At 39.2% G+C, this 72,089-nt stretch overlaps 2 protein-coding genes across 2 annotated transcripts in view; one reads left to right on the forward strand and one right to left on the reverse strand.

Annotated features, from left to right (window-relative positions):
- Positions 1–7,008: 7,008 nt before the first annotated feature.
- Positions 7,009–43,118, forward strand: GDF11 (growth differentiation factor 11). Its single transcript, XM_053455644.1, has 3 exons — positions 7,009–7,557; positions 40,440–40,813; positions 42,403–43,118. Exons 1-3 carry the CDS (start codon positions 7,158–7,160, stop codon positions 42,781–42,783), a joined length of 1,155 nt encoding a protein of 384 aa, XP_053311619.1. The 5' UTR covers positions 7,009–7,157; the 3' UTR covers positions 42,784–43,118.
- A 23,644-nt stretch (positions 43,119–66,762) lies between these two features.
- Positions 66,763–72,089, reverse strand: part of SARNP (SAP domain containing ribonucleoprotein) — a 19,940-nt gene continuing 14,613 nt past the window's right edge. Inside the window, exons 10-11 of the mRNA XM_053455647.1 lie at positions 68,491–68,574; positions 66,763–66,923 (exon numbers count right to left, since the gene is read on the reverse strand). Of these exons, the coding sequence (XP_053311622.1) occupies positions 66,882–66,923; positions 68,491–68,574 (126 nt within the window). The 3' untranslated portion in view covers positions 66,763–66,881. The remainder of the gene's footprint in view (positions 66,924–68,490; positions 68,575–72,089) is intronic.

Genomic DNA, 72,089 nt, shown 5'->3' on the forward strand with positions numbered 1-72,089 from the left:
CAGTTCCAATTCCAATATTACCGGGAGTGCGGCTCTATATTTTGTTTGTTTATCACGAAACATAGCAACATGCATCATGGTAACGAATAAACACATGAAAAACATCATCTTAAAAAAAATGCTGTGACAGGAAGTGAGATCACATGGTTGGAAATTATATCGCCACACTAGCCGTAATACCATACACCATGGTAACCAGAAAACACTTTATAAAATTGCCTTCCTATATTATTAAAGATATGCATACACATAAATTACCACTTATACAATAATATTCTTCTTTCTAGAATTGTAATATTCTCACATTTATATAAACTACGATTCATCATGATCTATATTTACACCTTGAAAGTATCTAAAGTTTTATCCATTCCTTTTCAACGGAAATTGTGCTCTTCTACCTCTCTTCTGAAAGGTGGAACTTAATCAATAATTTGGAAACAAAGCTGAGAAATGTTATTATAATATTAACATTTGTAGAGCTGCTCACTCTATATGGTGTTCTAGCATAGGCTGTACATCTAGTGGCTTATTAGTCAATATGTGTTATTAGAGGATAACCTTGAGTATGTATATGCTACAACATGTAATTGGAATATATTATTTATTGTTTCATATAGCACCATCAGTGTTGTACAATGGGGATATAAACAAAAAATCTTTTTTTTTTATACAAAACATAACTAGTTTGGTAGAAGTCAAATCACCCAACATTTAGTTCATTCCCAGAACATAATCAATTAACTCAATGAATGAATTCATGGGTACCCTCCTTTACCCCTAAAAGTGTTAATCAATCAGTATACATAGCTGGACAAGTGATTTGTAGAAAAAGGTACCAGATAATGTATGCAATCAAAATAGTCAAAGGAGAAAAAAGTCCGAACATCAGATCCATGTTATTATTATTATTATCTTGTATTTATATAGCGCCAACAGTTTACGCAGCGCTTAATACCATACATAAATTCAAGGGATATGACAAGACGAGAATTGACTAAGACAAACCGATACATTAGGTGGAGAGAGCCCTGCTCGCAAGCTAACAATCCATGATGTCTCAAACGGATGGCTACCAAAAGTCAGATCCTTACTAGTCCTGCATAAAAACATTCAAGTCACTACAGGTCTCCACACATAATGTGTTCATATAAAGAAATAGTATTATGTCCATATAAATAGATAGTATTTTGAACGTTTGAATGTTTCCCTCCCTCTCCACCTTTTGTTTCAGGTCAAGTTGTTCAGTGCTGGCGGCGGGGAGGGGGGGGGATTCTTGAGGGCTGGAACCTTAGCTGTCTGAGGTATGGCTAATTTGAGTACGGCTAATATGTTATGAACTAAAGTATGCAAAACAATCTTAAGTAAATTCATTCTCTGTACACTGGTGTTAAAATTAGTAAATTAAGAATTACAAAAGATACAGTACAAGGGAAGATGCCACATTTAGGTTATCCAAAGAATTCCCCATGCACTTTAATAGTCTCAAGATTCTTCCTTTGTTTAAACACAAACATAGAAGATGATTTCAACCTCAAGTTTGAGATATCTATCTATCTATACAACAAATACAATTATGAAATGTTACACTTAAATTGTAGACATTCAAAACAATTTAAAGATTTTGTCAATTAAAATACTGACATATATATATATATTGTGTTTTTGTTACTATTTACAAGGACATTAAAAATGTGCTATTGTAGAAACAATATATATTCATGACACTTGGTAACCTTATGATTGACAGATAACAGCTGTGCTATAATTGAGGTCAGCCATGTCAAGAATAAATAAATCATTGATATGATAGTATTGACTATTGACTGGTGCCATTATGTCATTATGCCATTTTCTGCTGTTTTTGTATTAGTTGCCTGGTAGGAGAGCCTTAAGTGTTGATGACACTTATCATTGCAGTGTGCTAGTATAATTCTATTAACAATTTTGTTATTTTTTTTATTTACTGAGCACAAAAACCTTTTGACCAGCATCCTGTGGGAAAGCATTGGTAACTGTAGTATTGAAGTTAGATGATGTGCATATTCTCTACCTCTACTCTCTTCATCCCCCTCTAACTAGTCTCCTCTTCTTCACCCTGACAGCTGCTCCTTCACAGGCACAGAGTCCCCACCTGGACAGAGACACAGTTTGCATGGTGTACACACAAGGTAGTTTATTTTAGTTAAGACTACATTTCCCATGACTCTCAGCCAGTCTGTTATGTTAACTATGATAGGAAAATATGAGGGGGGGTTGCCCTTTACTTTATGTGAAAAATAGTTTAAAGGTAACTTTTATACAAAGTAATAAAGGGAACCTAGAAACCATTTGGGTAACTTTAGAACTTTGTAACAAAGTGGTAGTTAACATTGGGCTGATATATATACCCCTGAACATGCAGATAAGCTTGACAACCTGCTACTTGAAGAAATGACTAAAATGTCGACAAAAGGTGAGGTTATCAGTATGGGAGACTTTAATCTCTGAGTGAATTGAATCTCTGAATCAGTGTGGTTTAATATAAGGAGAAAGGTTTTTTGATTGTAGAAACGTGGATTTTCCTAAAATGGAGAGACTGGCCATCTTTAGATGGGGTCCAGGAGAGAAGAAGAAGCTAAAATGAGGAAGATGGGAGCAAATATAAAACTAAGCTTAGGGAGGCAAAGTGCATTATTAGATGCACCAAAGCACACACTGAGGAGAAAATTGCCGGCTTAACAAAAAAGGGTGATAAAGCTTTCATTAAGTATATAAATGGGAGAAGAAAACATAAACTTTGAATAATTAAACTATAGACAAATGAAGGGAATTGTATAAATGAGGATAAAGATGTGCAGAATGCCTAAATAAATACTTCTGTTCTATTTTTACAGAGGAAGATGAAGGTGAGGGACCATTGTTAGCCAAGAGAAATAGGGTGACTTGTGAAACAGCTGTGTTTACAGAGGAAGAAGTTCTACTTGAACTATCCAAAGTAAAAACAGACAAATCTATGGGACCTGATGGGATACACCCCAAAGTATTTAAAGAGCTTTGATGTGTCCTGGCAAAACCTCTACAAGACCTATTTAACCAGTCACTAATGCCAGGAGTAGTTCCAGAAGACTGGAAGTTGGCAACCGTAGTACCACTGCACAAAAAAGGTGGTAGAGAAGAATCGGCCAACTATAGACCAGTAAGCCTTACTTAGTAGTTGGCAAATTAATGGAAAGCATGCTAAAGTAAAGGATTGCTAAATAAATGGCTTGCATGATCAGAAACAGCACAGGTTTACTGCAGGAAGATCCTGTCAAACTAACGATAACTAAGATAATAGACCAGGGAGGAGCTGTTGATATCACCGTTGAAGGAATTCATCACCGTCCATCATAGAGGGCTTATAAATAAATAGCAGTTTTTGCGTTTGGATGTAAAAATAGTTGAATGGATAAGGCAATGGTTGAGTGACAGGAGGCAGATGCTTGTAGTTAATAGTGTATATTCAGGGGAAGGACTTGTTACTAGTGGGGTACCTCAGGGATCAGTATTGGAACCAATATTAAAAAAAAAAAAATATTAGTAATATTGCAGAAGGTATTAATGGTAAGGTATGTCTTTTTGCAGATGATACAAAGGTCTGCAACATGGAAATTCAAATGATTTAAGTACGTTAGAAGAATGGTTGAGAGAGTGGCAGCTGCAGTTCAGTATTGATCAATTCAAAGCAGAATATAGCATTGGGGCACTGTCCTGGACTTAAGAGTAATTATTTCTGATGACTTCAAGGTAAGCAGACAATGCAACAAAGCAATGGAAAAAAAGCAAGCAGTGTGCTAGGTTGTATAGCCAGAGGCATTAGTAGCAGGAAGAGGGAGGTGGTTTTGCCACTTTCTGGTCTGGCCGTACAGTTCCACAGACCCCATCTCCAGAAGGATATTGACAGATTGGAGAGAGTTCAGAGGAGAGATACAAAAATGGTATGTGGTTTGTTGGACAGAAGTTATCAGGAAAGATGAAAGGATCTTAATATGTATAGCTTGGAGGAAAGAAGTAGGAGCAATGTTAGAACAAGGGTCAGAGGCTTGGATGTAACTTAATGTTCTACTTCACTCAGAGGGCAGTAGATAAATGAAGCTGTCTTCCATCAGAAGTGGTGGAGGCTAATACAGTGAGGGAAATGGGGCAGAGGAAGAAATGTAAGAGATATGGGGAGAGGGGTTGTAGATGCTAGTGAGAAAGGGGAGAGCTAAAGAAAAATGAGAGATAAAATGGGGAGGAGAGATAAAAAGAAAAGAGAGAGACAATGAGAAAGGGATGATATAACAAGGAACAAGAAAAATGTGGATAAATGGGGAGATAAGAGAGATAGATATAGAGAAAAAAGAGACTTAACAAGAGGGAGGGGTGATGAGAATGGGGAGAGAGAGTGTATTTGTATTTTGAAAGTAAGTGCATGTTAATGCAAGTCTGTGAGTGTGTCGCTGCAAGGGCAAACATGAGCCAGTATGTTTGTGTGTATATGGGCTGGGTATATGTGTGTGTATGGACAGGAGTTTGTAAGGGCAATGTATATGTGTGTATGGGCAGTGTATGTACATGTGCATGGGCAGGCGTGTGTATATGGGCAGTGTATATATATGTGTATGGGCAGGCATATGTATATGGACATTGTATATGTGTGTATGGGCAGGGGTGTGTAAGGGCAGTGTATATGTGTGTATTGTGACAGTCTATCCATTATTATTACTGTTTTGGCCCTAAAGGCTATAGAAAGATTGCTTGCTTTGTCCCCTTCAGCATACCAATGCATTTTGGACAATGCTATGCTTCCAACTTTGTGGGAACTGTTTGAAGAAGGCCCATTTCTATTTCTGCATGACTGCTCCCCAGTGCACAAAGCAATGTCCATAAAGAAATGGTTGGATGAGTTTGGAAGAACTTGACTACCCCGCCGAGCCCTGACCTCAACCTCATCGAACACCTTTGGGATGAACTGGAACGGGGATTGCGAGCCAGACCCTCTCGTCCAACATCAGTGCCTGACCTCACAAATGCTCTGCTGGATGAATGGGCAAAATCTTGTCACAGGAGAGTGAACTAACTACATATTAATGTCTATGTATTTAGAATGCAATGTCATAAAAGTCCCCATTTGTGTAATGGTCAGGTGTCCCAATATGTGTATATATATATATATATATATATATATATATATATATATATATATATATATAAGCAATTCTTGGCCTGCGCCTACCTTATGCATATTAGCCTGTTGAGCAAAGACAGGTGCCTATAGGGTTAATGGCAATGGTAAGTCCTGTAGGTGTGCAATGGCAGTTCTTGTGGGTGTCATGGCAAGTCACGTGTGTGTGCCAATTTCTGTGCAATGGCAGGTCCTATTGGTCCAGGGGCAAGTCCTGTGTGTGTGCAATAACTAAATTATGGTAATTGTGTGGATTGGGCACGGTGTGCGTAGCTTTGTGGGACTGAGTGAGGCAAATAAATTCTGCAAAGTCTGGATTTTGTTTTCCAAATGTTGGCAACTATATTACAGTTGATGAGGGTATTAATGTACACAGTAGGGTTTTATATAAAAGGTAATTCTGATGCAAAGTGCTTAAAGCAAAAAATAATCAGAAACAATGCATTGCTTGCTATGGTGTTTGCTCCTAATGTTCCCATAATGCATATGAAAAGGTGTGTTGCTGGTAAGCCCCAGATGACATGCAGTCTATCTCAAAACATCCATAGTGACAGAAAACTTCTGCTTCAATTTAGGAAGAATTATTGGATGAATGAACATTTTCCTTACTGCACATTTATGCTTTGAGCATGCAAGAGAATTCACACACATCACTGACCTTTAAGCAAGCTTAATTTATGGCTGGTAAAATTATATATATATATTTATACAGGCTTGCAAGTTTTTTTTTAGTATACTCCATAAATTAATTTTATATAATGATATGTGCCACATCAGGGGTGTGTGTGAATTAACTGAAAATAAGTAAATATTTAATAATGTGCGTAAGCATTAGGAAAATGCCAAATTCTCAAGCTGGCTCCACAACACTTAGTAAAATCTGATAATAGCGTGAGTCACATAAAATATAGACAGCTGCGGAGAATACTTACAGTGGAATGTGTAAACGTTTATGATGACAAACATTTTTTACTTATTTCCAGTTAATGCAGCCCGTATTAAAATAGTTGAGTAAATAATTTAAAGAAAACCATGCGGTCCATATAGGTATTAATTAGTGAAATATAGTTGTATCGTTTGTGGGACAAATATATCTCAAACACACACATATTTTATACATACACACAAACATATATATATATATATGAATGAGGGATATATATATATATATATATATATATATATTTGAGGGATATATATATATGTACCTATATGAGAGAGATATATATCTAATTGAGAGGGAGCTATATATATACATATAATGGAGATATACATATATATTTATCTACCCTATATATTTATATATATGAGTTGGATATATATATATATATATGTGTGTGTGTGAGAGAGAGGGATATTTCTCTCTCTATATATATGTATATATAAATTAACTGTATCTATATATATATATATATGGAAAATATATATACGTGTGTAGCACACGCGAAATCTATGCTGTCATGTGCATGACTTCTTGCCTCCGGCTACAGATTGTGCATCATTAAAACATCCCATGAAGGAAGGTTAAAGGGGAGGGAACCAAGTCATAGAGGTGAGCTGGGGCGGGAGAGGGAGGGGAGGGAAGGGTGGAGAGGTCGGCAGGAGCAGTAAAAAGGGGCTTTGTGCCTTTAAGATGTGTCACTGCCCCCTTCCCTGTACCAAGTACCGCGTTTCGCACTGACACCCGGGCACTCGGGCTGCTGGCCATAGTTACTTTCCTACCTCCTTTTTATTCTCTCTCTCTTCTCCTTCTCTCTCCCTCTTTTTTACTTTGTTGACAGCCCTGCTAGGGGCCTTTTGTTACCTCCCCAGCCAATGAAAGCATTTTACGACAGAGAACAGTTGGGATATAAAAAGGAGTTCCTTTGCCTAGTGCATGATCTGTGGTCGCCTACCCCTCCCCTTTAGAGACCTGCGAAGGCAGCTGTCCTCTTTGCACCAGCAGCAGCCTTCCTCTGGACACTGAGCAATGCTGTCTCAGCGATCCCCTCTCTTCCTTTGCTTGCTAGTCCTGTCCATGGAGTTCTCCAAAAGCAAGGGTGAATCTCTCTATGAAAAGGGACCCCTGCAGGTGGAGACTTCAATAGGAGAGAGTGAGGAGCAGGACTGTCCCGTGTGCATGTGGAGGAAGCACAGCAAAGAGATGAGGCTGGAGAGCATCAAGTCTCAGATCCTGAGCAAACTTAGGCTAAAGGAAGCCCCTAACATCACACGGGAGGTGGTCAACCAGCTGCTGCCCAAGGCACCTCCGCTGCAGCAGATACTGGACCAGCATGAGTTTCAGGGAGACTCCTTCCAGCATAATACGTTCTTGGAAGAGGATGAGTATCATGCCACCACCGAGACTGTCATCAGCATGGCACAGGAAAGTAAGTGCACCTCTTAAATTGTGCTCATTTGTTGGGAGTCTTTGCCACCATTTGTTACAGGGGATCTCTACAATAGAAGAGGAATGCTCCAAAGACCCCTCCACCTCTTGAAGCTTAACATGCTGCCATAAGAGGTGACCTATTGTCATAATCACCCACACGTGCTTTATACCCACGTGTGACAGCTACTGCTGCTCAACATAGCATTCCCTATGTGCTCATGGGGGGTAACCCAGGCGCCTTATGATAAAATAATCGGTCTCTATGACAGATCTAAAAAGTTAAAGGGCCATGGCTGATCGAGCTGGGATAAAATCATTCCAGACCTTCCATAGTTCATATCCCTTCTGTGTAATTTACTTCAAATGTTGCAACTCAAAAGCTCAGCTAAGTCAGTGCTAAGATAATAGGCAATAAAAGTGATGGGGGCTGGTGGTCTTAATATACACTTTCTGATACACAGTATTGTATTGTGAAGTATTTGAGTTACTGGTTGGTCAGGGCTGTCTTGTAAAGTAATATGTTGGGGTTATTTCAGGAAGAGATTGCTGGAAATGTATACAGTAGAGGTCTAATAACAAAAGATGTACACTTTTGTATTACCTTGAAAGACTATTTTATATGAAATGTGTGCTAGATCATTGTTCTGTGTAGCATTGATGTGTGTGATGTCTAGAACGTACTTCTAGAAAACCTGTTTTTTTTTTTCTAAAGACTTGATGACATTGAGTTGTGACGTGAGAAAAGCCCGAAAGTGTGTACGAAGCTTTAGTTTCACAGTTGTTAAAAGTGTTGTGTGTTTCAGAATCTTGAAATGATGAGCTGTCACTTCATTATAGGGATAAGGATGTGTTCGCAACACTTACCTTTCTGCTTGAGTGTAAAAGTAATCAGAACTGAGGGTGATAATTATTCCTTTTCAACACAGCAGGTTGGACATATCTCTAATTCACACCTTGCACAATCATTGTGCTCTGCAAGATTAGGGTCAGATCCTTGGCAGCTACATAAGGTATAAAATACTATATACTGTAAGAATATATGTCTTAGTAAAGTAGATGCGCAGGGTTATTTATCCTTACTGGACACAATATTTATAAAGCAGAAAAAAATTGTTTGGTGTCACTGTTGTTGTTATGTCACGGGTCACTTGTTCATTGCTCAGAGGTGAAACCACATCTAATTGGTCTTACTTGTTAGCAGAAGTTCCCGTGACAGTCAGTTTATTGTCAAGTCTTAACAGTAGTTCACCTTGAAGATTTCTTTTGGAGAAGTGTTAATTGGACACATTTTTAACTGTTGTCATGATTTTCCACAAACTGGTTTCCTAGTCAGTCTTCGCCCCAACGGATCGTTGCTGTATTCTTTCCCTTAGGCTGGCATGACGCCCTCTTTAGCCTTGAAGAAAATAGCAGTGAATATCATGCAGCAGTGGGCTGTCACACACAATTTAGCGTATAACCCTTCATTAACCATTTTAAGGCCAGCTGTGCCGTTCTCGTTCTCTCTTTCTCCCAATGTCCATATTTGCATTCTTTTGTTATCTCCAGGGCAGTTTTTTAAAATATTTTTTTTAGCCTTTGCAGTTACAACAAAGAGTGGCTTTGGGTAACCCTTTGGGATGCTTAGGTTGCCCTTTTTACTTTGTGAAGAGATGGGCAAAGGCATTTGGTAGAGCTGAAGAAATGAAACTTGAACCCAATATGATGCCCCTTGAGTCCTTCTAAAACAAAAAATACTGCAGTGAAAGAACACTCACCTGGCTTCACTTCCTATTACAAATCCGCTGCATTCCGGCACAAATCTTGCCTTTGCAGATGCCAAAGAAAAAGCAAGAAGTTTTAGCACCGCTTTCCATTATTCTTTTGACATCAACTGAAATGATTTATGTAGCGGTATTTCATTTGACAGTGCGTTATATTTATAGGGATGGGCTGCAGGCTTTTGGTAGCTTAAGTTCCTTTTATTTTGGAAATGAGATACCCTATGTCACCTGGTGCTGCAGGTGATCAGTAGTCATTTGTTTTGTTTACATGCTTTCACATATCGTGGTTAATTCCGTGGTTAATGATACGCTAAGAATGTAGAACTGAAATGGTTAACTGATTTCTGCTTTTATGAAATGTTATGCATTTAGATTTTCACACAGATTTTCAGCCATAGGGTATATATTCACTTTGATGATGTGTGCTTTATCATTTTATTAGTATTTTCAGCATTTCTTAACTGATAGATAGGATCAGTGCTGTTGGTTTTTCCATGTATTGCTTCTCTGCCACTCCCAACTGCCTTGTTTTACAGGATTCTGTTGTAAACCTTCGTTTAGTGAGCTGTAAACTAGTAGTAAAGAACAATTGCACTGTTGTAATGTCACAAAACAGACAAAGAGAACATTTTTGCCAACACTGCTTTCAAAATATCCTTCTCTTTCATCCCGGGGATTGCGTGGTGTTCACAATCTATATGAAAATATCTTGTTTGCTTTGGTACAGAGTTGTTGCAGAGGAAAGATAAAGAATGTAAGAATGCAACAGTTTTCTATTCATAAAAAAAATCTTCAGCAACTAGTTGACTGTCTACTTCGTTACTTTTCTTACTCATCTCCTCAATTGTCTACAAGTGAGTAACCCATCTTTCTCATTCTCCCACACATCTCCTGTTTATACCAGTTTTTCTTATCTAACTTTATCTCCTATACTATCAGGGAATTTATACAGTATAGGAATAAGGCTGTCATTAATAATGTAAGACAAGATTCTTGTCCTAATAAAGTTTTAGGAGGCAACAATGGGTAGACTAGATGTGCCAAATTGCCCTTATCTACGATCAAATTCTGTGTTTCTATTCTATACTATCTCACTTCTTACCCAACTTTTATAAACTCATTCATATGCATCATTTTCGTCACACTCCCTATTTCATATCATACTTAATCACTTTTGCCACATTCTTTTACCCTTTCTGCTTTGATAACCTTTTCATCCTACCTTAAGCTTGCTTCTTTAGCCTTACTTACCTTACCACTCACTCATCTTTACAACACTCTTTAACTGCACCCACCCTACTAACCTATCCTTTGCGCGTTACCTCACTTTTTATGTTATTTTTTTTCATACGCTCACTAACCTCACCAACTTCCCTAACTTTTCATCATGGCTCCTTTATCTATATTATATACCTATATTTGCCTGGCTACATAAAGTCATTTTGTTTTCCTACTATATATTTAACTTTCTCATAATTAAGTTTTAGTGAAATTGTCAGCTTTTTTCATAAATTCCTTTCTTCCTACTTTTCTTTTTATAGTTTTTCACTTAGCTCTTCTCTGTCTTTTTCTCTTTTTATTTCTTTTGCTACCCTTTCTCTTTTGTTTCCCCATCCTTTTTTCTAATGCCTTGCTGTTTATTCTCTCTCTGGTTCTGTGCTCTCTTTGGCTCCTTCCCTCTCCTCTTTTGTTATCCTCAGGTCACTTCTGTTGGTTTTTCTTTTTTAGCCCTTGCAGTTATAACAAAGAGTGGCTGTGGTTACCCCCATGGGGTCCTTGTGTTGTCCTTTTCATTGGTTTTGGGAGGAGATTGACAGATCCATTTGGCATTGTTAAAGGAATGTGACTGGGAGCATTTCTAATCCTCCATGCCTATTCCATCTCATGCTAAAAATCTAAACATTATGATGTCCATATTCTCATTTTTTCTTCACTGTGCAATTAAACTCTTTTGTTCCTAATTTGATCTGCATTACCCCCACGATTAACATTTTTTTCTGACCTAATTTTTTTACTTGTATTAAAAAAAAAGCACTAAATAAAAAAAAGAGAGGCGAAAGAATGAAAATGTGTTCAGTACATAATAAATATGTAAATATAATTGCCTGGTATGATATTGTGTTCTTGAGTCTGATTAAAATATCAGCTAGAACATTAGTTTATTATTATATTTTATTTATATAGCGCCAACAACGTACACAGCGTTTTTTAATTGTTGTGTCTGTAGCCTGGCAATTTACACAGCACTTCTTACATACATTCCATGGCTACGACAAAACTAGAAAGATAAACAGGTACATAAGGTAAACAAGGCACTGCTTGCAAGCGTATAACTTATAATATAGGTACTTCTATATTATGACCTTTGGCGATGCTTATTTCTCTTAAGTCTTGCCATTTGAGTGACCATACAGAAGAAACTAGTAGACAGAAATCAGGAAAAGTCTCTTAGGTCAGAAGCAAAGCTTAGTTAGTGGACAGTCGACAACAGGTAGAGGTGGCAGCAGATTTTGGAGACCAGGCCTAGTTTCGTAAACTCAAACAGGGAGCAGATACAGTCTGAATCAAACATCTGGGCAATAGACAGAATGATCAGAATAGTCCAGGACAGGTACAGACAGCTACATGTTTTTGGAGACCTGGCCTAGCTCAGTGAAGCCAAACAGGGAGTTTGGTGCGGATCAAACGTGGAGGCACAGAATAATTGACTGTAATCTGGAGCCCTCGGTAAATGATTACTCTTAGATATATATATAGCTGAAAGTATGTGTCAAACCTTCTACATAAAGGTTTCCAACAAAAGTTTGCTCACAGAGGTGCATACATGACGCGCATCTGTTTATAACTGCCAAAGAGATAGCAATATGTAGTTGTGTAAAAGAACCTTCTATCCAGGGCTGAACAAATCCTAGGAGCCAGGTAGTCATGGCTGCCTACTTTTTTTTGCTGCTAGTGGCAAACCTTTTTCACTATTTGATATTAATCCCTCTTGGTTCCCCCCAAAAAAGGGGTCCTGAATCCTATAGAGATTTTGATAGACCTGCTCCTACCATTTCGCCACAACTCTTAAATTGTTCATGATATAGTTAGGTAAAGTTAATCGGGTGAGAGCATATTGTAATAAGGCACTGAAATTTAAGGTATATTTTCCATTTTTCATGCAATTACAGTATCAGTCGCTCTTCCTGCACTGTTTGCTCTATTTTCTAACTGAGGGCATGTGGTACATGATGTTGAAACAAGGCCAATTACTGAATTCCCCTTCAGAAGGAATTGATGTCTCACTTTGGACACTTAAGCTGAGTCAGGCTCTTAAAATTCATGCGTCTCCACTAAACCTGAGGGCAAAATCTTCAGAGCATCTTTCCCTATTTCAATTTCATTTAATATTAGAACCACCTTGTTAAAAACATTCAGCTTCCGACGGTAAATGTTAAGACTTAGCAATTAGTGATGGTCCATACACCACGTGCGTATATCAGCTCAGCTATAAAATCTGCTGTTCCTTTATGGAAAAAAATCTCTATTTTACATAAACTGATATATATGTGTGGATAATTGGTACACGCAGTATAATAAACAGATTTACTGTCACAATGACGGAACCATTTGCTGTAGGCATAGAAACAGATTTCAAGGTTCAGTCCTGAAAACTGTATAATAGATGACAAATGTTTTAAGGAGGTGAACATTTTCATCTTAATTGGTGGCTTCCTCATATACTGAGCAAATCAAAATGATACCATCTCATTCAAATGGAATTAAATAATATATCATTTTCAGTTAGCTAGTAACAATGACCAAAACTGACCATTTTGCTATGTCTTTAATAAATAGTTAACCCTTTTTTAATTATTTAAAGTTTCCTGTTTACACTTTTGGCACACCAATTTTTCTGGCAATTTTTCCCATTATTTTCACCATTTTTTTGGTTTGCTTGTCATTGGGTTTCTTCCCCACACACATTCTGGTTCTATCCCACCATCAAAATGAGATAAGAAGTGAAGGAGATTAGAAACAAAGCCAAGGTTTGTGAATATTGGCTTTGTTGTGTAAATATTGTGATCACTGTGATTTACTAATCACAACAGCCTCATGACCACAGAATTTGCTGTTGTGGTAATAGTGGCAAATCAGTCCCTACCTTTGCTGTCAAGAGTAATGTCATGTGATCTGCAAATACCGTATTTGCTCGATTATAAGACGAGGTTTTTTCAGAGCGAATTCTCAAATAGGTCTGACTATGAGACGACTAAGATCCAGATCCCCCGCAGCTGCAGGGGACCTGGATGCTCCTGCCCCCCCCCGCCCCACTTACCGGTGCTTCTGAGTCCCCGGCGTGTAGATGTCTACCCGATTCGCGTAGACAACTTACGCTGCAGCCGGAAGGAAGTGTGGCTAGCAGCGGGGGTTGTCTGCGTCCATCGCGCAGACCTTCCCCGGCTGTCAGAGATCAGTTCCCCGCACTGACAGTCGGAGGGTGTATGCGTGATGGACGCCGACAACCCCCGCTGCTAGCCACACCTCCTTCCGGCTGCAGCGTAAGTTGTCTACGCGAATCGCGTAGACATCTACACGCTGCCCCAGCTGCATGACAGAGGAGTCAGAAGCACCGGTAAGTTGGGGGGTATAAGGCATTTCTGGAGGCAGAGTGGCACATAGGGGGTCAAAAGGCATATCATGGGGCACAGTGGCATATAGGGGGTATAAGGCATTTCTGGGACAGATGTGCATAACAGGGGGGGGCAGGTTGGAAAATAGAAGGAAATAAAACCAAAAAATATATTTTTCTCAATCATAGCTTTTATTAAAAATGGAGGATCATTATTGGATTTGAAAGTGTTAAGTACTATTTATGTAAGAGATCATATTTTCCATGATTTCCAGAATTACATTTTGACTTATTTAATTTTGTTTTGCTTGTAACTGGAATTGTTATCTATGTATGTTTTCTATATTGTTATTGTTGTTCTATATTGTTTTCTGTAATTCTAAAACATAGCCTTTCAGACCTTAGTTTAATCAGGTGAAGCTCAATTAGAAGAAATGCAAGTGCAAATAATTATACAGTTTCTAAATGGATAGTATTAACGGAACGGCCCACAGTGTGTAAATGTAATATTAATTATTAGAATCATTTCTTTTGCATATTTGCTTGTAAGGATTTTGGTCCACCTATTTCATTGCCAGGTATAAATACACTGTAGTATTTTGTAGAAAACAGATATAACCTTCCAATCCATAAATTGATTTTGTTTTTTTTGATTTCTTGACGGGGTGTTTTATAATTACTTCATACTCATGAACCCAAGTAATGCAGATTATATATGTTAAGGTCATTTATACCATTGGTTTTATATATTTTTTGCCGGTTTATCCCTTTAAGAAAGCAGGTGCACAGCGATGTGAGAGGATACACAGTCATATTCTTTCAGGCAGCTTGAGGGGGGTGTATGAAGGACGAGATTACAATGAGATTGCAAAAAAGCACAAGGCCAGTACAGAGTGCTCATAGAACATGCAACTTCACTCTCGTACAGTATATAAAGTAAAGCAGCTGCATACATTGGTCCATCCATCAAGCTGCCCCCAGCCAATCCATGTCTTGGGGGTATTTTTGGAAGAAAGAAATTCTATGTAAACAATTGTGTATTACAAAGCATTGGATAGAACACTGGTATATCTATTAATGGTATAGGTCTATATTACCAACTGAATGCTAAACCTTATATACCAAATACACATATTCTAGCACAATTTAATTATAGTTTTTGGGGATCTTTCCATACTCATAACTATAGAGCTGTGTAAGAGATCAGCCGTACAATGATCTTAAGAAAAAGTAAAAAATGCGTAATATGATACAAAATCGAACAGAAGCATAAGGCTTACTGAGAAATGCAAAGTACAGAAGGGCAGACAAAGCAGGACAAAAATGAGATGCACCCAACAATTCACCTGGTACGCCTTTATCGACGATAACATCTACCGGCACGTAACAGGTGTACCTGATTAAAACATTAACGCTTCAGAGCTGCTCTTGGTTTGTGACATCAGATGCTTGAAGCAGTTAAACAGTGGTAAAAGGTGCCCCCTCCCCATTAAAACAAACTAGAATGCCTTCCAGTCTTTTGTGCTGGGGTCTTTTAAGTTACCCTCTAGAACTTTCATGCTGGTGTTGAAGGAAATGCCCAGCAGGCACGTTTACATTTAGGCAGTGATTGGTCCATGGAGCAGGCACCCTAACATGGTAACAGTTGTTGTTTTTCCCCTAGGAAAGTTTATATAAGGTTACCTCCTATATCAAATACTTGGATATGCCAGCATCCATGATGTTTGTTGTCCCGAAGTATTTTAATGCTTTCCTTATAGATTGTATACTCGTGTAAAGTGTCACTTTATGATGATGTTCTTTAGTTGTGTGATTGCCTTTATTCTGTGGTGGGTCTGTATGATGTTAAAAGAATACTATGACATAGGCTTAAAATTCAATTTTAATCTCATTGCAACAGTTGAACTTGGTGCGCCAGAATACTAGAAAATTCAATAAAAATGGGACAATATATTAATGAGTAACACACAGAATGTTTTCTGCTCTGAATATAGTTATAGGATTACATAATTTTACATGAGTAAAAATGAGCAGACTAAAAGGGCTGAATGGTTCTTACCTGCCTTCAAATTTAATATTCCTATGTCTCTCTCTGATTAGTAAAGACCCGGAAAGTAACGTGTAGTAAGCTATGCAGCACCCCACACATCACACATACAAATACAAATAATCTAGTGGTCATCCTGAGATTTACAATTATCACCAAAATCAGAAACCCTGCTAATAACGCTAACAAAAGAGATGAGATTGAAAGCATGACATCCAACTTCAATTGGATTAAAACCTCTCCTGAAGACGCATACTTTGATCATTTTACCAATGACTTGAAAGGTTAATGACTTGGAAAGCCAGTGAGCAAAGATGACTTCACACACCATAAGAACCATAAAATTGACAGTGCATTGTAAGGATGTGAGGCCATATGGCTCATGTGGTTCAGTGGTACAACGTTGTAATAATTATGACACACTACACACAGGGGTTCATCACTAATAGTTTTACGGCTACCAGATGATATAAGTGTGTTCCTGTAGCAAAGCACCAACAGATATTTGTCTTTGCTGGCAGGCACTGATGCAAGGTCAAAAAAGGCAGCAAGGTCGCAAATTCCAACGCACAATTTTAAGGTCTAGGGCAGGAGAGGGAAACAAAAAGGTCAGAAACATGCTGAATTCTGGAACACATACCAAACAGCATGCCACTGATAATTGCATCAAGTACAAGAAGTGAACACAACTGCTGACTGCTGGAATCCGTGTTATCTGGCTTTTTGTCGGAGGATGTGAAGACACAGTGTGCCTCCTCTTCTTTCTAAAACCAAGTGAATGAATGGATTGGGTACCATGTGACAAGTTACAATTCCCAAAGGAGGCACAATACATGTACACTGGTGGAAAAATGCGTTTGTGCGATGTATAAACTGCTTTGAGAAATAAATTCCCACAATGTGTGCTAATAAAAAGTATATGAAAAGGCACACAAATAAACGTATAAAATGGTGCAACTTGAGTATTTGTAGTATTTAAAATGGTGAGTAAGAGTGTCAACTCTGTATAAGATATGTGGTCGACAAACTGGCCTCAGGATATAAGAACACTTCAGTACAAGAAAGACTCATGTTTACGCTTAAGTCCAAAGGATTCGATGGAGCAGAAACTGCAATTAATCTATCTGCATTATCAAAAAAAGTTTTGATCACTGCCAGCTATCATTGTGAAGAAACTGGCATCTTAGTGTAGCTTAGCGATTCTTAAAATATTTCATTTTCATTACTTTTATTTATTTTTTGGCATATATGGAAAATAATTGGGATTTTTGTGCATTTGTATCATCGTTGCATGTGATCTGATGTACATTTTGACTTAAACTAGATATTAATGAATAGCATAACCTGTCCTGAAAAAAACAGGTTTCCCTAGGTAAAGGCTTCATCTAGTGAAACTAGCTGCTTTTCTACACCAACCTCACAGCAATGGTCAATTGTGACAGAGGACAGCATAGAACATCCGCCATTCTAAGGCTTACTGCTCACTCTTTAACAGTTTGTTTAAAAAAACAACAAATAATGTTTGGTGTTAGAGAGTGTGTTGGCGCTCCAAAACATGAAAAGCACCTTGAGACTTTGAGATATTGCTGTACTTGGAGCATGTTGCGGAACATGAGCTGGGTAGTTGTTAAGCTGTGAGGACAAAATTGAGGTTGATCAAAGACATGACAAAAGTTTAAAAAAAACCCCTTGGTGTAAGAAAACATAAAGAAGCCTTAGTCTTTCTGAAATTCAAGCCTACACGCTTGCTCCAATTGCCTAATTGTGCTGCTTAAGCTCCAGGCACTTGCCTAAGGCCACTCCTGTTTGAGACACCATCATTGTATTGTGCAACAAACACCCTCTACCAGTTTATAATGTACAGTGTATACCATATTGTCATTACTCACTTTGTGATCTGCCTCACTGGAGCAGGAATGAACTCTTCTTGCAAGCACCACTAACTCGCATGGTACCAGGCATAAGGCAATAAAATAGTCAGATGGTCCAAGTGTGAGGGCAGGCAGCTCCAGTTTCATAAACAGCAAACAGGCACAGGTCGGGGTAGGCAGCTAAGGATCGTAGTCCGTAAACAGTCCAGAGGTTCAAAACCGTAGGCAAGCAAGGATAAACCGGAAAAGGTGGAGGCGGGTAAAGGGATACAGTGGATGATAAGGAACGTCCATTAGGTTTCCTTTTATAGTATCATCCATTAGCGCTGATGTGTTAACAGATGATGTTTTAGCTTGTAGAGGCGCATGTGCCATGTTTCGTGCACATGTCAGACTTGGTAGAGATGCGCGATGCGGCTTGGCGGATGGGCGGCGGGAGTTCCTGGCGGAAAAAATTACAGGATAAGGAATGCATATTAAAGGACTTGCAAATGACTTTAATATGCATTCATTGTTGGTGATGCTGCATAGTACAATAGCCTGTCCCTTTAAGTTATGAAACAAACAAACAAAAAAAACTATAGTTTGGATTTCTAAATAATACTATTTTAAATTGGTGAAGTTGTTTAAAATAGTATGTCCTTTGATGGCCAGCAGCTTCATAAAAGTGTTGAGAATTATATTTTTTGCTCAAAATTGCAGTATATTGGTGAATATTTTAATTGTTAGGGAAATGTTGAATTTATTGGAAGCTCTAAGTTTTTAGTCCTTGAAACACATTAATAAATGTAAACTATTTGAGTTCTATTTTTTTGTTTACCTGAAGTTACTAATCAACTTATACTAAGGAAAACCATTTTAAGCTAAGCCAGAGTTGAAGCGTAATTTAGATGATAATCTAAATCTAGATAATAATAATCTAGATAATCTAGATGATAATTTATATTATGTAATTTTATTATAAGACAGCTGAATTTTAGAACCCTTGGGTAGAACATCAGATAAATGAGGGAGCACCATATATGTTCCCGTGTTGTTACTAGCTCCAAAATTCAAATTCATGTAAAATTTAATTAGTAGGCTTTTCATTATGTTAGGGTTGGTGATGTCAACTTTGTTTTGTATATATCAATTATTGACCCCAAGGGACCCATTACAAGCTTTTAACATGGAATAGTACACTTAAGCTATATGCATCTAGAAATAGCTATAAAAACCATCAAATGTGCACAGCATGAATTCTAAAAAATAAAAAAAGATAAATCACTGCCTACAGTGCAGAAGTAAATTGAGGAAAACCGTTAATGTTAAAAAATACTATTTCTCAGATGTAACAGATGTAACAGATGATAAAATAGGTGTTGGCAATAGGTTTAGTGGAAACCAATGGATCATAATTATGCGCTCCTGCAAACAATAATTGGGGCCCATCTGCTTTTTGCGTTGCAATACAGATCACATCCCATAATCATGGACAAGGTCATGGCAATGAATCGCTGGTGTCATGTGTGGATGAGGTCGTGGAATTGAATTGGATATGCCATTATTACGCGTGTATGGCCATTGAAGGATTGTGGCTTTTATTGCTGCTCCTATGAGTTACACTGCGCTTTTGCACAAATATAGGATTTGCTCCTTTACTAGGCAGCCGTAATACCCAGTTCTGGCTTTATATGTAGAGTCCTCTGTGCAAGATTGTTTTGTGCATGTAAATTCTTAATTGCAAGCTGGTGGGAAGATGCTATGGTTTATTCCTTTACTGTTACTAACTAAAGGTTAGGGGTTAGGGTGACTAATAGTTTTTTTTGTTCTATAAGCTGAACATTGAACATCTGACATTTTTTTTTTGTTACTTTAAAATTGATACATTTGGAGCACTACTACCGGGAACATTTGCTCATTTTAGCTACTGTGAAAACTAAATTTGGTTCCTGGTCTTGTTTTATGTTCAAAATAGTCTTTTGACTTTCCATTGCATGCTTAAATTCCCACACTGTGGTACCTTCTACTGCATTTCTTGCAAAAGGAGCAAAACTACTTTGTAGGAGAAAAATACTTTCTTACTTCTGTTGTCTTACAACACTTTTACTTCTGAAGTCACTATTATAGGCTCCACAAAGCTAGAAATTGCTCTGTTGGGGTTCAAAGAAAGTGTAAAATGTAAGCCAGGGCTAGGAATCCAAAAAGGCTACGGGTCACCTAAAACCTAAAGTGGACAGAAGAGATTATATAGCATTGTCTCTCATCATCAAAAACAACATTTACGAGTCTATAGATTCTAGAAATTCTATTCATAACATACCTTACATATGTTCAAACAAAGCAGCTGTACAATTGCTAGTAGACGGGAAATTTAAAGATGCTTGAATGATAATTTATTTTTTTATTCTTTAAATGCTGCAGTGTGGTGACCAATATGGTATGAGAACTATGCCAAAGAGTGAATACAAAGACATTGTTAAAAGCCCTCCATAAAATTGCTGTTGTAGTAACCTGTAAGTGGCAGAGGTCTCATGAGGGAGTTTGACTTAATGCAAGGCTTGTGCAGAGTTAATTGCAAGGTCAGGGAGGTGGGTTTGTTTTTTCGTCTGAGTACTCTGTGTAATATGGACCAGCCACAATCTATGCGCTGCATTCCAAGGGAGATTGATCTCATTTTCCCCACATCATCATTTCTTACACCCTTGCTGCCAGGTCACATTACTGCATCTGTTCTGGTTCTGCAGGTGGGGCTTATTATAACAGAAACAAGCTGGTAATGTTTGACCTAAATCAGTTCAACGCTAAACAGATGTGAATGTTACTAACCCACACATCCAGCCCTGTTCGAATTGCATTGGTGTTTACTAATGGGATGTTACTGTCACCTGTGCCCCTGTTTTAGTAGCTGCTTGGTTCTAGGGGTTAATTAGTTAAACACAATGCGCTAACTTTTTTCAAGAATCAGTGAAGCAAATTAAAATTTCTTCACTGAATCCGCTGTCCTTGCAATCCAAGCAGTGATTCAGTAAGAACACTACTCAGGACCATGGATCCACCAGTGGAAAACAGGCTGGTAGCCAACACCAATTAAGTGAAGGAACATAATGGTGTCTCCCCAAAAAAACTTGAAAGAAACAAAAACAATTCTAGTATTCCCTTGTGTGTTTTTTTCAGCAATGAAACCAGTTAGGTGCTGTGTCACTGATCCTTTTGTAACTAAATGCGATATTACATAATTCCTAGTAAAGTTTGATGTTAAAAGCTTTGCCTTAGAATTTTCGCCAGTAACCTTAGTTGTCATGTGCCAGAATGGACTATTTATTAAAATCAGGCCTGTCACTTTAAGACCAGCACACATGTGCTTGCCGGATCGATACATGCAGCTGTGCACTCTTGCAACATGGCGCCATGAGTATCCAGCAGGTGGCCACACAATAAAGGACAGGATTGGTGCACAAGCGGCAATAAAGGTATGTAGAAGCTGTCATTGGTCACAGTGATTGACATACCTTAGAATTTGTGTTCTCTGGAGCTTATCCTTGTGGGACATGGCCAGGACTGCCCTCTGATATCATTTTAAGGGGAAATATGTGGGGAGTGGGACATATCAGGACCCCGCTCCTGCAACCCTGGAGGATTCGGGTGTCGACCCAGAGAAGCACCACTTCTCCTGGAGTCTCATGACAAAACCCGAAGAGTTCCCATGTATGCTAATTGATTGTTCAAGTAACACAAGATGATCGGTTTCTTAGCGCTAAATAGTTGATATAAGCAGGTAGCTAGGATAAGCCAAACCGGAGTCTCTTCTTTGTGGTCATGGATGGTAGTAAAATAGGAGGGAGGGTCCAGGTAATAGTGGATAGATAATATTACATCAATAAAACCAAAAATATTGTGCTCGCTGTATAAAATCAATATAAAAGAATAAAAGAGTTGTTGAGTCTACTGATGTAGATCAAAATAGGTTTTGATCAATCCATATGGTATAGTCAGTATCTTCCCCACCAAGGAAGTTTGAAGATAAAGTGTCAGGATAGAATCAGGAAGGTATAAGTATGATGAAAATGAGTTAAATTTATTATAACACAGTAAAAAGTAAAATACAGCAGCACACTAATGTGTTTGACCTTAACATTTTCAAAGTGTTTTTTATTTTACTGATTGTTGCCTGAAAAACTGACAAAACATTATAAAAGTTTGTGTTTTTTATGTGATTAAACATACTAGGTAGTTCATGTTTTGGAACACATTATACTTTTGTGTGGTAAACATATATGATGTCTCTAGGTTTACAAATTGCATCGCTAAATGTAAATAAATGTTTTATTGTTTCAATTTATCTTCATTTAGTGAATTTATCTAAATTAAGTGAATTATGAATGTCAAGGCTTATGGCCTTCTTCAAAGAAATCTGTGGCCTGGTGATGGGATGGGCACTATTTTTAAGGTTGCAGAGATGATATGATTATTCCCCCAATTTAATAGAAACTGTTTGGCTCTAGTAGCATTTATTACTTTGTATGTGAAAGGTGAAGTTAGGACAAGGAATACAACTGACAGTTATTGTTACCTTCTATCTGTTAACAGAAGTTGTGTTGAGGTAAAACAGGTAACCATGTGCTGTACAGGGTTCCTCATTAAACAGGAACTTCCTGTTTGTGAAGAGTGCAAGAGAGCATTGCTTTCGGCAACTAATATAAATCATTTGCCACAATAAGCCTACGGTATATACACTACCGTTCAAACGTTTTGGCTCACCCGGCTGTTTTCATGGAAAACAAGAAAAGTTCTAGCTGTTGCTACAAAGGGTTTTCTAATGAACAATTAGCCTTGGGTTAGAGAACACAACATGCCATTGGAACACAGGAGTGATAAAGGACCTCTGTACACCTATAAAGATATTCCAATAAAGATCAGCCGTTTCCAGCAACTATAGTCATTTACTACATTAACAATGTCTACTTCTGATCCATTTGATGTCATTTTAATGGACAAAATGAGCTTTTCTTTCAAAACCAAGAAATTTGTAAGTGACCCCAAACATTTGAATAGTAGTGTGTGTATGTATCTGTCTCCTAAATAATTATATATGTAGCAGGATAGTATTAGTGGCCAATATAAAAGTTAAAACAATTGCATACCACTTCCAATCATTGATATCAATATACAATAGACTAAAAAGCAGACAGCCTCAACTTATTCCCAAGCATCTTGGTGACTCGCTGGTACCTTTATCAGAAGTCAAATATATTGTATTCAACATACAACATTGCAACATTTTTTATCAATTTAATATCAATAATGAACGTGTGAAATGGATGTTATAGGCAGCCACAATGTCAGATGCATCACTGTGATCCCTTATGTATTTATAAACCAGTTTATATGACTGTTAATGGGTGTAAGTTTCATTCACCAGAACAGATAAAAATGGCTTTGGTAGCGGTTGGTCACAGAGTGTGTTGAGTGGAGGTTACGTACAGCCAGCTTACTAGAGAGATGCCAAGTCGCTTCACTATGGATTGTGAAAGGCCAGATATTGAACTCTCCAGATTATCCTTCAAGAAGAGGTTTGCTGCACCTGTATAATTCATACATACCATGAGGAAAGTCACCTCACCACCTGAATTCTGCAGAGTCAGCTCATTGTGCGTTGCAGTAGAAACATGCCAGGGATGTCTCTTCACAATGCATACAGTGAAGTATCTGGGATGAAACTTTTGCGATTACCTGCAAACTGTCTTTTTAGTGAATACGCTTGCTTTATGTTGTCCTTTGACTACGATTACTTTTTTTTTTATATGTTAGACTGAAAGTGCCATGTTTGAGTGTTAGAATGAAAAGGCCAAGTTTTAAAATATCTTGGCATTATGTGATTATATTTCTTCAAAAGTAAAATTTCACTTTCTTATTTATACATGTTATACATACATCAAAAACTTCAGCTGTGCTAGAGGGGAAGTCCCTTAAAAATAACTTATTATGCTGCGTAGAAGAATGTAATGTAGCATTGAAGAAACCTTTTTATCTCATTTTGTTCCAATTAACTTCATTTATCTGCAAACCTTGAAGCTTATGTAGGCAGACCTGTGATATCATGGGTGACCTTCCCTGCTCAGGCACCACAATGATTAGACTATTTATGGCGATGATATTGAAGTTATGCTTAGCAAATGACTTCCTTTTCTCCATAGACTTTCTTTGGTCAGAGATTCCATGTGGGTAATTTAAGGGGGATTTCCACCAAACTCATTACTATTAGTATCAGATAAAAAAAGTTTCAAACATAGTGTGCTGGTTTCATTTTAAAAACAGATCTAGCTTTTGCATAATATGATGTTTTAAGTAGCTGCATATTAGCCTCTCCGTTATCTGTTATCTAGTAGAAACACAACCCAAGTCCTAATCAAACTGCCTGTGGTAAAAAATAGAATGTAAAGTAATCACCTTTACTAATGAAAATCCATAGAGGAATGGGCTTCAGTTACCATAAAGAATCAGCTTCGGGAAAGCCACCCAAGTTACTGACAACAATGGCCGCCTCCAGGTCTGCCGATAAAGGAAGTATACAAACAAAATGAGATAAAACCATGTTTTTGTCAATGCTAACATACAATACTATATACAGCTCTGTATTTTATGCTGAACTTGTTTTTTTCAGGAGACTTTTAAGACTGAGACATTCTGTTGTTTACCTCAAGGCATTATTAATATGATATCAATAATAATGTCTTTGTGGAGATCCAGCACCGTCAGAGAGTCATAATGCCTACCGAGAGATTAGGTCTGCAGACGCATTTTATAAGCCTAGGGCATGCCCTGCAGTAATGAAAATATTATTCTTGAAAGTCGGAAGCCCCAGGAGAAAAACTTTCAGACATAACAGAGCTTAGACTTTGTGTCATCCGTTTATTTAAGAGACAGGCATTTTTTTGTTCAGAAATAGAAAACACATATCTCAGCATTTGCTGGACTTAATAGGACAAGTCAAAGCTATTTCGAAACAACATTTGTTTTATCTCGTATATATAGATTTTTTGTTGTGTTTTCCTTTCATTTTTTTAGTGGTTTTCGTTAAATGTGGAACCTAGTGCTTGCAGTTTGGTTCCTCTAATTATCCTGCTACTAGTCCAATCAACTATTCATCTCAAGGGAAGAGTAGACTGCTTGGAAATGCTGAAACATTAGCGTTACCCTTCACTGGAACTAGGGGGTCCAAACCTTGCAAAACAGTCCAAGACCGTTATCCCTCCTCCACCAAACTTTACAGTAGGCACCGGTCATTCCAGTAGGTAGCGTTCTCCTGGCATCAGCCAAACAGAGATTTTTCCATCAGACTTCCGGGTGTGAAGTGTGATCCATCACACCAGAGATCACGTTTCCATTGCTCCAGAGTCCGATAGGATTGTCCATAGTGATCTTCATTTGTGTGCAGCTGCTCGGCCATGGAAACCATTTCATGAGGCTCTCAAATCATAGTGCTTGTGCTGATTTTGCTTCCAGAGGACATAACATTTTTACTCTATGCTCTTCAGCTCTCAGCGGCCCTTCTCTGTGAGTATGTGGTCTACTGTTTTTTGGCTACTCTTAGATGCTTCCACTTCACAATAATAGCCCTTAAATTGGACCAGGGCAGATCTAGCAGATCAGAAATTTCAATTTGTAGCAAAGGTGGCATCCTATGACAATGCCACATTTAGAGTCACTGAGGTCTTCAGTACCGTCCATTCTACTGCTAATGTTTGTCTATGGAGATGGCTGCCTATGTGGTTGATTTTATACACCTATTAGCAATGAGTGTGGCTGAAACACCTAAAAACAATAATTAGGAAGGGTGTCCAGAAACTTTGGTCATATAGTATATTTGATCCGGATCTTATTTATTTATAGCATTTTGATCATTTTCAATTTTAGGTACTTTAAGGCTAGTGGCTGTATATGCACATCTACAGGCTACAAATGTATGCTCATGTAGTGTGAGCTGGAGTGGCAGATCAGGTGAAAATGGGGCACTGTCGGCCAGCAGACAAACAGGCATTTACCTGGTGGCCAGATGGCCAGGCCTGCCCACTCATCCTGATTTCAGATATGCCTGTTTTTGATTGCTGTTACATATTACTTTATAATGAAGTCACATTTTACTGTGTATTATTCCTAGTTGGTCTTATGTTTTTAACATAACAACCCCTGAGTGCATGTATGGTGTGAAAAAGGTAGCTGCACCAACTATACCTCTGTTGGTAATAGACTGTTAAGGTAGTTTAATGTGGTATGGGTTCGTTAAGGGATCTATACTGTGATGGTAGCTATTGTCCTGAAGGGGGCAGAAGAGTATGTTAGTGATATAGAGACTATATATATATATATATATATATATATATATATATATATATATATATATATATACTTTTATCATGGTACAGATCAGCAAAAAGTTGACCAGTGCATTTACCCTGCAATGTTAAAGTCACCAGGCTCCCAATTCTCATCACCATGAAAGGATATTGAGCTTTTAACGGTCATCTCGTAGTGCAGATGTTAGACGAACACACTGGCTATTAAAAACACGTGTGAGTTATTTCCATATTATTTAAGTTTAATATCTCAGATACAGCAAGAACCTCCTAATCGTATCATACAGGATTCATTTTACCTTTCAGCAGCTCCCCTGTTTTTTATTGTTGTTTCTTTTCGCATTATTTTCTACTTTAGAAGAGCCAATACATATGAAACAGTGGCATAATCTAATGACCTGTCCAAAACTTGTCTTGTCCTAAGATTAAATACTAAATTCATAATCACTAGTTAGCTATTCAACTCCATGGAGGCAGATCCAAAAAATCATCACTAGCTCCTTAGATCCACATAGACATTTAGCAGAAATATTGCTTACTTACACATCGCAACCAACTTTTGTATAATTAGATCAAAGCAAATCACCGCAAAAATTCAAATTTACATTACTGCAAGTAGTGGCCATAACAACCGGTGATTAAAGCCAATCTCAGGACGGTATATATATATATATGAATAACTTTATTTAATGGTTAGAATGGTTAGACCTGCACAATGGTTATTATTTTTATTATCTTTTATTTATATAGCACTTACAATTTTCGCAGTGCTTCTTACAATGCATATATCTAAGGGGTATGACAACACTAGAATTGACAGACTAAGACAAACCAATACATTAGGTGGAGAGAGCCCTGCTGGCAAGCTTACAATCTTGAAGGAATGGGGTGAGGAAAAACATAAGGAACAGAGAAAGGTAAGAGATAGTGCGGTGGCGTGACATAGCCTTACGGTACTCCACCATAGAATCGCTGGCAGAAGTGCCGGCAGTGGAGGTTGTCTACGCGCATTGCACAGAGGTCCACCGGCTGCAAGAGAGAGGGCCTCAGGTCTACCCAGTATGCTTTTCCAAAGTTAGTTTACGAGGAGGAGGTCCAGAATGATGGTGCTGATATGAATAAGGAGGACATGCATGATGGGAAAAAAATCCTGCAGCACAAGGACTTACTTTTCCAGGTTGAGACGGCAAAGTAATCGCTGGCGTGTAGCAAAAGGTCTGGCAACATATAGAGTTTGCAGTCCGTGTGGTAAGGTGAGAGTTGGTACCGTCTTAGCCATAGAGACGAGTAGAGTCAAGTTGATACCTTTACTGATATAATATGCTTTGAATGTGATATGTGATGTGTATCTATATTTAAGAGGGGTTCCTTTTACATTTATTTTGTATAATATGCCTGAGAGGTCTCGAAAGTTTGCACACTAAATCTACTCAGTCAATAAAAGTATCAACTTGACTCTACTTGTCTCCTGTATACCTAAAGGAGAACACAAGAGGCCTTAAAGAAGGTGGGTTGACTGCAAGACAATAGTAACGATAAAGCTATCTTGAGTGGCAAGGCACAAGAAGGGCACAGGTAGAGGACCCCCTACAAAGATCATCTTCAACAGCTGGGAAGAACTGTTCCACATGAGCCTGAATGCCACCACAGTTACTGGCACTTCCAGTGGATTGGCCTCAAGTGAAGCATTGACCCTTCTTGGTCCTAGTAACAGCCCTCTCCGCATTTTTGTACCATATTTAATGGACGCAAAACCACATGGATCCTGGTTGCTCCATGGTTCATTTGTGGCACTTTGACAGTGGTGGTAATGTTCTTTTCGAATAGATGTATGGAGAAAAAGACGTGTTTTTCGGTTTAGACAGGGAATTGATTTGAAACCCATGCTTTTTTAACCACCTCCCGTTAAGGTTTCGGTGGGTCACCGAATAGAATAGTCACTGAATAGAAACAGTTTGTGCATTCATAAATAAGCGCATCTTTGCTGAACATCAAAACAAATAAAGACAAGCCTTCTTTAAGTGTGATCCTGTCACTGAAGAATTTATTTCTATCTTGTATATAAGAAATAACTAGCGTTAAACAGAATTCAAGGAAAAAAATAAAACATTTGTTTACTAGTATAGATAGCAAAATAAATAATTAATTATGTCCCCTGTTGTTGTTTCTGGCCCCACAAAATACCTGAACGGATCACGATCTGAAAAAGGCTGACCATTCAGTATTATTCCATCAAGCTGAAAATGAATAAGCAGGAATTGATACAGAGCAGTACTAAGCAGACAATACCTGTTTCTCGTGAACGGCCTTGATTCATCTCTGTTGGCCTGTAGGGGACCGGGAGTATGAGTAGCTATGTGTAGAGATATGAAGATGCCAGTGGGCGAGAAGCCTTTATTATTTAAACATCGAGAATATTTGTGTCCAGATAGGATACTGGTAACTGGCACCTGGCACCTGGCTTTAACTAAATTACATATGTAATCCAAGGCCAGTTTGATAATCCAATGTTCTTATCAACAGTAATCCGAATACTTATTGAACCGAGTTTAACATGACAGTCTAGATACCCAGCCAACAAAATCTACAGAACTGCATTGATTGTGTCAAGTTATATTGGTACATCCTGTGAGAATTTCCTGTGAAAATTCTCCAGATGGGATTATAAAATATTATTTTGTGTAAACAATTTCTGTGCGATGCAAGCAGCCAGATATATGCAGTCAATGGAAGCAGGAATGCATCAAACTTACAAGGTACAAAATAACTTGCTGTTAAAGGCTGAGCTAAAAGGGAACAGCATCTTCAAAGAAGCAGTGTCCTTTTAACCCTGCAAGGTGCCAGATAGCACCTCTAAGTAAATGTTTTGCAAACCGAGACTTTTAATAAGCCTCTTGGCACCACAAGGCTGTATAATGATCATCACTTTTGTGGCAATGTTTTCCTTTATAGCCGGTGAAAGGCTCTCCATTACACATACCTTTCAGTCCTGTGTATTTATTGCCAAAACCATAAATAATTCTGCTGCTATTGTCGCAGCTTTCACAGGAGATTCTGTTTTTTTAAATCTTTGTAGGTTTTGGGTACAACAAGAAGATACGGCCAATTCTTATTGTACCTATTTTATATCATACTGGTAGAATAACTGATCCCTGTTAAAATTGTTACTAATTGTTTATTTAACCAACATGTATCTGGGAGTATCACTGCCTCAGGAAGACTGTGGGTATTCTGATTTTCCTTAAATATTTCTTTAACAGAGAGTTTTATCATGTAGTAACACATTGGGTATGGGAAAGAAGGCTACTATGTTTTATCACAGGAAACCATGCATCTTTGTGTACATAGTTACATTTTTATTCTTGGGAATAACAAAATTAGCATATTTCACAAATAAGAAATATTCATTATAAAGTATGATCCATCACATCCTAATGCTACCACGTTCAATTATTTCTGTTTCAACTGATGGCTCCATTGTAACAATCCACCGTTGTATAAGTTCACAGAAAGACTATTGCTGATTTTAGTAAATGTTTAAGCTAAAATACTTCAGGACACTTAGAGGGTTGGTGTGTATGAGAATAGTGTGCAAAGTCAAGCAAAAGGGTTGAATGCTGAATTTAGAATGCATATTATACATGAGTGTGTATTATTGAAAATGTTATCGTGTAGACATTTTCTGTAACGATTCCATGTTTGAAATTTTAAGCTTCTGATCTTTGAGAACCAGAATGCAACTGAGATAAGAACCATCAAGCAAATCCAGTCATACCTTAAATCCAGATCTCATACCTTATTTTTTCCTTACATTTGTCTTATGTTTTAAGCATTCTGTTACATTAAATAAAAGGTGAATAGCCTAAAATATAATGGTAAAAGGGGCAGGCTCATCAGGGGACACTTTCCCCCCAGGCCAGTCCAGGTTCTTCAAACAGGGTTGATCTGAATTGGGCCAACCTGCTTGCAGAGCCAGTGGCTAAGTAGGGTCATAAAACGCAGACCAAGTTAGTATTGCAGCAGGGGTGTTCACCATAGTTTTGTCCCTAACGGATACAGGGCATTGGTCAAGTAGAAATTCTTATTGAGCTTTGTAGCTAAGCACAATTAGATTGTTGTTGTTACGGGTATTGTTGTGTTGAACTTGCAGGTACTTGAATCTGTTCTTAAACTGTTGCTAAAAAAGGACATCATTGGAGACAGACTGACAAATTTAACACATCATATAACTTTATGGCTTAGATATATAGATGATATATATGCTGAGTCTTTGGGATTGCTCCTGTGACCTCAAGTGAGTTAGTATATGAATGAAAAACAACTGACCTACAATTTACCAGATGTATTAACCCAACCCATTTCTTTGTTATTCTGTATAGGCATGGTAGAAGAATAATCAATGGACACTTATTCAATGCAGGGATCATAGGGTCTATTTCCAATACTTTGATCTAATTATTGTCATATTCTGAGACTTTTGCACAAAACCTGTACCTATACAATTACTATAAAAAAGATAAAACCATAGATTTTAAATACATAGAAATTAATACATAGTTAAGCAGCCCAAGAAAAATCTGTGCGTAAAATGCTCTGCATTAGCATAGTGACATAACTGCTCCTAATGTTGAAGACGGTATGTTTAATTGTTCCTGGCTTTGCATGTTTATATAGTTTGCATGAAGTTTTAGTCTTGAAAACACTTTGTGGTCATACAACATCTGCTTTCAATGTGGTATTAAAATTACTTTTGTTAAATTATGTGATGACTCAGTAAGTTCATTTGACAGTGCATTCCAAAAATCTAATTTGTGTTACAACAAAAGTAATAGCATGATGTAGACAGCTGTAATATTACAGTTACATAGGCTAAAAAAGGACATGCATCCATCAAGTCCAGCCATTCCCATATCTGTTAATTGCTGTTGATCCAAAAGAAGGCAAACAAATCCAGTTTGCAGCACTCTTTCTGTTGCCTGTTTAGAAGACTGAATAAACCACATGTAATGCATAACCTTAAAGTTATCAATGTTAAAGTTAACACTCCATTGATATTCATTATCCCCATAATGTAACCACCCTAGTGTGAATTGACATCTTACATTCAGTTTACAACTTGATAAAATGTGTTTTATGTGCCTAGCAAAAGGGTTAATACAGTAAATTCAACCGGGGGCCACCTCACCCATTCTTGTAATTCTACATCCTACAGTTATAAATAGGAATGAATAGGAACTTGTTAATGGTTAAAGGATAGTTTTTGAAAAAACAAACAAATATGTGTTTACCAAGATGCCAACCAAACTAACATCTTTTAATAAAAACCGATGCGTTGGTGTATTGTTTGCCCTTTAATTTGTTACTCATATTCATGCCCTTACAGTACTCCTTCCACTTTTAGAACCTTGTTCACAAACACCTTGTGTTCATGCAAACGTCTTCAAATCCTATTACATTATTCGGATGATGCAACGTGCTTTTGTTTGGCTTTCCTCTCGCTCTATCCTTTCCGCTACAGACTATCCAGAATGATATTGCCAGACCCAATTTCAAATGGTGAGATTTCCATATGCAGGTATTTGCCTGGTATACAGTCTGAGAAGCCAAGGTACAAAATGGGTTTTCCAAGGATCAGAGTCCAAAAACAAGGCAAGGGTCAATACTAGCAAAGTCTAGGAAGCAACTGAAGTCATTGAAACAAAGGAGCAAATCCAAAATAAAGCCTCCAACAACTGGGCACCACATAATTTCAGCTAGGGATATTTATTATAATTGGGATCGCCAAAGTATAGAATGTGATGTACGTGACATTTGTATTGGTGGTGCATCAAGCTGCCTACCTATCTGAACCTAGGTGATCTTGTTCACTGACCACCCACAGTTTCTCCTACTCCCTTTATATCTTGTATTTAGTATGCCCCCCCATTACTTGTAGACTGTAAGCAGGACTTTTTAAACTTATTTAAAGGGCTTGTCTTTGTCAGTTTTAGTGCATATTTTCTATAGATATCTACATAAAGGCTAAGATAATTGAGTTCATCTATCAAACTTACATAAAAAAAGAGTGGAGCTAAGACAGGACTTGGGATTTATTTTTTCCTGAGATCTCTGGAATTCTGACTCCAGCATTTGGTTTATGTTTTACTTGGTTATGCAAAAACAAACAATAAATAAACACAGCAAGCAATGATAGGAATGCAGCAAGATCTGCTGGCATAAAGCTCAAGAAAGCTATGCTCTTGGAAGAGCGATCAAGGAAAATGCAGGATGGTGTACAGCATTTATTTTTCCTTCCGTTACATGTAAATGACTTGCATTTTAGATTCTTACATTTCACGCAGATTATCAAGAAGAAAGAGACTAGAGCAGGCTGAGAATGCTGATACATAAAAGGAGACAGGAGAGCACACAGAGAAGCTGAATTTCATATACTGAAAAAGTAATTAATAATTGACTCTCCTGTCACAGTAAAAAGTTAAAAAATGCGGACAATGTTTCTCTGCGGGACTCTATTGCTTTGCTAACATACAGTAAATATTCAGATTCTTTTGTGTGCCAAAGGATTGTGACTCCTCTAAAGAAAGCTATTTGCTGATCATATAACACTAATTCTGGTAGTTAAGGATGCTGTTCAACCCATTATTCGGAATTTAACACTTTTATAAATTCTAAATGCAGAATTATTATTTTTAGTTCTGTGAATGTCCAAAACTGTCCCAAAATAAAAATTGTGTAGTCATGTATACATTTCATGTGACACAAAAGCAGGCAATGATATGTTGTTGCCATAGAAACTGTAAAGGTTTCTAAAAGGTTTTATGTTAGCAAAGATTCAGTGGAAAGAAAAAATACCGTATTTGCTCGATTATAAGACGAGGTTTTTTCCAGAGCAAATGCTCTGAAAAATACCCCTCGTCTTATAATCGGGGTCGTCTTCTAATCAGACCCCAAAAAAATGGCTGGGGCCATGCTGCTTACCGGTCGCGAGCAGCGTCTCTTCCGTTAGAAGCAGGAGGACAGGAAGCTTGTAGCTTCCTCACAGAACTCTATCTCCCCCTCCCTCCTCTGGGGGCGGGGCCAGAGAAGTTGCTGGTACAGCCGGTCCCCTGCAGAAGTCTTCGAGTGAGAGATCTGCAGTTCAGGTAAGGGGGTGGGGGAGGGTTTTTGGGTAAGTATGTGTGATTAATGTGTGAAGTATGTGTGATTAATGGAATGAATGAGTATTTAAATGTTTGTGAATGTGTGTTTGTGTGTGATAGCATGGATGTGTAAGGGGGGTGGGGGTTGTAGCATGGCATAGGGAGGCTGTAATCCCACTACTATCATCCCCAGGTTCCAGCATGTACTGGCTGCCTTGGCTTGATAGGAGTGTGATTGCTTTTAGCAGCAATCACACTCCTATCAAGCCAAGGCAGCCAGTACATGCTGGGTTAAAAGGCATATCATGGGGCTGAGTGGCATATAGGGGGTTAAAATGCATTTCTGGACCTCCAGAAATGCATTTTAACCCCCTATATGCCACTCAGCCCCATGATATGCATATATACCTCCAGAAATGCATTTTAACCCCCTATATGCCACTCAGCCCCATGATATGCCTTTTAACCCCCTATATGCCAGAGTGGCATATAGGGGTATAAGGCATATCATGGGGCACAGTGGCAAATAGGGGGGGTATAAAGCATTTCTGGGGGCAGAGTGGCATAACTGGGGGGGGGCAGGTTGGCAAATAAAAGGAAATTTAAAAAATATATTTACATGAATTAATATTTACTGGTAAAACTTTTTTTCCTATAGGGTCGTCTTATATTCAGGCTTTTTGTTTTTTTCCTAAATTAATATTTTGATTTTGGGGGGTCGTCTTATAATCGGGGTCGTCTTATAATCGAGCAAATACGGTAAATAAATCTGTTAACGCTTATTTGCTTCACATGTTAGCTCAATGAATGGAACATCTTTAGTGCAAAAATTATTTATTTCAGATATAGCTGAAAATATGTAGAAGAGAGGACATATGGCACGGAACTGATTAAGTGCAAGCCACTTTATATAGGCAGTGAATAGTAATATTAATATTGTACCAGAAAAAAGAACCTAAATCATTGCCTTCTACATCAGAAAATGTATTGTTATTATAACATTTATTATGTTATTATAATATTTAATTACAAGTATTAAATATTATACACATAAAAGATAACAATAATGAAGAATCAATTGAATTATTAAATATTTAGAATATTCCATTAGGCACATAATTTATTTATTACAACAATTCCGATGTTCTTATTTTTTCTTTGTTATTTACAGTAATAGAATTGGACAGTACCAACAGAATTGGGTACTTGGTTAGCAAGCTTCAAATAACTGATTATTACTTTTCTCAATATTTTTCAAAATTTTCAACATACACCAATCAGCCATAACATGACCACCTAACTAATATTGTGTAGGTCCCCCTTTTGCCTCCAACACAGCCCTGTCCTGTCGAGGCATGGACTCCACTAGACCTCTGAAGGTGTGCTGTGGTATCTGCACCAAGACATTAGCAGGAGATCCTTTTCATTCCTGTAAGTTGCGATGTGGGAGCTTCGTGGATCGGACTTGTTTATCCCGCACATGCCACAGATGCTCAACTGGATTGAGATCTGGGGATTTGGAGTAAATAGCTTGAATTTAAACCATTCCTGGACCATTTTAGCTGTGTGGCTGGGCACATTATCCTGCTGAAAGAGGCCAATGCCATCAGGGTATACAGCCATGAAAGGGTGTACATCCACGTGAATGGCAGGACCCAAGGTTTCCCAGCAGAACATTGCCCTAAGTGTCACACTGCTGCCACTGGCTTGCCTTCTTCCCATAGTGCATCCTGGTGCCATGTCTTATTCAGGTAAGCAATGCATCCACCCATCCACATGATGAAAGAGAAACCATAATTCATCAGACCAGGCCACCTTCTTCAATTGCTCCCTGGTCCAGTTCTTATGCTCACATGCCCACTGTAGGCGCTTCCGGCAGTGGACAGGGGTCAGCATAGGCACCATCACTGGTCCGTGGCTATGCAGCCCCATATGCAACAAATTGAGATACACTGTGTGTTCTTAAAACTTTCTATCAGAACCAGCATTAGTGTCTTCAGCAATTTGAGTTACGTTGTCCTTTAATCTTACACAGTATACTAGCATCTTTACTCACAATAATGTAGTTTGAGACATCCTGGACCTTACTCTACCTTATTTAGCCTCTTCTTGTCCAACACTCCTTTCCACCTGACCACCACCTTTTATCAGACCTTCAAACTCTGTTCCTATTCTTTCCCAAATCTCCCAAGAACCTTACCCAACCAGAGAACTTTGCTCTCAATCTTGAGCAACTCACCACAGATGTTCTACTTCTCCCCTCTCTGTCCAACTTATCATGCTTGAGCCTTGTTACTTATCCCTACAACCCAACCCTTACTATTTCCAACCCTGGCACATGACACTAACCAGACATCTTGGCTGTTGCTCCTGTTCTCCTGAATGTAGCAAGAGGAAGTCTTGATCTGCATATGATACTCTGGACAATTCATTCATGCTATGTTCCTATTACATAGCCCTATTACTTTCCAACCAGACCTATTTCATCTTATTTTCCTTTCTGTGTAGCGACCTTAAACACGCCACCATAACTCAACTGTAACTGTAAAAGATCCTGTCAAACTATCTCCCTATAGCTCTACTTTCTCTCACCTCCAAGCTCCTTGAACAAATTGCATACACCATATGAATTAACTGTACTTGATTGCTACTCTTTAACTGACTAGTTAGTCCTAACAGCTAAAGTGAAGACCCCTTCTGTTCTCAATTTATACTATCCTCCGTAAGCAAACTAATTTTGTATTTTGGCTTACAGTACCCTTCTATGATGACATGCAAATCTTATTTTTTTGATCGTGTCACTAATTGCCTTACCTTTGTTTCTAACTCGATGTCTGCATAATATCTAAAATTCAGTCTCTCTAAAACCAAAGTTCTTATCTTCCCTCCGTTCTATTCCTTCAATACTCTCCCTCAATGTCATTGATGAAACCATCATGGTCTCTGCATCTGTGTCACAATTGACTTAAAAGAATCCCTTAAGGTTAACACCTTCCTCCCACCACCATTCCTCAAGTTAACCGTCAAGTTAACCTATAAATATGTCAAATTTAATACTGTAATAGTGCTTACACTGAGATACACTTGTGTAGCTGCTCTACTTCATATATTGGCACTGTGTAAATTAAATAATAATAATGATCAGTAAACCCATATGCCTAACATTTTAACCTTAAAAATTGTAATATTTTAATGTTATCTCCTATCACATTGATGGAGCCTTAGCCCTTGCACTGGACATGAGAATATACATTCCCCCTTTACCTTGCATAGTTAATACACTACCCCCTTTTACTCTTCTTTGTTGTACGGCTAATTGATACATAACATTACTGTGACTCCTCAGCCTTGCTCTTGTTCTCATTCTTTATCTCTTGCATTATTATTATTTAGTTAGATATTTCTGGAAAGCATCATTCTTGCTCCAATGAAATGAGTGACTAAGCAACTTGCAGTTCACAATGCAGCCACTTTGATTACCTTGAGTGGAGGTTTATTTGTTACAGTTCTTTTATTCTGGATCATAGTTCTTTTAGACTGATACATTGTGCGTGGGGGGACACTTAAAGGAATGATGTCATATAACTAGGCTTATATGCACTTGTAGGCTTTATCACTTGGACTGCTGAGTATTATTAATAATATGTTACAATGCTTCTCAATGTGCTCCACAGTGAAGGTTTATTTATATTACATTCACAAAAAGCACCTGCAGGTCTGTTATTTGCATACTTCAAATAGGCTATTTTTGTCATATACTGAGCATATTGAGTTTTTGTTGGAAGCTCTTGCAGGTTAATGAAACAGTACTTCTGTGTTTTGTGCCATGACCATATCATGTACAGTAAGGGTTTAATGCATCCTTTGTACTTCTTATTTCCTTCTTCGTCTATCTCTTTTTCACTTGATGCTTTCTTTCATTCTTGCTATTGTTAATTCTTTCTCTTGCATGCTCTCGTTCTCATTTTTCTACCTCTTCCTCCCCTCCCGTTTCTTTCCCTCTTGTCTCTGGTTCTGTGGGCTTTGCTGAGCTGATTGTTTCGCTTGGCTCTATACTGGAGGAATTCTGGCTGAGTTCCCCAGTGTTCATTACTCCCTGGGGAGCTCTAAAATGGCCTGCTACACTAGAAGTTTTATTAGAAACAGATGTCCCTCCGTCTGTCCCTCGGGGCTCTGTCTCTCTTGAGGAACTGGTGCCACTAAGACCCCAGTCATGGAAAAAAAAGAGGAGGGAGAGAAGAGAAACAGAATGGGAGGGAGAGGAAAGAATGGGAAAATGAACAGCAAGGAAAAAGCACTGATTAAAAAGAGTGAACTTTAATAGAACATAGAACTGTCTTTTTTGTGTGATGATGAGGAGATGCTGTAAAAATATGAATCCTGAATTGCATTTGGATTCACTGTCATCATTGAGGTCTATTCACCAAAAGGAGAGTTTACAGGACGAGTTGTGTTTTCAACCCCCTCACTGGGAGGTTTTTCCAACAAGAATGGCTGAACTGACTCTGCACAATTCAATGAGTGAGGAGAATACCTGGGGAATCTCAGGTATCACTGGGTCTCCTGGTGGTCAGCATCTTCTTCCCCAGGCAGGGGAATGGTGGTACACCTTGTCCACTTATTTCCTACTCTGCAACCACTAAAGACTTGTGTGGGTTGGTCCTACTCTTTAATGTGGTTACCATACCCCTTCATGAAGCCACCTCTCCCCAGAAATAAAAGAGCTCCAGGTGCCGTACCCCCAGGTTTGTTGAGAAGACTTTGAAGAAATCTCCTGATTTATCTATGCTTTGTATAGAATCAGCCAAGCTCTCCCTACAGCAGATTCTGAGTGTGAAGCATAGATAACCTATATATATATATATATATATATATATATATATATATTGTATATCATGCTGCTTTAATTTTCATAAGCCTGTTTTCCAGCGAAATAAATAAAATGCAAATGTCAGCATAACTGACTCTTCTATTTTGTGTTGAAATAAAGAATTCAAATATAATCATACTTGTTTCGGGTAAGAATTGGGCACAATGGGCATTTTGCCCCATCTAGTTGTTCCCAAGCTTATGTTGCCTTCTCAGCTGTGAGGCTTGACCAAGAGTCTGTCCAGGGCATCGGCATTATGATGAGCTCATTGCATTCCCATGATGATGATCACACTTTTCTAAAATCTCTAAAAAGTTAGGCAGTTTTGTGACCTAACTGTGCATTCCTAGAAAACATACCAAAAACGCATTCACTTGATCAGTAAGTTGTGCACTACTGTTAACATAAGTTGTATTTTATTTCACTTCAATTACTGAATAGGGTCGTTTTTTGCACACCCTGTTAAGGCGTATAGGTCCTGTCATTGTGATTGCCGAGGGATTCTGTGTTCACTGCTATCAAGTAGTTGTGTATGCGCAAAAAGAAAGCGCAATGCGGTTACCATGCTCCTAAAAGCAGCAGCCATTGTGGGGGCTACATTGCAAATAAAGGGGTGCCTAGACAAAATGGGTAGGTATATGTTTTAGGAAAGTAATGCAATTTAAAAATTATATTTAACACAGAAAGAGAACGCAAAACAGTGCCTTGTGTTCCGGTTTGTTCGAGAGGCCCTAATACTGCGGAGTGCAGAAGTTTAACCCCTTAAGCACCAGGGCTATTTTACTCTACAGGACCAGAGCAATTTTCAGGTCTTATGTTTTTTGTTTTTTTTTTACTGTAATTACCCTCTTTCTCAATTAGTGTACCCACACACATGATATATTTTTTTTTTTGGACTTTCCTTTGAAACCATATTCATATATGTAAGCATACCTGGGAGCTTATGAGCTCTGGCTACCTGGAGCTTTCCCTTGGGGGATTGGGGGATGCGGCCAGGACTGCCCACTGACATCAGCAGGCGGTGCCGATGACGTTGGTGGGTGGTCCCGGTGAGGTTGTGGGCGGAACTGATGATGTCAGCAGGCGTCCCGCTGACGTTGTGGGCATTCCTGCTGACATTGTGGGAAACACCTCCATTTAAAGGGGAAATGGGCCTGTCAAGACTAACTAATCACCCACCACTCTAACTAAAAACAATTATTTTTTTAAAAAAAATAGAAATATATTGTGAGATAGGTCTGGGATCGCCCCTCGCTGAGGTCAAGGGACAAGTGCCCGTCTTCATTCAAACCAGGCAAACAGCAGTAAGTTCATGCAATCTGACACAGGGTCAGGTTTATTAGAAAGGTTGCAAAGACAAAAGAACAGCAAACAAAAGACAAAAGCAACAAAAGAAATACCTTGCCTGTCCGGCACTTACTATACAAGGGATGTCCCTCACTACCAGCTGGAGAGCTTGTCTCTGCCAACTTAACACAATACATCCAGCAACCTTTACTCACTTTACTCATATGTCTCTCCCACAGACAGGCTTTCTGTGTCCTCAGCCAGAGCTACCTGCCCTCCTGGCTTCCCTTTTATACCCGCCCTCTCATTCACCTAAATTCATCACCAACAGGTGGAAGACTCAGGTGTTACTTCACATAGGAAAGGAATCCAGGAGAAACATACCTCCCTTCCACCACCAATCCTACATGAATGTCACAATATACATTTAGTAAATTTGGGACATGGAACCCCGGAAGCTCTGTTTACTTACTGTTCAGCCTCTTTCCAACTAACAATTATAGTGAGAAGGAAAGAGGCAGAGGACAGAGACAACGGCAATACTTTGTCATCTGGTGTTACCCATGCATGTCATTCACTGTAGAAGGGATTACATGTGCAGAAATGTGAGGGATCAGCTGAAGACTGACTGCTCGGGTCATGGAGTGGTCAGCAACAGGCGGCCTCTGTGATCCCATTGATTGCTGTGACTTTGGAGCGATTTTAACCAATGATGTATTTTGTACGTCATCGTTTATGAAGGAATTAATGTAGATACCTGGAAATGTTTACAAATTGGTGGAAATTCCAAACCTAATTTTAAAGCACTACCGTGCAATTTATTATACTGTAATCAACAGATTTATACATTATTTGGATGTGTTGTTTAGTATTGTAATGCATGAGGACAATATTCTGAATGGACATCTTGTAAATGTAAGAATTTAATGGTGATAACTCTTTTTTCCATTTGCAGCGGACCCGGTGGTCAGAGTGGATGGGAATCCTCACTGCTGTTACTTTAACTTTAGCCCAAAGATCATGTTCACCAAAGTTGTAAAGGCTCAGCTCTGGGTGTACCTGAGGCCAGTGCAGCACACATCCACTGTCTATCTACAGATCCTTCGCCTCAAACCTGTGACAGAGGAAGGCAGTAAACACATCCGCATCCGCTCCTTGAAGATTGACTTACATTCCCGTACAGGTCACTGGCAAAGCATCGACTTCAAACATGTACTGCAGAACTGGTTTAAACAACCACACAACAACTGGGGCATCGAAATCAATGCCTTTGACCCCAACGGTAATGACTTGGCAGTAACCTCGCTAGGTCCAGGAGCAGAGGGGTTGGTACGTACCTATATCTATGTATCATAACAGATCCAAATTATTTCATTCAACAAAACAGAAAACGAATCAAGTCCCCCTAGAATAGAAATATCACTGAACAGATGAGCCATTTCCGTCTCCTAACATTTATTGCTGCCTGCTAAACCCTAATGAAATATTCTAGGCCATCTATGTATATAACTGGGTCAACTGTTTGACGTGTTGTGCCCAGTTGGGTGTATAAACTTATTGAACAGTCATCATTTACTGTTATACACAGGGCCGGCCCAAGACATAATGCAGCCTGGGGCGAAGTTTAAAATGCCGCCCCCCCCATTATCTACCCTTCCTCTGCCACCCCCCATTATCTACCCTTCCTCTCCCTCCCTATTATCTACCCTTACTCTCCCTCCCTATTATCTACCCTTACTCTCCCCTCCCTCCCTATTATCTACCCTACCCCCCCCTGTACTTACCTTTCAGCAGTCCTGCGGCGAATCTCCCTGCTCGGTCTCGGTGCCAGCTTGTAATGCAGAGCGCCGGAAATGACGTCATCTTCCAGCGCTCAGCATTACAAGCCGGCACCGAGACCGATCTAGAGGGCTAGCAGAGGAGAGAGAGGGGCGCTGAGCGGGTACTGACAACTTGGTAAGCGAAAACCACTCAGCCCCCTCTCTTCCGCTTCAAAAAAAAAAAAAGGGCTTGGGGCAGCAAAGTGCCGCCCCTTCAAAAGTGCCGCCTGGAGAAATTGCCCCACTCTGCTCCATTGTAGGTGTAGGGCCGGCCCTGGTTATACATCTCACATACCGCAGGGCTGAACTTAACGTGTGCTGTTCAGCAATATGTGAATTGTATATGGAACAATGGTTAAATGTAGCCACCTTGGTATGAATGGGGTGTCTTTTTGCTACAGTTCCATTACACCTGACTATATTACACTAAAGTCCTCCTCAGCATAAACATTTCCAGTACTTGCTAAGCTGTTTTATTGTCATAAATAATATCATAGAAAAGCCATATGTAAATAATGTTATGGACAATGGCATTAGGAACCAGTCAGTAGGACCATTCCAATGGTCGCCATTCTGATCATCTTGCTGCCGCAATACATGTTTTAAATTGCTTCTTTGCCCTAGGAGACTTCTGGAACTACATGGTACCTGCGTTTGTTTCAGCAGTCTATGCACTAGAGTACAGAAATGTGTTGCAACTCCTGCTTGGGCTGACAGTAGAATTCTAATTTCGGTATAATGGGAAATTAAGGTTTATTTTTATAAAACACCCCAGCTAAGCCTTTGCTGTGATGTCAGGCTTGGAACATATACTGTAATTCTGAATAACAAAAATGGAACGTTGTAGGGAGAGTCACCAGTAGCTGTTGGCAAAGAGATAGAGACACCAAATAACTATACAAAGAAAGTATTCCCCTGCAGGGAAAACGGAAATGGCAAATCCAACCATGCATTTGCAAGTGGGAACAAATGAATTTTATACTTTCAGGACGTCAGTCTTTTTCTATCCTAAATGCACTTGTCTACCTGTGTAGTGTTTAAACATACTTCATTTGGATCTCTCATTCAGTCTCTGACTCTGTTCTCTTTTGTCTATAGCACCCTTTTATGGAGCTACGCGTGATGGAGAACAACAAGCGATCAAGGCGTAACCTGGGCCTTGACTGTGATGAACACTCCACTGAGTCTCGCTGTTGTCGCTACCCACTTACCGTCGACTTTGAAGCCTTTGGGTGGGACTGGATCATAGCCCCAAAACGTTACAAAGCCAACTATTGTTCTGGACAGTGCGAGTACATGTTCATGCAGAAGTACCCCCATACCCATCTGGTGCAACAAGCAAACCCACGAGGGTCTGCAGGTCCTTGCTGTACCCCAACCAAAATGTCCCCCATCAACATGCTGTACTTTAATGACAAACAACAAATTATTTACGGGAAAATCCCTGGCATGGTTGTAGACAGGTGTGGCTGCTCCTAAGACTTTGGTCCTCTGTCCTCTACTCACTCACCCTCATCTCCTCTCTTTCTATCAAGGGTATCAGCAGACCAAACCTTTGGGACTGGGGATAGTGCAGTCTTATGTCCTCAACCTACATTGCCCTACCCAGGTAAAGGGACCGATTCCTTACTATGTGTCTGATTTCTGCTTTATACTAAACTTGTCGCAGTAACCAGTGTTACTGAATATGGCATCACAAGAGCTGGGTCTTTACCATGGGAATGCCGCAAACATGCTTACAGCTCCAACCTTGATGTCTCATATCGGGCTAGTTATCAGAGACCAACCTATGGGTTAGCTTCAATACATATATATATATATAAAAGAGAGCATTTTCTAGCTTTTATTTTTTGTGAACAATTTATCTCCCAGTATCATTGCTATGAAATCATGGGGTGAAAACTGAGCCGACAAAAATAATAATGATCTATTTTACATTTGTCAGCAGCTTAGAATTTATAATGCGTAATACTCTATAAATGGCCCATATAATATTCTTAAAAACGCAGACATGATCTCTCAATATACATCACATTCCATTTGTGCACTCAATCCCTCTCCCCTGAACCTTTTTTTCTGTTACCTGGCCTACTCTCATTAATTACTGAAAACGCCCTTGTTTACTTAACTCTTGCAGCTCTACCCCTAAAGGAGAGGGAATTCCAGAAGAATGCTGGGAACATCTTCTGGTTCATCTTCATTGTGCTTTGTGCAATACAAGCAAAAACAAAGTATGAATAAAATATTAATAAAATGGAAGCCCGTCTAAGTTTCAACATATCATGCAATACAATGATTCAACAATTCAAGGAAATCCATTTGGGATCCTAAGGGTCAAACGGGAACATTATCCCCAAATACTTAAAATAAACTTGAACTTGCACCATATTTAAAAATACCAAAAATTGTTAAGGCACAACATATGGTGGTTATGTTCCTAGATGATTACAGTAAGCATGAAATTATTAGGCATGCTAGACAATGATCTGCATGGTATATGAGCTTCTCAGGGATTGGGCTAAATCAGATTTATGTGAGGTCTTGTTTGGACCTGGTTTGCTTCATACAGAATGAGAAAATGTAGAACTCTTACATTCAACATATTGAAAAGGGGTTATCACAATTCTGTCTGCATCAGTGGTTGCACCCCCATATCTGCCTTTGTTAAATAGAAGCTACATTCTGATCTTTATCCGATCTTTCTCTTTACTTATTCTTACCATCACCTTCTCAGTATCAATATCAATCCTATAGTGTCATCAGGTACCCACTTCTTACCACTTTTGTATCACAGGAGAGGGGTGAGCCATATATTTTCACAGTAAAGTTCTACATTTAGAAAATACTTCATTTAAAACTAATCAGAACACAAAGCTTCCACACTGATGGAAAGGATGGAAATAATGAGGTGAGTTACACGATATTCCAGAAAGACTGATGGGGTATCATGTATAGGCTATTGCAAACAATCCATCCTTTGGACCACACAACTTACTTTCAAATTCACAATAAACAAAATTATCACGACACAGTTGGACTATTCACATTGTTTATTTGATTTACTTGGAAATGGTTATAACCACATGTAACGCATTGCTGGCCGTCCACCAGGGTGACGCTGACTCACCACATGATTCTGAGCAGAACATGTTTCTGGGACTGGACACCTTATTTTCTAGTTTCATGATTTCTTCTCATCTTCGGTGATGAAAGCATGGCTTTAGTGGAATAGGGTCACTAGAGTATGAGAGTTTGAGGGAAAGTGATATTACTCTTTCTGTTTAATACATCGAGGCTGTAGGGCATTATATCATTGTTTAGTTGTTGTTTTTTAGAGAGGTGTTCTATGGGTTTTTCATCAGTTACAGATGCTTTACCTTTTAGAGCCAGGGGATTGAAGAACACAATGTGTGAGTATCAACATCAGTTCTGGTGGTAACACTAGAATATGAACATTCCGGGGGTTGCTAAAGCAACACGAACCTTACACTTTGCACCAGAGCTGATTTGTATACACAGTCCAATGTTGTGTTCCACATCCCTCTAACAATATCAATGATTAATGTGTTCTTTGGGGATGGGGAGGTGGGAGGGAGGAAAAGGGCTTTTGGTACCATTTGCACTATAGAAGGTCTTTGGACCAGTGAAAGAAGAGATGCCATTTCTGTTCCTGTTTAGTCTCCAACAGGCTCCAGACTTGAAGGGACAGGCTTGTCTAGCCTCAAACCATTCTATTTAGGAGGCACTGCACTGTGAGCTCCCATGCTCACGAGAGCTCTACAGCTTGGACTACTAGAGGTAGTCCCTTCGAAGCTGGAACTGTCCACCTTTTATATTTGTATGTTTGCTTGTGTATGTGTGAGTGAAAGTTTTTTTAGGAAAGATTATGTAAGGCTTGGGAGGTGGTGTTAAGTTCTAGGAGGTTGTTATAATAATACCCAGTTTAGGGTGTCCATATCTTTATGCCAAGTGCCAGTTATCCCGCCCTATTTCTTTTGCAATGTTTATACTGTTTTTTTTGTGGGATCTCTTTCACACCCTTGACTTTGTTGTGTGTTGGTGTTATCACTAAGCAACTACCTGCAGGTTCACAATTCAAGCCACAATATATGCTTATTTATGCTGTTGGTACTATCTATTCCTGTATGAACATGTGATTGGCGACATTTCATCTGTCAACTGACAATAATTGTGCAGTAGCTTTGTGGAGAACAGACAGATGTCTATCATGAGGATGTTGATCATTGCCTTATGAATGGGTACTTCAACGATGACTGATTTAGTTTAAGTCTTGAGTTTTCCAGTTTTGTATTAGGTTTGAAGGACGAGTTTTCATGACATTGCTTTTGTTTTAAACTTTGTATTCCTATAAGGGGAATTAATGTTTTTAGGCTGTATTTACTCCTTTTGGGGGGATTCACGCAGTGGAGGGCACTTGGTTTTGTGAGATTACTATAGTTGGTTTCAAAGGTGTTTCATTTGATTTTTTTCATTACGAGATGTGTATAAGACAAGAATTGTGAAACAAATACATTGTCCATATGAAATAGCATTAGTAAATTTGATACATATGTACATAATCATCTTACACAGTATATTACATTGTATTGCGTTTTTTTTTCTTTACACGCGCTCCAAAGACCCCATTCAGAGCAGGAGGTACCCTCTTCGCTAAACTTCTGCCTACTCATCTGTATGTAAAAAAGGAGGCACCAAATGCCCCCTTCTCGTCAGACTACTGGATTAACTCAGTACAAAGTAGCTGCCCCTGTATGTTTGCCACTAGCAAGAACACATGAAGAATTACGTTTGCAAATTTCGTTTTCATTTTTAAAAATTTGATGTGCCCTTCAATTTTTCAAAACTATTACATGCACATTTGATTTACAAGTGTTTTTTCTCATAATAGAGAAAATGTACCTGTAGCTATAGTTTCTTACGACATATTGATTGTTAAAATGGGTTATGCTTGCATCTGCATCATTTTTGTTTTTACTCCTATTTAGGTGGTGTTGGCCAAGCTAACAGTAGCTTAGATAAGCACCCTAGGCACAACTTTCATTTATAGGAAATGGAGCAGTTAACAACATTGATGTCGTGCCTCATAAATACAAGTGATATTAGGAACCGAATGTCACAAAAGATCTCAGGTTGAGGATCATATGGGAGAATTAGCAGCTGTCAAATATAAAAAAATGAACCTCCTGGTGAGGTTAGTGCCTCCTCTATGTATGTCAGCTGATTTCATTATTCTGTTATGAACGAGGGCAGTATCCGTCACCGTTCCCATGCGGCTGTACAGTCACTATAGCATCACATTGACAGTTCCCATACTTTGTATGGATCAAGTGACATTATTGGAGCAGGAAAATTTGGAATAACTAGCCTTTAAGTTCTAGAACTGCTTCATAGTAATAAGGTCAATTGCTAAATTGGGGTTCCTGCCTAAGAAAATCTTTCAGATTTTTTTGTTTTGTTTTGTTTTCATTCTTGTTTCGAAGGAGATTGTTTACACCTTAACTATTCCAATAAAAAGCTTTATCATGGATGTTTTGCGTCAGTTTCTGAAAGGCGTCAAATAATGGGTTATAGCAGTTGCAATGGACAAATAACATGCTTTCCAGGCTTTTGATGCTGTGTAAAAATTGTGTTAATCTGTAATTTGTTTTAGTGTGTATGTGATATTGTTAATGTTACACATCCAGGCACCACTTCCTCCATTTTTATAGACTTTGTTTTGTACAATAAAAATAATGATATAGCTAAAATTCTTCTCTTTTGGGTGTTTTCTTCCCTTGGACCTATTTAAGTATTTTTGTCATATGCGATCCAACCGACAGGTTATTTAGCCGGATTAGATATGAATAAATTCACTTACTCACTTTCATAAAATGAATGGATCTTTTCTTATTTATTTTTAGAAGAGAAGTGTAGAAAACAGGCTTGGAATATAGATTCAGTATATCAGAGAACATAGGGCCAGATTAACATGGAAAACAGGTGATGTCTCTTAGAGAACATGGGGTAAAAACTTAAGAATAGATAACTTTGTATAAGGTAGATGTAATCCTTAATAGCTTTAGGCTGTAAAAAATTGGATTCGAAGAATAAACATGGATTCGATCATCTCCAGTTGGTCCGAAAAAGGCAGGGTAAGTTCAGAATCTCATTAATAAAAATCTGCAGACAGTTCATAGGTCTTGGAACAGATGATTTTAAATCAGGTTTTTCAGGGGCAAAATTCAGGAGTTTGTCAGACTCTCAACACATTAATCGTGCCCTGAGGCACAAATGAAGCAAGCTTTTATAATGCTGTGAGGTCAGGTCAAAGATTTTTAAAGGAACAGTATTAAACATGTATTTTACTTTGGAGGCTTTTCCTGTAGATCATGTTGGATTATGCCATTTTTATTATCTTATGTAAGCCTTTTTTTACCTTGCTCCGCTGTCAGGCTGGTAGTTACATATTTCAGTGACGCTGGTGACAGGAAACCTGAGCCTCCGTAATTGCTGGGAGATCGGGACATCTTCTTTCTTTATGCAGTGCCTCCACTCAGTGATTTGTACTATGTTGAGTAGGGGAACCCACCCACTGAGAAATGGCCCCTTTCACACAAGAAAATAACACACACAACTGAAATGCAAATTATTTATATACTATATTCTAATAAACAGGTATTATAATATAAGGACCCAGCTGCTGTGCCTATGCAGTTCAGTTCTAGCAGTGGTTGCACAGTCCTGAGAATATATATATTTAACACAGATAACTGCCAACACCCGCTCCCCCATCCCAAATGTAGGTGTTCTTCCCACCCAGATGTCCCAGTGTTGGTGCACTGTTGGGGCCCTTGATGCAGGTGGCGCTACCCGGGGAGAAAAGGATATATATGTTGATATACATTAGTTAAGTACCTCTCCTTAGTGTCTTCAGGCAGCTCTGGGATGCTGCCCCTTTAACCTCCTGGCTGAGAGTATAACTGTCTTCCCACACAGATGTCTGTCTGCAGCTCTGCTTTCACCTCACTGGTACAGGATGCAGGACTTGGACGCTCTGGGAACTTGCAGTCTCTCACTCTCACTCAGGAAGCATACAGCACCATGCTGTATTCGCTGCACACTTCTACTTCAATGTACTGCTTGGATGTCAGCATTACACACACTAAAGGCAGCAGGCTTATTTCAGGCCTACTTACAGGGAGGACAGTCTGTCTCTCTTCCTCCTTCACTCCCCTGCTTAGCTCTGCTCTTCCAGAAGTTTCTTCCTAGACCCTCTCCTCTGATAGGCTGAGAAACATTCCCTAGCTTAGGAAACTGACATATGTCCCATAGAGATACTGATTGGCTCAAAGGAGACAAGTAACCGGGTGCTGGAAGGAAAGGTCAGTATCCATGACAACCCAGCTGTAATGTTATTAGACAAAATAACTGCACTGGGTTACACTTACATTGAACTTTGCAGTGGCATTATGTTTCATACAGTATAAGCTGCCAGTGAAGATGCTGCTGCCCGGCACTTCCGCCGGACTATGAAGGAGCACTGGCTTGACATGACCTTCTGGCGCGCCATCATAGAAGCCCCAGCGGAAGTCCCAGGCAGAAGTTGAGGTTGTCTGCGCTCAGCGCTGCAGGGGACCTGGATCCTCCTCTCTGGCAGTCGGTGAACATGTGCACGATCCATGTGGACACCCGCTGCCCCCACTAGACACCAGGGAGTCAGAAAAGGTGAGTATAAGGCTTATCTGGGAGGCAGAATGGCATATCAGGGAGGCAGAGTGGCATATAACGGGGTATAAGGCATATCTCAATCATAGTTTTTATTAAATATGAAAAAATAGTTTAAATGTGAATTAATATTTACTAGTATACCTTTTTTTCTATAGGGTAGTCTTATATTCTTTTACTTATGATACGGTATATCATATGCAGTACCACACTACTTAAGTGCCCTTAATTTGGAAATTCATCTATTCTATAGATTATATGTTACATATTTCTTCTCATTCATAGCCAAAATATGCATTATCCACAGAAAAAAAATGATTTAACCTTATCAAGACAACTGTGACCCTTTAGACAAATCCATCATATTGCGACATACACATTAAGCATTATGTAAGCCAAGCTTTTGTTATGATGGACCATCCTTCAAAATGACAATGAACCAACCTATTTCTCTTCAATTTAATTTAGATTTGAAGCTCCAAATTGCCTTTTGTTGCAAATTATACATCATTTTAGACAATATTTGATCAATTGCAATGCTATCTACGCCTGCAGAGAATAACAAACTCTTAAAATAAATGGACAAACATAATTGTAATCTACAATATTACAATATTATTGCAAAAATATCGGCAAATAACATATATAGGGGGTGAAAATAATCACCATATGTAATCTTTAGATATATTATGTCCCTTTATATATATACATATATATATATATATATATATATATATATAAATTATTGCAAGGTACTGAAGAATCTATAGGTGCTATGTAAATACATTTTATTCATTAGTTAGTAATATTTGTATTAGGAAGATAATCAGTTTACTCAACTTTATATACTAACAGGAAAAAACTGTATATTTATAACTTGGTTTTGTATGGGCTTTAAAGAATAATGACGACTACAACATGAGTTGTAGGCAGAGGTGATGACATGGGAAGGCCTATGAAGCGAAATTCTAAGTTTGTTGTAGAAATCTAAGACCCTGGGTCTAAATGCCAGAATCTATAGGTTATTAACCCCTTAAGGACAACGGGCAGTCACTAAACCCATTGAAAACAATGAATCTTGAGCCCGTACATGTACGAGCTTTGTCATTAAGGGGTTAAAAAAAAAACTATTGAAAGACAAAGGCAAACACACCAGGAGAATGAAGAGAAACTAGAAAAAAAGGGTAGAATGAAATGACAAAAAAACAACCAGGAAATTGAGGAACAAAGTGCAAGATAATCGCATCAATTGGTCAACTCAGTAAACAGATAATGCCTTGACTTTACTGTACATTATGAACGTCTAAACCCAGTGAGTTTCTGCTGCAGGAAGAACTTGGCTGGCAATGTATAATACATAGTTAAATTAGTGAGAGCTCTTTATCTATCAAATTACACGTCATACAGGGTCAGTTCAGACCTTAGTGCTGGAGAAATTTGAATGTCTTTGCATGGTCATTAACGAATAGTGAAGCGAGGAAGCTTAAATGACAACTCCCTCTTTAGTGAATAAACCCCATTGAGAGCGCAAATGAGAAACAAAGAGATACATGAATGGTGTCAAGAAAAAAAGGACCATCCTCTTAGCTATACAGTTTTCAAGAACAATTTGTTTATTTGTTTTTCTCCATGCAATTCGCCAATGGTTTAACAAGCTCTTCCTTTTGTTCTGGTCACGTAGAGGGTCTGGCTTGTGAGTCCCCTGATACAGGGGCACAACTGTGACCCAAATACAGAAATGGTAATGGGACAGATAATAAATTCATAATAATCACAACAGAGTGAGGGTAAAAAGGGAGGGGGGTTGTAAATTAGGGAATAGAAGGAACCATTTATTCAAACTGTCGCTCCCTTCTTCCCCCATAATCTCCTGCTGGGCCACCCACAGCTGTCCGGGGAGGGACCCTAAGCCAACTATGACATCATATGACCCGTTGTTACTGCACCAACGGAATCAAGAAAGCAAATTGTCCTCGTGTGACGTCCATGGGAAATAGAGATGGACAACAAGTGCATAGATTTGCCATCCGGGCTCAGAGTGTACTTTTGTAAGACCCAGTCATCAGGTAATCATGAAACAAATAATTGTAAGGCAGACTACATCTTGGATAGACAAATGTCTGTGCCAAGCATGTAATGCTGCTTTTGTGCATGTGAAAGAGAGGGCATCCATTTATTATAGCGTATGCAACGGGTAGATTCAGATATCTGAAGTAATCTGCAATGTAGCTGACTCATGCAGAACAGCTATCTTCATTAAAGAATCTTGATTTGTGCTACCCTCTGCACTTTTCCCCATTCCCCTTTTGGCATTGTAGGAGTCCAAAGCTTGTTTAATGGGCTTGGAAGGAAAACATTTGCATAAAATGGTTGTACTGGTTTTCTTGTTTAAATATTTTAAGCGTTTTCACATTTCAAAGTAGCAAACACTGCTGCATTTGTCACAAACATCCATAAGTAGTACAGGGAAACCCATTTGGCTTGGCCTCAAATGGTAAACATTTTTAATGGCTCAACAATGCCCATCATTAACCAAATCCTGCAAACTTTCAGCAAGGCAACTCTCTCAGTGGGGGAGGTTGTTTTGCTTAGGGTCGCTAAGGAGGTTTAGGTCCCCATCTAAAAGTTTTACGCTACATCTGTCCACTTGAAGGAATATAGGAGAGTTTGCCCATCTTCTCCTATCTTTATCTCTCTAGCAAGGGGCCAAACTATTTATTGTAATAACAGGCATATTAGTATTTCATACATAAATACTTCACAAAACTAGTGATCCCAGTCAGTTTCTACCAAGCGGTTTCAGTTACACAAACATTATACATCAGTTTTGAAAAAGAGAATAACAGAAAGAAATTAGGGCCAATATGGGCAGTAACAAAAAAGGAAACTCACAGAACATAGATTTGATGGTTTGATCATAATGCACTAATAGTCGAGGACCGTGGCTCCCAGATCTCTCTTTATCTCTCCATTTTGTCATGAATTATGGCAGTGATTTTTTTCCATGAAGAACGTGTTCCAGATTTTAGTCAGGATTTCACTCTGGGATGGTAAGATGCCTCTCTAATGTTTTGCTATTGCTTTGTGTTTTATCTTTGCTTTATGCAGTGTATTATGCGTTGTAGAATCTAGTCAGAATTTGATAGTCTAGGTGCAGTAAGGGCTTCTCAGGTGAAGAAGTCCCTTTCATTCCCAAGGCTCTCTATGCCAGGTGAAAAGTATGGTTCCATATCAAGGTGAGTCCACTGCATGTCCACCATACATACTATAATCGGCTTGGTTTCCACAACCATGTAAAAAAGCTTGCTCCATCTTGATGGGTCTGGATACCAGCACATTTTTATATGGCCACTCCTTAAGGTTGGTAAAGGTTGTAAGGGGGTGAATATTTCTGAGAGAGTTTACCATAATTCATCGAGATCATTTTCCCCAGCTAGTTTTACATTTTGTGACCTCTGGTGACTGCTTGTCGTTAACACGAGTATACAATTGTGTACTGAATTCAGTTTTACATCTCCTCAGTAGAAATGTTTTAATTTGGTTTAGTTCGGGGCTACCAAACCTGGACACCATTGAGTCTACATAGTTTCTTATCTGTAGGTATCAGAATGTTTCAGAATGGGGGATTTGATGGGTTGTTCGAAGGAGCAAGACATCATGTAAACTGTGAGGGTTGTAATCCCGCAGAAACATATTTATTAAAAAGAATCAGGATGGGAACCTTGTGCTGTGAGGGCCAAGGTATATTTAAATGTATTCCACATCTTGTAGGATATATAGATGGTGCAGTGTGGATTATGGCTCTAAGGGACTCAAGGAGCAGCTGTAGTAGGCAAGAGCATTCATAATATCTCTCCATTTTAATCCAAAAGTAATGTACCCTTTGGGTAAGAACAAGCACGGTTGTGTTAATTAAGCTTAGAGCTATTAAGACCATAAGTTAGGAGCAGCAAGTCCACCCTTCATCTTCCGAAGAAACAGGGTCTCTTTTTTAATTATTGGCTTTTTTATTGTTCCATATGTATCTAGACTCTGTAAATCCTACACTTCAGAAGGCCGGAGCCCTGAATAGATATAATATCCAAGCCACTATATTAATTTTAACTGCGTAAATTCTGCTCAGCCAGGAAATATGTAAACTATTCCATTTAGTTAGGACCACCTTGAGGGCATGAATCAGAGCTGGATAGTTTGTATTGTATAATCCGGCATAGCTTGCCATCAGGTTTATCCCTAAATATTTGAAAAATGTAAGTCTCCAGTTAAATGATTATTGCTGTCGCATGTTCTTAACCTTCTTGGGATTCAAGGTTAGTGCTCAGGGTTTCATATTGTGAGTAGGAAGTTGTCACCAAATACTCCTAAATTGTGTTCTGGTTTTTTTTTACTTTAACGCCTCTAGTGTCCTTGTTATTAGTCATTGTGATAATTAGCGGTTCTAAGCACAGCACAAAAAGTAAGGAATAAAAGGGGCAGCCCTTCCTAGTCCCGCTAAGAATAGCGATTCTCACTGATTCATCATGCCTGATGAAGGGACCTGAGAGGTCTTGAAAGCTTGCAATCTATATTTACTCAGTTAGCCAATAAAGGTATCATTCAAACTCCACTTGTCTACTGTAATTCTACGGCTAACACGGTACCAACTCTCATCTTATATCCCATCAATGGAATAGTTTCTGTGGGACTGCTGTATAGAGTCTGTATACCTCGCAAAAACTACCCCACTACTCCAAATATGCCCATGACACATCACATGTAGTTCCAGTCAACCTGGTCCAAGGCCTTTTCTGCATCTAAACGAGCTGAAGTATCTGTTTCCTTGGTGACTACGACCAGGTTGACTTTCCTGATCTGCATTAACTAGCTTATTTATTACTGATCTCAGTCTCTGCCAGGAGTTTTATGTCATTGTTCTTTCCTGTAACATCTCGGGTTAAGGGTAAGAGTCTTTTAGGAAGGAGTTAAAAAAAATCCGGAGAGCTGTGAGTTTTAGTTGCCATATAAATTTTTATGGTATTCTCCAGCGGTTCTTCCTCAGTAATGGGAAAATTAAGCATATCTACAGCCTCAGGAAAAAGGGATCTGTAGATTTAAAAAAAACCCTCAATGCATCTTGTTAATCAGGGCTTCTCTGCTATATCAAGATGGTCCCTTGATGGTGATTTTTAAGTTGATCTCTTAGTCTCAGAGGTAGAATAAAATATGGTTTATTAGCCTTCACAAAAAAAGCCTTGTTCAGATTGATTCATATCGTGTGAGAAAGTTTATTTCGCCTTGAAATGTTGCCGAAGGAGGGCAGTTACTTATGACATGGTCAGCCATCTTCTGCAGTCATGGCTATCCATCCACTAACATACTGAACATGTGGAGCACAGAGATTTAGTAGACATATTCAAGTGTCTCTCAAGCAATTACACCATCGGTAATTGTGGTGGTAATAGGTGCTTCTTCTCCCTGGTCCTTGGGGCATTAGAAAAACAAGATGGTAGACTGACATGGCACATAAACACATATTTATCTGTCTATCTTGAATAGTAAGGTTGTTTTCAGAATGCCTCTCTGTTTATTTAAATTCCATTGACATTGAGAGAAAATGAAGAAAACAGATTGCACCATTCTTAATGAATACTTGTTTTTCCTTCATATCAAAAAATGCAAAGCATATGATAAAGGCAACCTTGCCGCTATGGATAACATAAAGGCCACAGGAGATCCTGCTAATATTAATGAGCTTGCAGAATAAAACCCCTGTCCTTGGTGCTAACTACAAGGTGAGCCTTGAATGTTCCACCACACCACAGCTGTTTGTACAGAGGCAGAAACAAACAGGAGAAAAAACGGTCTGTAATTATTGATATATCCCAGATGCCAGAAGGGTGATACATATTACCCCTCTCTAGCAAAAATTGTTACAGCCGTTACAAGATGTCTCATGCCCCGTTGCCAGAGCATGCCATGTGAAGATACTTAACCTATTCTCAGAGCATTGGGATCCTAAAGGTTAACCCAAGCATGCTATGCGTTCAGTGGGGCAACACCAGTTTTATTGATATTTAAGTGAAAAGAGATAAACACGATTGAGGGTCATTTGGAACGTGCTTATTGAACTCCTTGCAGTCCTGCACTTAAATATGCGGTAATAGGTTTAAATTGCACCCAAAATGAGATTCATTTACTGTAGAATTTTGTTTTTCTTGCACTCTTAGACACTTCCTGACAGCTGGTCAGTTGAATATTTCCAGTGAGAATCAAAAATGTACACTCAGCTACAGAAATGATGAACCATAATGGAAATCCAGGACACAAGACTGATTAAGTGAGAAGACTGTGTCCTTTCTGCCCTGCCAGATTTGCCTGTGTCCACATTAAGTGCTATATTTGTGAAGTGGAAGTGCATAGGTGTAACAACAGCTCAACCACAAAAAGGTAGACCACACAAACTCACAGAATGGGACTGCTGAGTGCTGAAAATTGCCTGTTCCCTGTAGCATAACCACTACAGATTTCCAAACCGCCTCTGGGAACAAAATCAGCACAAGCTCTATGCAAGAGCAGCTTCATTAAATGGGTTTCCCTGGCCAAGCAGCTGCACACAAGCCAAAGGCCACTGTGCCCAATGCCAGGAGTGATCTAAAGCACACTTCCACTGGACTTTGGAGCAGCAGAAATGTGTTGTCTGGGGAGATGAACCACACTTCACTAGCTTAAAGTCTGATGGTTCAATCTCTTTTTGGCAGATGCCAGGAGAACACTGCCTACTGGAATGCCTAGTGCCTACTGCAAAGTTTGGTGTAGGAGGGATAATGGTCTGGGGTGTTTTTTTAGGATTTGAGCCCCTTACTTCCAGTGAAGGTTAATGTTATTGCTACAGCATACAAATACATTTTAGACAATTGTATGTTTCCAGATGGGGGAAAGCCCTTTCCTGTTTCAGCATGACTGCCCCCTGTTCCTGCAAGGTCCATAAAGTCATGGTGGTTTGATGAGATGGCCATTGGCCTGCAGAGAACCCTGACCTTAACTCCAACACCTCTTGGATTAATTGTGAATTGTAATGTGCTCTTGTGAAAAAAAAAATTAAGAGAAGGTAACACAAAAAAGACAATCACAAAATATACAAGTTTGAGTTTAGGTACAGTTACAGACTCTTGCAAAGATCCTCATCAATGATCAATGTAAATCTTTTTTAGCCTGTCGGGCGGAAATGCGCATGATGCAGATCCCCTTATGTTCCTTTTGGATATGTGAAGATTCATAAAGTCTGATACTTCATTTGATAGACTCATGTGGGGATATTTTGTACTTTTGGCTTGGAGAGTGCGCTGCTTGTCTGCTCATCAATAGGTTTGATATCAGTGAACTAAAAATGGAAAAGTCTCACCCTGTTTGTTGGTGCATTGGAGGAACACAGAGCTGGCCTTAAGTATTCTGGCACCCTGTGCGGACTACTCCTCTGGCGGACGGATGGAGACGGAGGCCTCCCGCTCCCACCGCAGGACTCTGGCAACAAGGTAAGTAAGGATAGGGGGTAGATATAGTGATAAGGGGCAGGGGGGTAGATAGTGATAAGGGGCAGGGGAGGTAGATAGTGATAAGGGGCGGGGGGCAGGCATTGAGAAGGGGCAGGGGGGGTAGATAGTGAGAAGGGGCAGAGGGGGGAAGGCAGTGAGAAGGGGCAGAGGTGGTAGATAGTGAGAAGGGGCAGAGGGAGGAGATTTTCCTTTCTTTTTTGGGGGGATGGGGGGGCGCCAGAGGAGTAGTCCGCACAGGGTGCCAGACCACTTAAGGCCGGCTCTGGCTGGACCTCACTATTTTGTTGAAATGGTAGTAGGTTGGGCGCTGCAATTTGAATCATTTTTGTTTTATGGCATACAAGAGATTTGTTTACTGTGCAACTATTTTAAAGATATAGTCAATGCCTAGAATAGCTTCACATCTCAGCTGGAACTGTAATTGGACATGGCATCATAAGTAGTTCAAGGGCTTTAAAAATAGGGTTTTCAGCAAAAGGATACTCAATCATCAACTACTTGAGCTTCTCTGTATCTATGGTTTTGTTTTCTACTTATATTTTTGTTCAACTAACAAATATTCATTGTGAGCCCTATAACCACCAGGGGGTAAGACTAGGTGAAAACCAGCTTGCTCCCCTGCTGCTTTACAACGAATGAACCTGAAGACCTTTTAATCCTTCTCAACATGCAGGTGCCTCCAGCATTGAAGAGAGTCATGCACCCAAATTAGGAATATCACCTGTAACCCAGTTCAAGATGTGCCCCTTAACCTCAAAACCTCTTGGGGCTTTGATAGGAACTTTAATTTGCTTTTGGCTGAAATTGTAGGGAAGAGGTTAAAGATGTTATAAAATCCTGCATCTGCAACAAAGTAGGGATGTGAATACCATTAATTAACACCATAGCATGAGTTCCACAAACTACTTTATGTGTGTAGTACATGCATACACATCATAAAGGGATAGAAGTGTTCCCAAATCCAATCTATCTATATCTGAGATGTAAAAGCTCATTTCTGTCTATGTTCTATTTTCTCCACGTAAATATTTCAGAAAAATGTTTTATTTGCACAGTTCATGTGTCCCTTGTTTCGTTACTTATTTACTATGTCCAATGATTTATTTTTTTGCTTCAAATGTTGGGAGTAACAGATTTGCTTCAATTAATCTTGGCATATGAGGACAAGACAAAGGAAGTTTCCCCCAATGGGGGGGGGGACCCTGTTCTGCCTTAGTTTTAATTCAACCACATAATACGAATGACCTAACACCTGCCACTGAGGAAGTGCAACTCCTGTCGTCACACACACACTGGACACTCCTCTATATTGAGGGATGAAATCCATGTTTTCGGAATAAAACATAAATGGTAAATGACGGAACATAAATTATAATGCATCAAAAGTACACTTTGTTTATGAGAAGAGGCTTCAGAACTTCTCAACAACTTCTTGATGTTCTGCAACAAAAGACAAAATAATGTGATTTCAAATGCCAACACAAAATGTATTGATCACGTTGAATCCTATTGTTAGTGTAATAGCTTAGCTCAAAAACCATTCACATTTGAAAGATCTCACTGAGAGCCATTTTTGGTACCAAATTGTCTAAGTGCGTTATTCGTATCCAAATCGTTTGGAAAAAGAGAGAGCCCCACATCTGTCTTTGGGCAACCCATGCAACTTTACTAGCTGCTCGTAAAGCTATTCTGATGAAGTGATTAAAATCCGCCTCTCCATCACTCGAACAATTGGATGAGATTCTTTTCACATTGATGTCCATAGAGGAAGATGGCTCCATGCTGGATAAGGTAGTCAGAACTGAGCATTTCTATAGAAATTGAAGGCCATAAATCACAAATTCTTCTCCGTCTTCTCATAATGAAGTAACAGGACCTTTCAAAGACATTAATTGTTTTTATGACAATACTGAGATAAGAGCAGCCAGAGACCATTTGATTTACCAAGGAAGTTGCAGAATTTGAGATTGATTCATGTGTGATTGAGATATATTGGTTTGTCATTTCTTGCATTACCTTGTAATGGACCAACAAGGGAGCCCTTTAAAGATGTGTATATATAAATATATATATATATATATATATATATATATATATGTATATATATGTATATATATATATACAGCACATAAAAGATGTACAAGAAGTAGTAAAGGGAGCTGAACTCTCTTTTTCATTTCTCAATTATTTTACCAAAGTAAAGCTGCTTTAACTGGCAAAACAGCCATGAGATTCAAGAAGTGTGAAATAATAATACAAATCCTCTAAATGGGAGTTTATGCATGTATACATGTTTAGTGAGTTTCTAATGCTTATGTTAAGCTTTTTTTCTTTTAGTAGGCACTAGAGGTAGCTGAGCCACGTTGGAATAGCCTGCAAGACCAAAATCCTGAGGAGAAGAGGAGAGAAGGCTGCCTGCCCGAATAATGCCAAAACCAGTGCCAACTGAACCATTATTTAGCTTTACAATATAAAGATTAGAAAAGCAAGAGACTGGTATATTAAATACACAAACATTGGGGTTTGTCCACTAAAAGGAGAGTTGGAAGGAGAGTTATGGTTTGGACTCTCTCATTTCACTATTCTGAAGGGTCAAAGCTAGCAATTTTTAACAGAAAGAAGGCCTGAGCTGGTTTTGTATAATGCATCACTCAATGGGCAATTTAACTATACATTATACCGGACCTGCCAAGCTCTTTCTACATGAGAAGCTCATTAAGGTTGGGCCCTTATAATGTATCGTGAAGCTGCTAAAACCCAATTCTCCTTTTAGTGAATAGACTCCTTGGCCTGGCAGTGGAGTTCCCATGTAATGGATAGAACTACACAACTGTATTCCTCCTTTGAAATAGCAGGCTTGTATTTAATGGGTCAACCTATACCAGGTGCCAGGTGGCTCATACTTTTTAAAATAAAAAAATGCGAAGCAGCATTTTTTGAACTAATGTTTATCTAAAGACCTGTTTTTTGTCTTTGTTCTTCATTCTATTTCTCAGTAAATAGATTTGATGGATGTTGGCGTGAAAAGTGTTCAACTCACCTGAGCGAAATTAGCTTTAAAAACATGCTGCCTTCAGCTATAAGGCTGAATGAGTTACTGAATGAGTTACCGAATGAGCACTGAATGAGTTACTCTGCCTCTATAGACCTTGCACACAGCGGTTGAATTATACAGTGCAGCTATCCTCTTTGTCTTTTCAGGATCCATGCTTACAGTAAGATGGACATGTATAGGTTCTGAAAGGCATTGTATGAAATTAAAATTGTGAGGCTCTTATTGAAAGGAAATAAAGCGCCCAAGCTACCTCCCTCTACTGTGAATGATAAAGTGCCAAGAGGTTGAGAGAGAAAAAGAGTAGAAATGTGAAATGAAGAGAGTGAGCGAGACCGCATTGGAGAGAGAAGGGGGGTGTGGAGGACTGCAAATTTGCTGAGCATGTGTGGGTATTTCTTTGTGACACAAGGCACACACGCCCCCTTCTCTCACATTGTGTCGCTGCCTATTCTCTGTGCTTCTTGTCTTGTTCTCTCTCTCTCCTGGCTCTCTGACCCTATGCCGGCCCTTTGCATTGCGTCCCCAAGAAGTCAAGTCATGCCAAATTTGTGCTCTCGGCAGTGGAACCAACTCTCACACACCGCAGGGCACAGCTTGCCTTTTCTCCCTGGCCCTTTCCCACACTTTCCTATGCTCTTTGTCAGCCCTTAGAGTTTTTTTTCTGCTCCTATTCAGCCCAAATTAGTCACGAATGGCCCCAGCCTGGAGACAAAAATAAATTAGGTGGAGTTTTTTTCCCCTCTAAATCCCGTGTACACTCGTTACCATTACGTACCCTTGCTTCACCTCCCCCTTTGCCCCCATGGTGAAGGATGGCTGTGCTTAACCCCTGAATCATGCAAGACTGTACTTATGGTAATGGCAAATAGCAAGTCCTGGAGATGACCTCAGATGACCTTGAAAGAAGTCCCTTTCTCCATGTATCACAGGTGCATACATAGAATCATAACTGCCCCCACATCTGTTAGTATTCAATAAAATAATATTCCATACTAATACATGGAAGAAAAACAAAACATGAACTTTAAAATCACAAACCAATAATCCTGTATTCAAACCCTTCTTTTTTTGATCTGAAAATTACAGATAATATTAACTCTTTTTTCCCCGGCAGTTCAGTACCTGTAAGAGGTTGGTACCAATTATTTTTTGAAACAATTGTATATTTCCATGTTTAGCATCGGCGTGGATTCTTGCTGGCAGATTTTTCATTGTTTCATTGTTTAAATACGAACAATACTCCATTCTTATTCTGGAACAAAAGCCCAGGAAAACAAACAGCACTCATAGCTCTCACTTCAGCTAAATACAGCACCATGACTTTATATGATCTTTGGCATTGTTGCCTCTTCCTCAAACCTATGTTTTGTTACATGGTTATTTTACAATTTTTTCCCCTTTTTGCTATAATTATGAAAAATTATAACAAATCTTAATTAGCTGTATGGTATATATCGTTACCACTAGAAATAATTATAATTAGTTCAGGTAGCTACCACCTTCTACTAACAAGAGCTATTTAATGGAATTAAATGTGTTAAATTGAATATCATATGCACCTATTTTAATTGGGAGATAGATGGATGTACCTGAGCACAATACACGACATGCTCAATCACTAAATGGACACCTTTCTTCTAGTCGGGACAAATTCACTAAAGCAGATGTTCGCCGGAGAGTTGAGGTTTCAATTTAAGAAATTCAGTAGTTTAATAACACTGTACTTGTGGACTAATCAAGCTCATTGGGGTTGGCCTTGAGTGAAAACAGAACAACACAACTTCTAACTTTATTAAATAAATATTTTTATTAATACCTTTTTGGATATACATTTTACCAGATTATTATCGTTGACCTTTTACATTTAGGCAAAAAATTATTTTACTCTCTAAAGGAACAGTCCAGCCGTTATCCGCATTGTAGGTCCCTGTGTTGTCTTCCTTGCATAATTGAGGGGATTCTGCAGAATGCCTCTTTTGCCCACCCATCAGCTATTTCCTGTAAATACTTTTTCTGGCACGTGATATACTCATGGGGAGCTGGGCGAGCATTCCAAAAGGGTTTATCGAGACCACCCGAGCATATGCGCTGCAGCTTCTCCTAAAGGTAATTTGTTTATTTTTTATTATTTGTATTATTTTTAATGATAAGAAAGCATATTACAGAACTTAAAATGTACTTTAATAATTGTTCTTTGTGGAAGATGCTGTGGAAGTGTCCATTGGAATGAACAGATCTGTAATTTTATTCTTTCCTCTAAATGTTATCATATAAAAACCACAGAGACATTACCAACCTTTTTTGTTTTAGTGTTCCCAACAAAAATGAAATACTAATTTCTGGGGAAGGTTTGTGCATTCACCAGTACTAGTAATGAAGTCTGTAATGTTGTATTTAGTTGCATTCATCAAAGTAGGCGAAAATCCTCCTCCATCAATGAACGGAGCAACATGTTGGACAATGAATGTGTAAAAGGTTCCCTTGAGAGAGTATTTCCACTTTATATTGGTCAAAACAGTCCAAATGTAGTTAAGCATCTCACGTTTAGAAGGTAGAAGTGAGATGGATTAGAACAAAGGTAGCATAATTTGAACAAAGGTGCAGGATGCTACTAGATTTCAAAAAGTCACATTTTCAGCCTCTGTATAGGTAATGTTGGAAAGTTAGAATCTCTACATCTGTCTGTATTTCAATAAATCGCAATTATGTACGACACCTCATTGCACAAACGATGAAATCTGAAAACTCTACAAAAGAAACCTATCTGTTGTTGTACTCCGTTTTCATTCATTGATACAGATGAGAAGTAAAAAGACAGAACAGGTGGAAGGTGGAACTCTATTGAGCAACTCCGACCCTTTTGCTTGCTCAAAGCTATGTATAAAATATCAGGCATCTGCAAACAAGGGAGCCCATGCGACAGTAGGTTACTAATGAGAAAGTGACATACCTTGTGTCTGTATCAGCATGTCCCTGCCTAGAATACTGAAAGTGATTTGGAAACACCTTTTGTAGAATCATCGCTTTCTCGACTCGTAAAGCATATAACATTTTAAATACCAATTTTCTTGTCTGTGGTACCTTTAATAAAGCTAAAAAGGAGAATGGACTAACAAGCTGTGTATATAAATTGTGCACACCTAGAACCAATGGAAATAAAACCCGAAATATATTCATTAACATGTCCTTATTTAGAATACACCCTATATGCCTAGGATTTTATGCAAATATTACAAGTTGCGCAGCACATTTTCCAAACAATAATTGGCATGGAGGGACACAGGGGAGCCGCTAGAGGGGGTTACTGGGGCAGAAGCCCCAAATCTCACCTTTATAACCCTGAATGTAGGATGTAGAGAACAAGCCAAGCTGCGAGACTCAGCTGGTGGAGAAGGTAGGGAGACATTCAGAGAGCGTGAGAGAGTAATATGTATGAAAGTGTCTATGCAAGTTATACAAATGTGAATGCACAAGTCTAGCATATAGATACATTTGGGATGATATTTCCTCCCAAAAGTCCTCAGCCATGAACAGTTCCATAAACTGCTATGGGCTAAAATCAGAGACATCAGGATGAATGTCAGAGTTGGCAGTGAAAGGGTGAACATCTGGCAAAGGCCAAGCTGCACGGCCCCACTGCATACATGGATTAGGGTCACTACTAGAAGCATTCTCTGTTTATATGAGATCTGAACTTGCTTTTGTGCCACATGACAATTAAGCATTCCATGAAAAATTATTAACTGTTCAATTCACTATTCGACTTATTATTCCTGAGCTATACCTGCATTACCAACAATTTAAAAGATCCTTGACATATTGAATGGGAATCCAAATGAAAAGAAAATATTCTCATGGTAATTCACCCAAGAAAAAGATATGTTTTCAAAAGCAATCATGATAATCCTTGCATCAACCACTGTGCACGTTTAAATGTGTACTGATGTCAGGTGGAATCTAGCCCCATTTAGAAGCCAGCAATCGCAGCCTCCATAAAGAGCACATTCCAGAATTTTGCAGCCCTTACTGCAAAGGATGGCTCTAGAATTGCAATAGATGCAGGGCCGGCCGAAGACTTAACACCGCCTGGGGCGAAGTTTAAAATGCCGCTAACCCCCCCCCCGCCGACGCGGGGGGGGCGGCATTTTAAACTTCGCTGACGCCATTATCCCCCGCCCCCGGTAATTACCTTTAAAGAGTCCTGCTTGCGAGTCTCCCTGCTCTGCCACGATGCCGGTTTGTAATGCTGAGCGCCAGAAATTGACACCACTTCCGGCGCTCATCATTACAAGCCGGCACCGAGACTGAACAGGGAGACTCGCCGCAGAGGAGAGAGGGAGGGGCGCCGAGCGGGTAAGCGAAAACTACTCGGCGCCCCTCTCTCTCTCCTCCGCTTCAAAACAAACAACCAAAAAAAACGCTTGGGGCGGCAAAGTGCCGCCCCTTCTAAAGTGCCACCTGGGGCAATTGCCCCAGTCGGCTCCATTGTAGGGCCGGCCCTGAATAGATGGCATTTTGAAGTACATTGTTGGCTGAAGATTTCATTCAAAATGCTTTTTTTTTTTTTTTAAACTGGTGTTATGATTTGTATATTTAGAGGAAATTACATTAGGAGAAGCTTGTGGTACTAGGTATCCTTAAGTAATTTTTATACCCCCTACTCCTCCTGCTGGGCTTTCCCATCTTCTGAAGGCTGTCCCTGAAATGAATTTCTCAACAATTCAAGGTTTTTTTTTTTTAACCCAGCACACCTTCCCAGAAGGGCGCTTTCTGCAAGCAAATTAATTGCAACCTAGACTCACCTGTCAATGACCCAACAGCAAAACAAGCAGTGGGGGAAACAGAAGTGAAAGTACTGCCGTCACCCAAGTTATGCATTCCTTTTGTGATAATTAGAACTGTGTCTCAACACACTTAAGGGGTAACATAACTGTCAGCTGGAACCATTTTTTTCCATGCAAGAGTTCACCTTGGGCAGAAAGTGCTACTTTCCATGACGTTTTTTTGATATGTGTATATTATTTGAACGGTTCTTATAAATTACAGGTGAAGTGAATAACAGGCATAATCTTGTTATCATGACATTTGTCAGTGGGTGGGATATATTAGGCAGCAACTGAACATTTCGTCCTGAATGTTGATGTGTCAGAAGCAGGAAAAATGGGCAAGTTCACTGATGCACAGGTGGGGGGGTGAAGGCTGGCCCGTGTGGCCGAATCCAACAGATGAGCTACTGTAGCTCAAATTCCTGGAAAAAGTTAATGCTGGTTCTGATAGAAAGGTGTCAGAACGCACAGTGCATCGCAGTTTGTTTGCAGACCAGTCAGGAGGCCCATGCTGAACCCTGCCCACTGCTGAAAAGCACCTACAATGGGCATCTGGGCATAAGAACTGGACCACGGAGCAATGGCAGAAGGTGGCCAGAAGGTCGGGTGTGTCGCATAAGTTGAGAACACATGAATGAGGGTACACAATAGCTTGAAGACTGCATAATGGAAACTTCACAAAAAGTCAAGCCACCATATGAATTGATTAGACATTTGGTGGGCTAAAGCCTACCTTTCTTCCAGGGAATCTTTGCCTGCTTCTCTTCCCACTGCCAAAGAGTATTGGCATTTTCAAAGACTTCAAAGTTTGAAATCACTTGGGACTGAACACAACTCTTAGGAGCCAGGAGACAACTTTCCAAGTAAATTAGGACTTTAGGGAGCACCATACAGCATGTTTGGTATAGTTTCTAAGGGGGACGTTCAAAAAGTTTCCGTATTTTTATAGTTTTGTTGGAAACTGAAGGTGGGAGGAGTAGGAATTGGTCGTGTCTTAGCATGTCATGTGACTAGTTCTGTCTGGCAAGCCGGCTGCCCTTGCAGTTTAGTTCCTGGGGTGAAAATGCCTGCAAAACTCATAAAATGCACCAAAGAGGAACAGCGTTCTGTCATATGGTTTTTGTGGGCAGAAAGTGTGCCAGGAGCACAAACTCATTTGCATGTGTGCTCAGTTGAAGAGGTCGCAGGAAAGCTGAACGTGAGTGCTGGATATGCCTATGCCCTGATTCATGACAGTCAGTAAAGTGTGTGCCAGGTGGGTGCCTTAGCAGCTGACAGAGGAGCATAAGCGCTTAGACGTTTGCTCCCAACACATTGCCCGTTACTGCGAAGGTGACTTTCTGCAGAAGATAGTCACTGGTGATGAAACGTGGGTTCACCATTACTAGCCCGAAAGCAAGAGGCAGAGTATGCAGTGGAAGCATCCATGATGTGAAAGCAGTGGTACATCAGTGGCTAAGCTGGCAATAAACATGGTACGACATTGCAAAAATTGCATCGCAAAGGAAGGTGACTATGTAGAAAAGCGATGCAATTTGTTTCGAAAGTGTGGAAACTTTTTGAACGTCCCTCGTAATTTTTCCAATGTTCTGTTTGTGTCAACTTTAAATTTAAGGGGAAAAGTCTTATGTTATGTAGGTGTTTAGTATTTTTTTTTTAGACTTATTTTGCCAGTGATCGCAAAACTAATACCACTAATTATGTTGTTGTCTAATCTAAGTAAGGGCTATGGGCTCTTCCAAATAAAAAGGGATTTTATAGTCTTTAGCCTTCCAAGAAAAAAAAGTTTCACTTACATGTTGCTCTAGCTCAGTCTGCAATTAATGTGCCCTATAGTTACAATGCAGCAATAATTGTGGTCAAAATACACACTGGGGGTACATTTCATTTTATCCCAGTCAGAACTCTAAAAATCTGTACTATACTTGTGTGCAGATGACATGAATACGTATTGTTCATCTGAGTTAAATAAAAAGTGTTTACACACAATGGCATTGTAACAGAGCGAATGCTTATCTGAGTTATTCGAGTAGACAAAATATTGGCAACCATGTGCCATGTATAGTTGTCATGTAAAGAGCAGCTTGAACACATATCTGTCTTAACACGGCAAGCAATGGTTATGAGAAAAGACTTTCCTCTTGTGTAACATACCCATACTTCTAGATCATAAACGTCATACCTCTTTCTGAAAATCAGATTATTGTTATGCCTTAATTGTTATGTCCTGGTTACCCATTGTACAGCACTATATAAAATCAAAACAAGTCCAATGATCAAGACATTTTTGTTTATTTTTTTCTTTTCCCCCTTTTCTTAAAAGTATTAAAAACCAAAAAGATGATGTTTTCACACGACACAACACTTTAAACTAGGCAAACAAAAAAACAGAACATGAGTAAGACGGCATTGCGACAGCACAAGCGTGGATGCATCAAGCTAGACTATGCCAAAGCGTTCGGATCTTTTCCTCTTCTTAGCCTGGAGAAGGAGAGAAAATTCCAAAATGTGACAGAAGGAAATCATGAATTTTAGATCCATCATGCCAAAGCAACACTTTACATATATAAGAAATATTGAAGCAGATTTTAGGCAACGGATTGAACAGCTGTTTACTATAATGCACTATACACATAATAAATGAAAGGTGTGGATCATACGTTATGAACCTTCTTGTATGGTTTAATAAATCTTATTAGCATGTTGCATTTGTTTTTGCTGTGCAGTACAATCAATTCCCTACAGTGTATATTATATATATTCTGATAAAAATCAATGTTTATAAGCAAAACAAAACAAATAAAACACGCAAAGCACTGTTCATTAAAATGAGAGTTGCTGTGTAAGGTATTTGAATGCCCCGTGCTTTAGAAGGTCTCGGGGAGGATATATACGAGAGAATGTTACACTTTGTACAGTCATCTTCATTAAATCTTTTAATACATGTGAAACCCCATCACAAAGCAGCTGCTGAGAGGTTGGAGGAGCCGACACACAGCTGGCACACAGCACTTTATGGATACGGCTTCCTGCTCCCACTTCCCCCACTCTCTGCAAAGCTTACTAGGGTGCCCTTTGACCTACAATAGGGTCTAATTGGCCAGCCTTCCCCCACCTGAGGCTGTTCCAAGGCTCCTGGTCTCTGTGGCAGGAGTTCACACTTCTGACAGAAACCCTCACATTTTTGTGCAAGGTAACCACAATCCAAAGGGTCAGGAGTGCATATTTGACCCCGCATTCCAGTGTTTTACAACCCACCGCATGAGTTACATTACCAACACATAATCCGCGTCCAGCTGTGCTTCGCCGCACAACAGCATATTCACAGGAAAATATAGATATCTGGGAAAGCATGGGGTAGTCACACGTGGAGAAACTAAGAACGCTTTGGAAAAATTCAGTTCTATATCCAAAATGAACATGATAACCTCATCCTGTTACCCCAATCTGTGCCATTTGAGGGACGTGCCATCTGCCTGCGCGATGCAGCGCTTTGCCTTTTGGAATAAGTCTAAGTGGGCTATAAACACACAGTGAGCAGAAGCAACTTAGGAAAATCAGTGTATGTGGTAAAGGGAGCCATTACGTGTATGGTGTAAATTCAATCTGCTCCTTATTACACAGTCAACCCCCTCGAGGATGAACAGAAAAGGCTTAACTGGAGGGGACAAAATCTTCCATTTTCATCAGTCTTCTTTTTGGGCACAAAACACCCCCCCACACACCAAAACTAAGGGCTCGTCACTTTATTGCCCGTCATATGTATGCAGCCTGTGGCTAGTTGCCATTTCCAGATTTGCTTGCACAGGCCAGGGGTGTCCCCTAATACAAACTTGTAAAACAGTATGCAAGAGGAAAGCCCGGCCCAACGCATTTCCAACTCCATACTACGTTCAAAGACGTGTCTAAAACAGCATATGCAAATGAGGAATGGGCAATAAATCAAATAATGACACTGTGCACTTCTGCATGTCCATAGGGGTAGAAATATTTTATTTTTCTAGCAGTACTTACATGGGGAAGCAAACGCCACTTGTCTTAATCTTACCTCAACGTCATCGGTAACAGCAGCTGAACTGGTCACTATGCCGAAACGCTCCTTCCTCTTCTTCAGTTTCTCTTCAATTTCAGTCTATGGGAGAAAGATATGAGGAGATAAATGTGAACCTCTCATGGTACTAAATTTCGGTCCTCACAACCTACTATATTAAATAGTATAAGACTCACCTTATTATAAGGATACCCTTTAACTAACACACAAATGCCACATCTGGCAAAACACAGCTAGGTCTTGCGAAAGGCAAACAAAAGGTTATACCAAGACTGCATGTTTTATACAGGGGTTTACTCCGGTGAAGGAGCAGCTGTAGTATTTGGAGTAGATATTTGCTCAAATTAACCTAACAAAGCAAATTCTATAAAAAGCAGGAGTGTGGCAAACCATAAAGTTATCCACAAGAGTGGTCGATGCCATGTAGGGGTATCAAAAACTATAAATATCAAAGAACGAACAGCAGCAATACATTGAGTTTACCTGCCACAAATATCCTAGCACGAGTATCCAATACATTCTAGAGTCTAAGAGCCAAATCTAGATGAGGTTTCCCCGAGTCAATTATAGGGATGGTAATGGCATGCTAACAAGTCATTCCAGCTGGATACGGTCACTGATAAATCACATGTACGGTATTACTGTGATCAGCACTATATTATCTAAAGTATATTATATATACAAACACACACACACACATATATATATATATATATATAGAAGCTTTGAGAGCCTTCAGGAGAGCTGCCGTTTCATATTAGTGGTATGTGTCAGAATGTCCGAAACCTAAACAGATGAGGACATGCTTATCACGTGTTAAGGGTATTCCATGTGCATGTACGTAGCGCGTAATCCTCCTCCCCACCCTCTAGCAAGCTCTTAACTGCTTCGCTAAATCAACTCTTCAGAGATCTGTAGCCCACTTGACCTTTGGGCCAGCAGGGGTCACAGAAAGGCACACTTACAATGATCCTCACTCCATCTTTAGCCTTGTACTGACAGCTTTTGATTCATGGCCTGCTGGAGCCCATCTGAGCTAAATTACCCCTATCCAAAAGCCAGCAGGCCAAGCATTTATCAAACCTCTCTCCTTAGACCCGACCCCTCCTTGTGCTTGTTTCTGCCCCCAGGCCATGCTCAAGTGCACCCACAGGCACCATGCAGCTGCTGGGGACAGTGACCTCCGCGCTCAAATGTCAGATTTAAGAGTCTATTCTGCCCTCTTGCTCTGGTCACACATTTTATTTTCAGGTAAAACAGCAAGCTCATGTGGCAAAGACGATGGTGACGAAAAAGGGGTCTGCCAGCCATTATAGACTGCAAGTGTATTTAGAGTCGTATGAGGCAATAGGGCTGTACAATGAACGAGTATTATAAACTCTGCAATCTTTAGCATTGCTTCTATAATCCCAAAAATAATAGACATGTAAGCAAATATATATTCAAGTCTACGTAAAAGAGGAAAACCAGATCTTATTTCACAGCAAGAACCACAGAACCCTTAAAGAGAATCCAGATTTAATAAGAATGTCTAACAAAGGCTTTTTTTTTTTTGATAATAGGCATCTTCCACATTGATAAATAAAAAAATTCTTGACTAACCACACAAATTAACATTCTATCCATGAAAGAAAAAAAAAAAGTGTATACTACACAAGTTTTAAAGAGAAGGGAAGAAACCTACATTAGAATTTCATTGTGGCATACAATGATGCGTTACATGACCAAAATGTATATATGTGTTGTAATAGTTACATTTGAATTTCAACACACAGCATGGGGTAAGTGGTACAAGTGCACCAGATCCATGATCACTCTTGTAAAGGGCGACTGATCTCATCTGTGATCAATGGGAAACTTTCACAGGTGTAGGGTCTGCAGACATACCGCCATACAAACCTTTACCATGTCACAGCATGGGAAAGCAGTCACCAGTATTTGATTTTTATATAATACATACAGGTGACATTTTTTAATCAACTGACATACAATGTAAATGAAGAGCAGGCTATTCACGTCAGCAACACCGTTAGGACACTCACTCGCATCTAGAGAGGAGCTGTGCCTCTTCCGGCTGTCTATTTAGAAATGAGTCCTCCAGTCCTTGCTAGCACAGCATTTCCAGAAGGTTCTGGGGCCATTTCTTCATCAGGACAGAGCTCAAGAATTTCATAGAACCAACACATTCAACAACATCTATAGCTAACATTTACATATACACACACACATATATATATATACACGGTATTATAAATACGATACAGACGAGCTGGCAAGTAAAAAAAAAGAAAAAAAAAAAAGAAAGACACATGCAGACAACTAGGAACGGAGAGGCTTTTTGGGGAGCACTGGCCAGGCTGCAGTGAGCTAGAAAGCCTTATGTGAGGACGCTGCTAAAGGATTTGTGTTGCTAAGATTGGGATTGTATAGGAGCCACAATATATATATATATATATATATATATATATATATATATATATATATATATATATATATATACATATACATATACATATACATATATATACACACATGTATACAAGATCTATCCAGCCTATAGGAACATGACTTTTTAGATTCAGAGTGCGGACACAGAGGACTTCTCAGACAGCTGAGCCATCTCTCTAACCTGCACAACAGGGAGTGGAGACATCTTGGCCCTAGGAATATGCAACATGGCAGAGTTTCAAACCCCTGTTGCTTTCCTTCCCCAGCCGAGGTGTATACCAAGTCAATACTTCAGCACCACCAACCACGAGCCCTGACGAATTAAGGAAGTCTCGCTGTGGACGGATTAAACTCATTTGGATGGCTTTGTTTATGCTCATACATGCAGTGCCCCCATCTTCCCCCTATGCTACAGTTATTAACCCCATTAAGAAATGACAGCAACATACAAATTAAGAGCATCTAGGATAGGTTATGTTTAAATATAGCGGACTGCGTATTTAAAATGAAATACTAGAATATTTATTTTGGCAGAGGCATAAAGTCCCCACTTCCTTTTGCTCAATATCCTGGATATTTTAAAGGGGAATGGACTGTGGGGATTGCCACAAACCCCACTCAACACCAGGGTCAAGGGAATCTCAAAATATCCTTTTTGTATTTTTAAAGTGCAATTGAATAAAACTAGTTTAAATAAAATAAATAAAAAAAAAACCATCAGATCCATCAAATATCCATAATAAATGTACTTTGCTTCCAAATCCCTCTTACTGCTCATCACTAGCAAGCCCCCCCCCCATTATCTCCTTTGTGTCTTCTGAGGAGGTCTCGTAGTTCATGGGGCAAATGGAGGGGAGCACCATGTATGCTGCCTTTAAGAACATGGCTCGCTAACCTCTTCTATTCAAAGTTTTAAAACGGCTTCACTGGCTATGAAACTTCATGGAAGATCAGAATTAGATTAAAAAAAAAAAAAAACATATCAAGCTTAGAGGATTACCTGTTCACCAGATACCGCGTGGGTAATAAACTTTTCACACCATTAAACATTATTTGAGTAAAATATTGTATTTGCACATTAGGTTGATATCTACCATAAAAGATTTTCTTCCATATAATTGTTCCCCTTCGTTTTACTTAACAGGGGT

The sequence above is a fragment of the Spea bombifrons genome, chromosome 2, assembly GCF_027358695.1.
Source record: "Spea bombifrons isolate aSpeBom1 chromosome 2, aSpeBom1.2.pri, whole genome shotgun sequence".
In the NCBI taxonomy this organism is placed as follows: Eukaryota; Metazoa; Chordata; class Amphibia; order Anura; family Pelobatidae; genus Spea; species Spea bombifrons.

Bases quoted from the DNA above. Each gene is read 5' to 3' on its own strand.
- GDF11 (XM_053455644.1), top strand. From the start codon at position 7,158: ATGCTGTCTCAGCGATCCCCTCTCTTCCTTTGCTTGCTAGTCCTGTCC. The intron at 7,558-40,439 runs GTAAGTGCACCT...TTCCATTTGCAG, and splicing joins CATCAGCATGGCACAGGAAA to CGGACCCGGTGGTCAGAGTG. The intron at 40,814-42,402 runs GTACGTACCTAT...TTTTGTCTATAG, and splicing joins GTCCAGGAGCAGAGGGGTTG to CACCCTTTTATGGAGCTACG.